At 36.2% G+C, this 72,089-nt stretch overlaps 1 protein-coding gene and 1 pseudogene across 1 annotated transcript; one reads left to right on the top strand and one right to left on the bottom strand.

The window, feature by feature from the left end:
* The first annotated feature begins 14,277 nt into the window (after window positions 1-14,277).
* On the top strand, window positions 14,278-67,646 carry EYA4 (EYA transcriptional coactivator and phosphatase 4). Its single transcript, XM_068550764.1, has 13 exons — window positions 14,278-14,344; window positions 14,515-14,637; window positions 16,360-16,439; window positions 20,145-20,328; window positions 28,857-28,990; window positions 30,446-30,529; window positions 48,783-48,872; window positions 54,693-54,751; window positions 54,859-55,019; window positions 57,893-58,007; window positions 61,974-62,095; window positions 64,138-64,238; window positions 67,566-67,646. Exons 1-13 carry the CDS (start codon window positions 14,278-14,280, stop codon window positions 67,644-67,646), a joined length of 1,401 nt encoding a protein of 466 aa, XP_068406865.1.
* On the bottom strand, window positions 52,751-54,645 carry LOC137769693 (10 kDa heat shock protein, mitochondrial pseudogene; annotated as a pseudogene).
* Window positions 67,647-72,089: the final 4,443 nt, after the last annotated feature.

The raw sequence follows: 72,089 nt of genomic DNA, 5'->3' as shown, positions 1-72,089 counted from the left end.
TCATAGCATTATACTCAAGTAATATATAGTTAATGGATTATTTATTGTCCTGTTGATTTTCTTGAAATGTTTGCTCCTCCTCTATAGCTGGAAACATTCAGAAAGAATAGATAGCCCCGAGCAACATTTTGAAGGCCTTTAGCAAGGCTTTCTTTTTGTATTTGCCCTTGTAAATATTTTTCAAAATGTAAAAAATGTGGCCAAAGGATTTACTCTCTGATCTTAACAACAACAAATATAGAAAACGGAAAAGAAATTCCACCAGTTTTTGGTTTAATTTTGAATTTTAAGAGAAAGCCTACTAAGTTTTTCTTAAAAACAGTGTTTCTTAAAAATGGTTTTGGGAATAGAAAAATGTCCATATCTGCTGCATTTTCTTTTCAAAGAGAGAAATACCTAACATGTATTTAAAATAGGAATTGAATGTTTTTCTAGATACCTTTTCATATGATTAGCTCATAATTATGCCACAACATATGGCAACAATAATAACTATTTCAAATATTTCATCCTATTGTTTTTATAAAATGCATTCAACCTGTCAGAAAATACGATCTGATTTTTGCATCAGAATATGTATACGTAGAAAGCCTATACATATATACGTACATATATACACATATATAAGCTGCATTTTAAATTACTCACAATTATTTTGAAGTTTTGTAGATTTAGCTGTTTTCGTCGAGTGAAAAATTACTTGAAAACTGCTTTAACTTGTAAGCTATTCATATTATTAGATATCAGCATTTGCCACATCATATTTTCTTTTAAAGTTTCAGTAAATATTTATGAAATTGATACACCTCTTTCCATTTATTTTAGAGTAACTGTGAAATCTAAAATCTTCTTTGTAAAGTTGTGTGGATTGCAACTTGCCTGTATTTAATAATGTTTTACATAAAAACCTTTGTAAATTAACATTTTCCTTGTTTATAGTGTTTGTCTCTAAACATGCATCTATAATTTTGGCTAATTAATTATAGGATTGCCAATTTATAAAATTGTTTAGTGATAACTTGTGGAGTAAGAACACTTATATTTAAACCTTAACTTGGGTGCAGATAATAAGATTTAAAATAAAACAAAGACATGCACTCTGAAATCAGACTTTGAAGGTCGCTAATCACCATGTATGTATATTTAACTGAACTAAAACATACCTGATAAACTAAAATGTAAAAGTCATACCATGCAGTTATAATTTTGGCAAAAGGGTCAGAAACCAGTACAAGCACTGAAGACTATTCTCGTACACTGAGCAGGCATTCAGACAATGAACGCTTATGCTGTTCCTGTTCTCAGGGGACAACATGACTGTTTTAAACACTGCAGACTGGTTGCTGAGTTGCAACACCCCCTCCTCCGCAACAAGTATGAGAGATGATGGTACACTGCATGTGTTTGGGTGTGTGGATTTGCCCTTCTGGTTTGCTTTCTGTTGCTATTTCTGTTTGCACTCCCTTTTCTGTGCTCAGTACTTGTTATAAAAAAATTTAAAAAATGACATGAACACACCTTTTAGTTGTTTATTGATAACAGTTGGCTATGTTTTTCTTATCAACTAGTATTCTAATCTTAGGTCAGTAGTATTCTTTTCTTAGTTTTTTCATAATTTTGCACAAACGGGTGAATCTATTATTTTTCTAACTATCAGTTTATTAAGTGGTAATTCAACACAACTGTCACGTCAATGAGCAGTTGAAGCAGATTGCGCCTACGTACAAACTCAATCTCCATAGCCTATAGACTTTCATAAATTAAATTAAATTCATAGCATGGCAAAACGATATTTCCTATTTTACAGACTTTAATAAATATTCCAATTAAAATACCTAAAGGAATATTAACATTTAAAAACCCATCATTTAAAAAATTACCAGTGATGAAAGCTATACATTTAAAATTATAAATTAATATTAAATCTCTTAAAATGTTTTGAACTATAGATATTAACTACATTCCTATATTTATATATATATAATATAAATAAACTTTCTCCCAAACCAAAAGTTAATATGCTATCAAAATTTAAAAATTAAAACAAAACCGCATAAAACTTCTGTAGAACCGCCCAATTCTAGGATTAAAAAGAAGAGCTCACAACCTGTTAGAAATGTTCGTTCCAAGCAAGCAGTTAGAATAGGCACAGTTTGCCTGGACCTTGCTGTATGTAGATTTAATTAGAATATATGACCAGTGGATGAGAAGTACTCCATTATGCCCGTTATTTAAATTTTTATCATTTTAGTTTCTTTTTTTTTAATTCCACACTTAAAATATACTTTTCATACTTAAAAAATACGTTGCCAGAATTTAGTTCCTCTTAATTCTAACTCAAGGGTCTTTTTTTTGCAAAGAACCAGACAGGAAATGTTTTAGGCTTTGTAGGCTATGCTGTCTCTCTCTGTCTCACCTATGCAGCTCTGTCACTGTAGCTCAGATGCAGCCATAGGCAATACATAAATGAATGAGAGTGGTCAGGTTCCAATAAAACTTGATTTATGGACCCTGAAATTTAAATTTCATATGATTATCACATGTCACAAAATATTCTAATTTTGATTTTTTTAAAAAACATTTAAGATGTAAAAAGCATTCTTAGCTCACTGGCTGTTGTTCTATTCTGACATATTAATGTAACATAGGCAACTTTATAATCGTGAATATATACAATCAATATTTAGTAATTTACATCTAATATCCAACAGAAAAATTTTTTTAAGTGTAAAACATCAAGTTTTCCTAGTTCTTAGTATTAATGTTTAAGAGTTTTGTGACCATGTGGGAAAAAAAAGGACTTCTGTGTCAGGAAGACCATGGATCTGAAACCTGGCACAACATTTACTAGCTGTGTCGTCTTGGACAAGTTACTTAACCTCTCTGAGCTTTAATTCTTTTCTACAAAAGAAGGATAATAATACTTTACTGGCAAAGCTTTTGTTTTAAATCATATAATGTATGTAAATTTGGGGCAATATAAACCAATATAATTCCTTTTCCTTAATTAATAATTCAATAATAATTAGGCAACAGTTTTATAAGGAAAATGGAAACGTGCAGTGTGTTAAAAGACTCTCCAATGTTTGGTCAGATAATACATTTTTCTGCATTTAGAACATGTAAACTGGCTACAGAGGCAAACTTTTAGTAATAAAATGTTAAGTGTACTTTGATTATTAAGGATATAGTCTCGGTGGCATAACGATATGAAATATTTAATGGATTTTAATGACTCTTTATGCCATGTGTTTATAACATAAGCTAAGCATTTGATGCACAATGTTTCCCATTGAGACTAAACTATTTTATTTATAATTCTGGGTTTTATTGATGGAATTTGATCACTTTATAAAATTATTATAATAAAACAAAAGACAAAAGCAAAAGCTAATTTAGTGGCTTTTCAAGATCTTTCCATTAACTTTAGATTTTCAAAAAGATAATTTTGATAGATCTTACTGATATGAATGAGTTAATAGTATCACCTTAATATCCTACCCTACTACCCTGGTGCTGTTTAAATATATTACATTACTCCTTAAAGTAATTTTTAAAGGGGTTCATCACCTTAATCCTAATTCTGTAATTACATCTGCAGGTTTATATTAGAACCTAGATTTTCCTTTCAAATTTTTGTCACTTGTGAAATTGTTAAAATGAAGAACTGTCAATAAAAATATAATAAATACAATCATATCTTAGCATACAGATCAGTGGTCAACAAACTTTTTTTTGTAAAAGGTCAGATAGTAAATATTTTCAGCTTTGCAGGCCATACAGTCTCTGTTGTAACTATTCAACTGTGATTTCATTGCACAAATGGAGCCGTAGACAATATTTAAACAAATGAGCTTGACCATATTCAAATAAAACTTGATCTATGAACATTGAAATTCGGATTTCGTACAATTTTTATGTCACAAAATATTATTCTTCTTTGATATTTTTCAACTATTTAAAAATGCAAGAGTAATTCTTAGCTCACGGGCTATACAAAAACAGGCCGTGGGGTAGACTTGGCACTTGAGATGTAGTTTGCCAACCCAGATATAGATTCATGTATGCTACTTCATGTATATGTATATACATGCATGTAAATGCATGCCTGTCATGTGAAAAGTTACTTCCATATATAAGGAAGATTCTAATTTCCCTAATGGTGTCAAGATACATGATTAGCTATACTTTATATACAAAATACTTAGATTTATTGGAAGTGCTTAGGATAGGGTCTAAATGTGAATTTTCACTTTCTAACTTAAAATGTATCAGGTTCCTATTATATGCCAGGTTCTGTGCTAGGAAATGGGAACCCAATGACCTATAGAACATGATACTAACCATCAAGGGACCAAAAGTCTAGCAGAGGGAAACAGAAAAGAAAATAATGAGTGCATAATGTGTTCAAGGTGGGTGCACAGCAGAGGGAGGGAATATTTGATTCTACATGGAGATTAAGAAAATACTTCAAAGAGGAGATTTGGGGGAACCAAGATCAGACATTCTGATTTGGGGGAACCAAGATCAGACATTCTGATTGGGTTTATGGTGTTTTCTATATTTGAAATCTGTAGAGCATAGAAAAGAATCTCCCAGAGTTTTTAATATATAGATGATTGATTCACATGGGATGAATTTGTTTCTGAGTATTATGTGTCTGTGCAGTAGAACCAGCTACTATTGTGGCTCTACTCTTTTTAGATTTTCTTTTTGGAATGAAAGCCATAAATTGGAAGCATCATCAAATTATTTTACAAAACTAAATGCTTCATGGATATTTAGAAATGAAAGACACTTGGTGCTCATAGGTTTTTGAGTGAAAAAATTGATTTAGAAAAACATAAATCATAAAACTAGTAGGCAATACTTCTTTCCTCCCTGCAGTGTTGTAAATTGTATCCTTCCTGATCTAACTCCTCCTGAACTTCTTTGTAGAACCTAAGTTGTCAGAGGTGGCTATGTGGGATTTTGTGGTTCAGGAAGGAGTATATTTGGAATTATATATATAGTCTTTTAAGTGGACACCAGTTTAAACACAGATCTCTGAAGATGAAATGTAAAATGTAAAGTACCTGGGTTACCTCTCTTGCAAGGGTTAATTAAGCCTAATATTGCAAAAAATGAACATTAGCATTAAGTTATGATAATAACACAGACTTCCTCTAAAAATAATTAATATATATTAATGTTATTATACTTGAGTTCTAAAGATAATCTGAGGGGACAAGATTAAATTTGCTTTGAAAATACTTGCATGAGGGTATGGAAGAAGGTTGGGATGTAAAGAGAGAAAATCAGTGATTTAGTAGCCATAGCTGACAATAATCTCATACAATCTTGATTTAGTCCACAGAGATCAATTATTTTTGAAGGTTAAAAATAAAACCCAATCATATCAATATAATAAAATGACTGACTTTTTTTTACTATTTGGCTTTATGAAAAACATCTAAGTTGCAAGTGGATAACTAGCGTGGAGGGGGCCTGGCAATATCATTATTTCTCGAAGTAATGGTTCTGTACAAAGTGCTATATGTATGTAGATTTTCCATCCCACCTTTTGGGAAATGAACCTTGAATCACGTATTTCGAGCATGTAGAAGAATAAAACCACAAAACTCTCTAACCTAAGAATTAAAAAATGATTGCAGCTTTTGAAATCAAAATGTTTATTTTGTAAGTTTGAATTTTGTTCATAAAGAGGATGCTTTTCTTCTATAGAAGGTTATTCTTTCCATTTGATAGCATGAACTGTAATGATGTTGGACACAGTCCTTAAAATAAATTAAAAGCCCTGTTTAACTTCTGTGTTAACTTAAGAAAAATAGAATACAGTAAAAAAAAACAAAATACATTTGAACATGACAGTGAATATACACTCATAAACTTTTGGAATGAGTATTTTTATAAGTTTTAGAAAATAGACGCATAAAACTAGATTTGTTTCATTGATGAACATCTTTCCAATAGTGTCTTGCACATATTAAATGTGTGGAAACAAAAGCAAGACAAAAGAAAATGGAAAACATTTCAAATATATTCAGACCTGCAGTGAAAACGACTTCCATTTTTCAAACTTTATAATTATCATAATGTTGACTTTATAGTCATTACCTGTTTTCTAAATATTAAGACAATTCTTTGTATTTTAACATCTTTTTAATAAATCAGCTAATCATATAAAGAATGCCCATTTCACTTCTCTAAGTTTTCTGTTCCTGAAAAAAAATTATTATTACTTAATATTACTTTCTTTCTCTATAAAAATCAAATCAAAATAACTTTGCATCTTACTCAAGAGATGTTTGCAGATGCTGCCCTCCTGTGAACATAAATTATTTTCTGCAGCAGCATGATTAATTTTCTCCCTTTTCCCTATTATTCAACTCTTACCACATATGAAAAATAAATTTGGATTAATGTGTAATGTTTTCCCCCAAATGTTGGCATCCATTTAACTATTACTTTTAAATCCATGTGTTTTAGTCCACTGAACACATCTTGATGTGTATGCTTCTCTTTACATACTTTCTAGTGATGCCTTTTCTCAGTTAAATGAGCCTCCTTTGTCTTTGACTAAAAGCAGACCTTTAAAATTTTAATGAGAGATGATTCCAGGATAATGAATGCAACCACAAACTCTCTCTCTGGCTTTTCTTCCTTCTCCTTTCAAACTCTCTCTCTGGCTTTTCTTCCTGCTCCTTTTGACCACCTGAAACTTTCAAATTGAGGAGATTATAATCAACACCAATACTAAGTTTTTGAAATCAAATCTCAAAGTTGGGATCCAAAGAAACAAAACTAAACCTCATGTCTAGCTTGGTTAGTTTTTTAGACATTCTGCTTCCCCTCTCCCCATTTCACAAGTGAAATATATATAACCATTAGTATTAATACATCTATTTTACAAATATTGTTATAGATTTAGACATGTTTAAATAGGAATTAAGCCATGAGTAGAATTTGGAAGTTCTGACAAACTGTCTCTTATCTTAGTTTTGCTGGATGCTTTGGATGGTTCCTTTTTGTCATATGTCAGAAGTCAGATGGGGACATTGCATCATAGAGAGTAGCTTTTACGCCTTTCTAAACCCTACTCTGGATCATCACTATACAGATGAAAGGAATTCTTGGTTAGTTAGTGCTGCCTGTGAGGCAGTGTGGTTTAGAGTTTGGATTCTTTCCCACCTTTACAGTTCGACTCTGAATCTTCCAGCAAATCTTCATGACATAGTTAAATCCTGGATGCTAAATTAACCCCAGAGCTCACTGAGGGAGGGGCCAGCCAATTCTCTTCATGTGGAAAGGGAACATAATCATTACTGCATGTTTCTCCATCATTAATTGCTTTTCTAACAGAGTAACGTCGCTGACTTGCTTGCTTGGTGGGTACGCTCTGAGCCCACTATTCTTTTGGCCATATTTGTCCGTGGTTGGCTAGTCTTCAGCTTTCTTCTTTATAGTTTTCTGCTTGCTTCTGAAGTTTTGGACTGTGTCATTCCTTTTATGACCGGGAAACATAAGAGGTGTTAAGCAGAAAATAATTTAGTTTATTCCCTTGCTGCTGTGATACATGGAGCTTTGCCCACAAAGGGAAAATATGGTGTGACAAAATGGGTAGAGGCTTTTTCACTGCCCCTGCCAAACTCGTTGCATCTAATAACGACAGCGATGTATACCTCAGTGGCTACATCATTGCCAAGTGAGGATTCTGCCAAAATATACCACCTCAAAGGAGAAATAATATATGAGTTTTCAAAAGATACAATTACTGCTGTAGAAACCATCTCTTATTCTATGCTTATGTCTATAATGTATTAAAAATTGTTATACCATTAGAATAAAAAGCCCAACACCTTATGGCTCTTTTGGCTTTTGTGGAGCAGAGATTTACTGAGTGCTTCATTTTTCACCCACCATATGAATACACCCCTGGTTTCTGTATTTGCATATGCCTCATTGTATTCTTAAGCAATCTTTTTTTTTTAATGTCATCTTGGGAAGAATAAAATATAAGCAGTAAATCTCTTTGTTACGATTTGGATTAAATGTGCTAAAGACTGACTGACGATTCCTTTCTTCTGCCTTTTGACTATAATACCAGAGTGTGCTTAGGTGATTTAAAAATGCAAATACACGTACTGCTGTTTCACTGTGTAAGGATGACTGCCTTTAAAAGCCAGATTCGAGAGAACCAGCTTAGGCAGAAGATTTTTAGATTAAATCCTCTATAAATGCATGTCCATTTAGAAGCTAAATTAACAAAACTTTCCTCATCGACTTCCCAAGTTTTCTCTTGCATGCCCATGGTAGCTAGAAAAGCCACTAGTCGTACAGTTAGCATCTTCGATATAAAGTTAGAAATAAAACTCACATGTACTTATTCTTCTACGTAGTGTCTCTCCTTGCAGTCAAAACAGAGCCTTTGAACAGCAGTGAAACCACAACCACGACTGGAGATGGAGCGCTTGACACTTTTACTGGGTCAGGTAAAGCCTTAAGCTCGTGTGTTGTTCTGTACGCATTGGGGTCCACCTCATCCTCCTGGTGAATAAGCGAGAATTGGATTTTTATAAATTCAGCAATAAATTTGTTTTTTGGAAAACTCATTGTCATAAAATTATGCTTTTTTTAGAAATGATGTTTAGAATAGTTTTGCTGCATCTGCAGTTGACAGCAAAGCAATCCCCTGACTTTCTTATTAGAAATAAGCAGAACTGACTTCTTTCATAATTATTTTATACAGTGCTTAATTTAATTATTAGGTTGTAATTGTTAACTTTGTTCCTTCAACTTACCCATTTAAATGACATAAAAACTGCCTTCTCTCCAGCATTCGAGATGTAAAACTATCCATTTGATTCTTTCTAAATAACCTTGTTTCCTCTCTGGGTTTAAAAAAAAACCTTCCTGTGTAAGCAGCTGAGTGACAGGTATTAAAGGTTAATGGGCTGCAGGAGAGCACATGCTGGTCGCATTAGAACCCAGCCTCTGAGAGCACGACTTTCGCTCAAATGCTTCAAAGAGAACAATAGCGTGTCTTTAAACATCAATCCTCTTTAAATATAAATACCTGATAACTCCCAGGTGGGCACAAAGACACGCAATAAGTTGACTTAAAGATTTTTTTTCGTTACCATATTTCGTTTGGTTGATTATCTGGTGAAAGGACTTTTTTAACCTGAGGAGGAATTTGTATAGCAGAAAGATGAACATTAAACCTAGAAAAGTATTTGTGATAATTAAATCTTGGTTCTGTTATTCTACTCTAATATATTTTATACTTATTCATGTTCTCATATACAAGGATTTTATGTGGGTATGCTTCTCATGTAAAGAGAGCTGAGGTAAATCCTTGACTATAATGTCATTATAGCATATATTTGATTTTTATAGATACAGATGATCCCGTTTCATTGGTTCACACTGATTGGAAGCAGCTGCCATGTATTCACATAAATATTAGTACTCCAAACAGAAAGATATAATAATTTATACACTTTGTATAGAGAAGCATGTGTCCTAATTCACATCCTCTCTAGCAATTCTCTTGCCTCTTAGCAGGTAAATAGGTACCAACTTACCCTAGCATTTATATTACTTACCATAACTGTTGTAAACTTTCTGCAAAGTAAATGCATGTATGAACACAGTTTTTAAGGATAGGAATGAAATTAAGTGATCGCTGACATACTTAAATAGCACACTACAAGTTAATGAAAGCTGAATGAAAACATTATGGGATGTTAGCTCCAGAAGGAATTTCAGAGACCTGCGATGATCTGTTTTATAGGCAAGAATATGGAGGCACAGAGAAGTTAAAGGTGGTTAAGGCCATACAGTCAAGGCCTCACAGGTGGTCACTGGTATAAATGATTCTAGAATAATGTCCTGGTCAGTCCAACAGTCTTTTCTTTAATACCCCACTGGAAAATATAAAGATGGAAAAAGAAACAGGTGTGAACTGTCAAGCTGTCTGGAATTTACTCATATTATATTTACAAATAGTTTCCCAGTTTTCTTTTAAGAATTATCTAGGGCTGTGCTGTCCAGAAAAGTAACCACTGGTCATATGTGGCTATTTAAGTCTAAATTAAATACTATTTGGTAAAGCAAAAATTTTTTTATCTAGTCACATTAATTACATTTTAAGTGTTTAATAGTTGTATGTGGGGTTTTTTAGTGGCTACCATATTGGACAACTCAGATATAGAACATTTCCAACGCCATGGACCAAGTTCAATTAGACAGAGTGCTTTAGGTCAGGGATTCTCAACAGCACCACTATTAAAAACTTGGCTAATTTTTGATTGTGGGAGAGCTGTCCTCTGCATTGTAAGGTTTTTAGCAGCATCCCTGGCATCTATCCCAAGTTAACAGTAGTTTTCCTCAGTTGTGACAACCAAAGATGTCTTCTAGCATTTTAAATGTTCCCTGGCAGGCAAAATTTCCACCCATCCCCCAACTTCATCTCCCACCTCTCATCCCATTGAGAGTCACTAATCTAAGGTGTTACAGTAATAAGGGTAAAACCTCAAAATTGCTTGACACCACCATATGAGAATCTGATAATATTCATTAAAAATGTGTTTTAATTAATTTTCAGGACATTTTGAAGACAAGCACTTTTGCTAACTTTTGTATGCAGAAATGATGGAGTATAATGAGTTGAGTGCTTTGCATACATCTCTTGATTAATTAAATGACAATGGGGAATAAAAGGAAGGTCTCCTAAATTTGTACATGGTATTCCCGAAATCATACTGGAAAGATTAGGCTGTTCTGTGTAGGAACGGTCTTTACTTTGATCAGCATAATCTCAGCTCACTTTAATCCAATTTTGTTGTTGTTTTCAATTATCTGCAGATTTATTAGTTAGAATAAAATATATACAGCTTCGTTAAGAAGCATAAACTTTCTAAGTTTTATGTAAACATAGTTTTCTGAGTCAAAGGTTTTGTTTTCTACCTAGAAAATGAACATATAGACATTAATATGAAATTTTAAAGGTTGAGGCTTTATACTGTTATGGATACATTATTCTAATGATATCTAGATTCATTCATTAGAGGGAAGAAGCATCCTATGTATTCAGATTTGTGTTCATATATGTGAGGCTTTTTTTCTGAAATAATTTTGTTCTTTGGCTAATTCAATAAAAGCTGAATGTTTCTTTTCATTATTTGATGTTTCTTTAGAAAAGCCTTGAGTTTCACAGTCTTGAGAATAACTGATTAGTATAGTCTGAGTCTTGAGTGTACCACAATGAAGTTTTATAAATGAAACAAAAAATGTGGAATTGAGCCTTACTTAAGTATATTTCTGCTAAATAGAGTATAATTATTGCGAATCAATGAATCAGACTGAATTTCCTGTGCAGTACACTGTTGCTATTATGTAGTGTATGTTTTGTGCCCATAGTGTGAGAGAAAAGGCCTGTTCTCATTGAGTTGATTTGAAAGTCTTAAACATTCTTTATGTTTTTAATAAGTAAGTAGAAAATGAATGGTTCAGTGGTCCATGTATTTTCAAATATGCATAGCAAATTCACTTGAATTTGGTTGCTGAAAATATTTAGAACATAACACCTCTAATCATATTCAGTGATTGTCAAAATTGATTCATAATATTCTTGAAAATATACTCTCTGCATTATTGCTATGAAAACTATAATATACTCTCCGTACTCAGAGCTTACAGTCTAAATAGCATTTTAAATACATTAAATTCTATGTGTTTATGAAGCAATAGATCACAAGGGTACTTAATAGCATTTGGATATAGAAATATATCATGTTTCATAAAATAGTTAGCAACCTAAGCCTATTTGTCACTTTTACAATTCTAAAAGTTTAGCTCCGGAATTATTATGAACAACTTAGAAAAGACATAGTACTTTGAAGTATAACTATGATTGATTAGACTAAACTAATTCCAGCACTGCATTGTATACTACTTTAATCTTTTTGAAAAGTGAATGAACAGCAGATGGCCTAATAAAGACACTCTGTGTGCTTGCCCAGTATGGATTGGCTCTGAAGGGACTGCCTTAACACTTTAGGGTCCATATATTTGCAATACATCTGTCTTAGTCAAGGCAGATGGTTAAAGGAAAGAGAAACTTCCAAACTTTTGGATACATTCCAGTTTGGGACTGCATGTTTGGCTGAAATGTTAATAGGACCTGATTTTCACCTTTAAGTTCTTCTCAAAAAAGTACAATCTCTGATAGTTCAAAATATATTTATAAATATGATTGCTGCTGCTTCTTGCAGTTACGTTTTTTTTTTTAATGTTGCATTATCACCCATGCTTTCTGTGTACATTCCAATTATTATTAGAATTATCTGGGCCCTGCATTTTTAACTACTCATTGGATTGGCAAAATGAAAGGAAAGAGAAAACGATATCAGTTTACAACTTGAAAATGAAGGTTGAAACATCATATTTTTCTTAATTTTTATTATATTTCTATTAGAATAAATACGCAGGAAGAGCAATATATTTGGAATTTAAAACATAAAGTCTGCAAATTAAAAAATTTACCTTTATATCATGAAAGCTTAATTACCTATAGTCAAGGATATTTATTCATAGCATATTAACACGTAAGAGCATGCTACGGATTTAAGAAAATGGAGGAATGATGAAGGGAAATGATTTGTGAAAAAAGTTCGTGTCATGCTCCTAGCACATATGTGAAACAGCTTAATTAGAAGAAAATGTTTAGGCATCTGTTTCTGTCTAGAAAATGAATGAATTTTCTGTTTAGAAAATGAATGAATTTTTTGAAACATATCTCTAACATAGTCATTTCTTGAAATAAGTTTTGCACACTCCAGTGAAATATATTTATAAAGCAACCTTTTTTTTGCACTGGTTTTTGTGTCTTACAGTAATAACAAGTAGTGGCTATAGCCCCAGATCAGCGCATCAATATTCCCCACAGCTGTATCCTTCCAAGTAAGTGGTCAGTAGTCTTTCAGATTGGTTAGAATAATTTTCCAGCATTATCTTGATTAATCATGTTTACACAATATAACAACTTTAAATCAGGATATATTTATGTATATAAATGTTATAGATAAGCAGTTGAATTGATAGATACTTGGATAGATTCATTGGATAGATTAGACATTAGGTAAATACCCTTCACAAGTCTAGGAATACCCTCACTTATATCTAGACAATTGCTTTAATTCTGGATATTTATATACTTTGAGGAAAGCATCAAGCTCAAACCGGAATACACAGATTTTTTAATGAGAATCAAAAATGCTGACTAGTTTAAAGAAAATCTAAAAAGATTACATTTTATTCAAACATCAACACTTCATAATTTGTTCCATCATTACAATATTTTTATTGGATTTCAAGTTCTAATACACATTTTTGAAAAATATGCACTATTGCTTTTATAACTAATGTGGTCAACTTTCTGAGGGCAGTGGTAGAAATTTCAAGTTTAACTACATTGGGTGTATATCTGAGTTTGGTTGCCATCAGCCAGATGTGTCAAGATTTTGGATTCCTGATCATGTACATTTAAAAGTTATTTTCCACAGCAGCTAGAGTGTTTATCCTTAAGTATAGGCTAGAGATTGGATATCCATTTTGGGAACATTCCATAAGATGTGGCATGATGAAGGGAATGGCATTCCATTTCTTTTCGGGAAGCTGCCTACTTTTTTATTTTTTTAAATTTTATTTATTTATTTATTTTTTACGATTTCTAGTTCTCTGTAGAGAATTCTTGGTAGGGCCTTTAATGACCTTTGTAGTCATTACATAGCATTGGGTCATGCATGGTAACAGGAAATATGCTCATGAGTGTACTAATTAACTGGCCTGGGCTTCACTTTCCTCATCTACATATCAGTTGGAATACTATTTCGAATATAAGCAATATAGGCCTGGAAGAGACTTTAGGTGTGATATCTAAACCAAAGTTTTCTTTTCACAGGTGAGGTGTAGACTTAGCGAGTTTAAATTATTTGTCCAAGGTTAACTAGACTGGTTTGTAGCAGAGCCTGGGCTCCTGACATTCAGACTCCTGTCCTTTACCATATTGTTAAAATGATATTATGGATAAAGAAGAGGATTACTTCCGGGCTATTATCAGGTTTCACTGAATCTAAGCTGTCTGAATTAATATGCAGTCTTTGTTGCCACAGTAATGCTATTTTTCTGATATTTAGGCCCTATCCACACATTCTTTCTACACCAGCAGCTCAAACAATGTCTGCCTATGCAGGCCAGACTCAGTATTCGGGGATGCAGCAGCCAGCCGTCTACACAGCGTACTCACAGACAGGACAGCCCTATAGCCTGCCCACTTACGGTATTTCACATCTTCTCTCTTCTTCTTTGGTTATAAGCGTGTAATCCTGCTGGCTAGTAGTTGTATAGTCTAATATATTGATATGTTACAACTCAGAAGTAAGATCACTTTACTAATGAAATGGGTTGCACATGGCGTTTTCCAAACAGATCTGGGCGTGATGTTACCAGGCATCAAGACAGAGGGCGGACTCTCACAAACTCAGTCGCCGTTACAGAGTGGGTGCCTCAGTTACAGCCCAGGGTTTTCTACCCCGCAGCCAGGCCAGACACCTTATTCTTACCAGATGCCAGGTAAGTACCACACAGGGAACATGTTATATGAGAAAGAATTCTGTGAATGAGACTCCTTGGCTTCAGACTAGGAATACAGAGTCATGAGGACAGTTTTAAATCTTACCACTGCTCACACGACATCATCAGAAAAGACAAATAACTAGGAAGAAACATGATGAAAAGAGTTCAGTATACATCAAGAAACATGACCCTTATCAAAGTTAAATATTTAAGTTTAAGTTGCATAAAATTGGCAGGAAACTAAGTCCAAGCAAAGCAACCACCAAGCCAGTCGCCACGCCAGTCACATGTTTGGCATCTATTTAAGTGATTTCATAGATACATGACAAAACCCAGTATTTTCTTGTCAGGATTCCTTACATACGTAATGCTGTTTTGATTAAATTTAAAATTGAATTAGCACTTCTCTAAGTCCCATTTATTGTTGAATAATTGAAGATTTTTTTGTTCATTTCTAAAATACCTCTCCCCTGTTAATACTACATTTCTTGAATAGGAATATTTAGATAATTTGTACCTCCGCCTTAAAAATTTTTTCTCCATGTACGATCATTATTTAATTTTTCTTTTTGTTTTTGTCTCCAATTAAAAATTATTTTTGAACATCGTGTAGTAGTTGCAGAAAATATTTTAGTGACATACTAAAAACATTAAAAGGTTATTTCCTGTCTGTCATTTTTTCTATATGGTTAGTCATAGTTTGGGGGCTGTATTAACATTTTTCGAACCAACTAATATTGCCATTTTAGTTGACTGACTAAAATGAAATAATTACTTAGACCTTTTTGGCTGAAATGACTGGTCTCTGTTTTCCTTATAACGTTGGTAGATACATATATGCATACATGCCTCAACCACAATAAGCCACTGTGGAAAATGCCATAGAGGCATATCCATTTATTCCCCAGAATACTTTCATATCGGATATTCCAGGCCATGTCAGTTTGTGCTGATTACCTAATACTATTGCTATTCAAGACACATTGATAAAACAAATAATCAGCTGCATCAATAGTCTTTTATTTTATTCCTTAACAAGTACATTCCATGAGAACATTTTTTTTTTTGAATCTGTAAATTGATAGTTCACTTGTTTTTGCTCTAATTTAAAAAATAATTAGATAACTTTCAGACCTTGTCGTAAAATTTTAGAAGGTCGTCAAACCTTAGATGATTGCAGTATAAACAGTTCTCCCTTGGGTCTGAGCCCTAGCTCACAGCATTTTTTGTTCTAAAGAAAGGACATAGAGGAACAAAAAGATGGGGAGCTGGAAGCATGAACTCTAAATGGATTCCATGTGTTTATTTCCTAAGCTAGCCCCAGCCAAATGTTTAAACTTGAGTAGTTTTTGTATGTATATGCCATTGATATGACCACTGGAAAGTTCCAGTAGTTTCCTGGAAGTAGTCTCAGTATGGATAATATCTTATTCTTTGAGTACTTCTGTACGTGTAGATACTGACCCTTGAAGGTTAGCCGAGTCCTTGGTAAGACTGTTCCCACAAGCTCCTGTTTACCTCTATAGACTTCTAAAGAAAAGACTTTACCTGTTGTCACAAGACAGAGCTAAGGACATTTTCCTTAGAAATCTCTCAATTTTAAATCTCACTGCCTCAACAACAAAATTTAAAATATATTTCATTGAATTCTGCAAAGTGAAATATTTTTAATATTTTTCAAGAAATATTTTTAAAATGCAATTTGTTCTTTACCTCTAGGTTCTAGCTTTGCACCATCATCTACTATCTATGCAAATAATTCAGTTTCCAATTCAACGAACTTCAGTGGTTCACAGCAGGTATAGTAGCTTTTTGTGTTTATGCTTTTATATATGTTTCAGATTTTTGAAGAATAGTATCAGGTTAGTAAGATTTATGTATTTAAAATTAAGATGGCATTTCAGGGTAGTAAAAATTAGCTATCTGGAATTCTTTGGATTTGTGTAATTCTGGATGTTTCAGTTTTCCTGATTGCTAAAGTTTTGCCCTTTAAACATTTAAGCCATGATTGTTTTAGTCATTTGACAGGAAATTACAGAATCTATTGCATATTTTCCTATTATCTTAAGCTATACTAAACATAATTTTATTTTTTCTTGATAAAACAGTTATTATGAAAATTCATAAGTTGAACTATAATCAATAATCAGATTATGATGTAGACTATAAAACACTCTTGGTCCAAAACCAAATCATTTGTTCCTAAACAAAATATCTCTCAAATTACTACTGGCTTTTATTTTTTAGTTCTATGATTTTTTTTTTTTTGATAACTGTTAAATTCCTACTCTCCTGACAGCTGTAATTTTTTGCTTTTGTCACCCACTATACGTGCTCCTAGAATTCCTTAGTCCTCATAGTGATGTTTGCTTAATATTTTTGTGTGTTTTGAAACCTGCGATTGTTTTTAGAATCGTGTTACAATTATGTGTGGAGCAAGCGTGGCTGTGCCTGAATGAGTGAGTTAGCATGGAACGACATGAATTTGTGATATATTCAGAAAGTTTTGTCCCTATTTCCTGCTTCTCAGTCATGTTCAGAGTAGCAGAGGTGGAAGGGTAGCTGATTTCATGGGTAAGCAATACACTATTTAACATGATCGCTGGACTTCTGTACATTCTAAAATATAAGTTACTGAATAAGTGTTTGCTCTTTGGATTTACTGAAGGAATTATATTAATTGCCTTCTCCTTTCAATTTATATTAAGGTAACAAGAGGCAAAGAGGAAAATTTGATGATTAAACAGTGGAATAATAATATTTTTGACAGGATTAAACTGTATAATTTGGCATTAGTTTGAAAAATGGTTTCTTAAAACAGTAAACATCAAAGTCAGTATGCATATTTTATTATAAAAAATTGAGAATTTTTGATAATCCAGGTAGCTTAATTTCACTCGCTCGTATTTATTAATACAGCAAACATTTATTGAGCACCTGTTAGCCATTAGATTTTTTGACTGTGCATTGGAGATTTGAAGTCGGTGTTCCCTGCTCTCTGGAAGGATGCAATCCTCCTGAAGACACAGACATGAAAATAATATGGACAGGGAGTGGAATATTTGGAATATAATAATAGAAACATACACTAGGCAGAGTGGTAGCGTAAGGGAAAGACTGCTTTGTTCTTTGTTGGGAGGATTAAAAAACTGATTAATAAGGAGAAGAAAATTTATTGACAAACAGTTTTATATCATAAAATACATCCAGTACGAGCAGTATATTTAATTCAGTGGCCCCAATATAATGTGTAATCTGTATTTTGGACTATGGTCTGAAGACTAATTTATTCTTTTAGCAAATACTCACTGAGTACCTACTAGATATTAGGAACTGGTCTGTATCCTGGGGAGCTGAAGGTGGGAGCAAGGTGAATGGAACCTGTTTCTTGCTTCAGGGAGCTTTCTGTCTACTGAGATAAGCAGACAATAAGCCAGTAAACACCTGAGTAAATATAGAATTGGAAAGCATGAAGGGAGAGAACAGGGTCCTATTAAAAATGTTCTGAGAAGGCTAATTTTGAGTAAGGGGGATTTTGTGGAAGGCTTCTCCATGGAAATGACATTTAGGCCAAGTCTTCCAAAAGTTAGGTGAAGAATGAGGGCAAGGGTTTTCAGGCATAGAAAGCAGCATGTATCACATCCCTGAGGGCTGAAAATCTTGGGGTGTCAGTGAACTCAAAGAAGGCTGGAGGTTAGTTTACACCTGAGGGGCAGATGGGGAAACATCCATTTATGGAGGTAGGCTGCGGCCTGCTCGTGTAGGGCCCCGTGGCTTGTAATAAGGAACTTCAATTCTATTCCAAGCCCAAAGGGAAGCTATTAAAGAATTTTTTAGCAGGAGAATAGCATCATGTAATTTATTTTTTGAAAAATATTACTCTGGCTTCAGAGACTTTGGAAAAAGCCGAAAATGGAAATGAGGAGAACAGTTAGAAAACTGGTACATTGGCTACAACAGGCAGTGAAGGTAGCTTGGACAAGGTGATAAGAGTGGAAATGAAGAGTAGGGGGAATCTTTGAGATATATTTGAGTGCAAAAAGACACTATAATCACTGGAAGCTGGTAGACTGGACCTTTCCAGTGAGTAACTTCATCTTCCTCTCCGGGCACTGGCAGCCCAGTGGAGAGCTTGCCACACAGATAGATGCTGGAGTCAGGCTCTCTGGCTTCCAGTCTGAGCCCTGAAACTTGCTGTCTGACTTTGGGCAAATCAACTTTAAACATTCTGTGCCTTTATCCCTTTACTTCAGTGTAAAATAGAGATAGTAATAATACTGCAGAGGAGGTTGTGAGGATTCAATGAGTAAATCTCCTAAAGGCCTTAGAGGAGTGCCTGACACAAAGTAAGCACTGTGTTAATATTTGTGATCCATGTTTTACTCTGAGAAAAGTACGTTACTAGGAACTTTGTCCAAATACTGCCAAGAGTTTTCTGGGTTGTTTTTTTTTTTTTTTTTTTTTTTTGACTCTCAGGTAATAGTAGGGAACATCAGATCCTGAAATTAACAGACAAATAGAATTTTCATTTTCTGCCATACTGCTTAACCCTTTCTGATGATACGTATACTTGCTTATACATATATTTACGAACGCAGAGAATTTCCTCTTTTGGAAACCACATCAACCATGGATTTTTGTTTCCCTTAGAAACGTGCATGAGGGACTCTTCATCCTGACCAAGGATTTGTCACCACCGATAACAATTTGGGCTAAAACATGTCAGATATATTAAACACCAATTATTGCCACAAATACTTATTCCTTATCTTAATATGTAAAAGGATTTTGAAGGATTATTTACATCATTTTAAGATTATTAAAAATTTTTTTAATAAAAAGCAGGTGAAAGGAATTGACCCAATGGCTTTCTTTTTTCTCTAACAAATGATGCAAACTAAATATTTGAAAACCTCACGAAAGACTTTAGGCCAAGGCCTCAGGTGGCATGTAGGCTGTGAGAAACTGGGTAAGAATATCTTTTATTGATTTTCTTTTCTCTACTGTTTACCTCCTGCCAAGAAAACAAAATTATCGAGGGTAGCCTAAAAAGGGAACAAAAATCACAATAATGCAGCCCAAGGTCTGTATGGAAGCGGGGGGAGGGGCACACCTCCTCCTTGCTGGTGATATTAGAAGATGAGAATGAATGCTGTGAATACGAACATCTCCTTCTCTCCTCTTCAAGTGCATAAGACCTGAGGATGTACATCCTTGGGAATGTAATTCTGGGGGGAAAGTGATGCATATATAACCTTTAAACAGATTAAAATTTGTGTACTGGACCTGGTTTGCAAAACCCACAAGGTATTTCATTACTATGTGCGTGTAGAAGATGCCCACAGAATGGTCTCTGCTTATTAGGATCACCTCAAAACTGTGGACTCCAGAACCAGTGGAGCCAGATACTAATCTTTCCATTGCCATTGTGATTGCTTTTCTTTGGAGTATACTAGAGGGTAATCTGTCTTTCAAACACACACACATGTCAATTATTATTTCAGGATTATCCATCCTACACAGCCTTTGGCCAAAACCAGTATGCACAGTATTACTCTGCATCAACATATGGAGCATATATGACATCAAATAACACAGCTGATGGCACGTCCTCCTCGACCTCAACCTACCAGTTGCAGGAATCTCTCACAGGACTGACTAGCCAACCAGGTACAGATCTTCATCCAGGTGAAATACTTTTTATATGTTTTGCTGTATCTAATAATATGGAGAAAATGGGCATTTTAAAAACAAGGCTGAAAGCTTCCAGATAATTATGCTGATGTTTAATCTGTGCTAGTACCACTGATTTAGATGAGGCTTTTCTGGCATTCCAGAAACCTTTCTTTTAGGTGTGGGATAGTTAGGAGATTTTAATATCAAATGACAGAATACATATGAATATGGAGATAAAAGGTAAGTGGATCTTTTACCAGACTAATTATTTCGTGGAGATCTTGACAACATAGAAAAGTTGTAATATTATCTTCTTTGGGTAAAACTGATAATATTTCCTTTATGCTTGAGAAACTGTATAACTTTTTCACCTTACGAGTAATCAGTAGCCCCAGCCAGTGAACACTTCCCACATTTCTAGGATTTTTAGGATCATTGGTAGGTAGTTTAATATCTTTGTCTGATCAACACATATTTAAAATCCATCGTAGTCTTCATTGCCAGAAGCTTGTCTGTATTCTTATTAGAATTGTATTTGCTGACACATATTTAACACAGCTGAAGAACTTAAAGTTAAAAGCAAGTTTAATAGAGATTCATTGTAATCCCAATCAAAATTCCAGCAGGACCTTTCAGAGAAATTATCAAGATGATTCTAAAATTACAAGGAAAGACAAAGGAACTAGAAGAGCCAAATCATTTTGAAAAATAAGAACAAAGTTTGAGGACTCACATTGCCTGATTTCAAAATTTATAAAATATAGTAATCAAGAATGTTTGGTATTGGCAAAAATGTTAGATACATAGAGCAATGGAATAGAATAAAGAGTCCAGAAATATATATATTTCTGGATATATTTAGTATATGTTGTATATATTATATACAACATATACAATGCTACAACATATACTAAAAGTTTGGTTTTTGACAAAGGTGCAAAGGCAATTAGAGAGAATGAATTGTTTTTCAGAAAATGGTGCTGGAACCACTGACATCCATATGCAAAACAAAACAAAACATAAAACAGAATCTTGACTTGTAACTCATACCATATACAAAACATGTTAAAACTAAAACCTCTAGAAGAAAACATGGAGAAACTCTTTGTGGCCTTGGGTTACATAAAAATTTAATAGATATCACGCTAAAAACACAATCCATAAAAGAAAAGAAAAGCTAAATTAGACCTCATAAAACAAAGAACTTCTGCTCTTCAAAAGACACCATCACAAGAATAGAAAGACACGCCACAGATTGGGAAAAAATACTTGCAAAACACATATCTGATAAAGCACTTGTATCCAGAAGATATAAAGAACTATCAAAACTCAATAAGAAAATCAAAGTTAAGAAATTTTTTTCTTTTTGTAAATACCATTTAGTATGTTCAAGAATATTTTTGTGACTTCCAGTTATTTGCAAGATCCAAACTCATCTCTGCTTCTTTTTTGTCCTGCTTTGGAAGGGCAAGAAAATAGGGACACATGGCCACAATACTGTAAATTCTTTCTAACTGGACCAGTGGTTCCAAGAAGACAAAAAGCCCATTAAACAATTATTTATTGAGTGCCTGTTAGGTACCAGGCACTGCTGGTATTTCAGCAGAGAATATGCTCTCTGCATACATTTAGCTTCATTTAGCTTCCATTTAACAAGCAAGACAAAGATCAAGCAAATAATTAACATAGTATGAATGTTGAGAAAAGGAAAATGCTAGATAATGTGGGGAATATTCACGAGAAAACTAATTTGAACATGAAGAAGTGACAATGAAACATACTTTAAGCGACAGCTAAAATGCAATTATATTCATGAAATGGCAATATTCTTTCTTTTTGGTTCACTGTTATATATAGGGTGAATAAACAACAAGGTCCTACTGTATAGCACAGGGAACTATATTCAGTATCCTGTGATAAACCATAATGGAAGAGAATACTTAAAAAAAGAATCTCAAAATATTGGCTCTAATCTAACTATGGACCGAAGGGAAAATTGTTAATAGGTGTGCTAGACTTTGATGCCCCTACTATCAGTTTCTTTCCCCTTATCTTCTTTTTAGACCCTCCCTCCTGTAAACACATAGCCCCTTTGAACCTCTAGTCCTCATTCCCTCTTTTTAGGCTTTCCACCTAACCTCCCCCTCTCTTAGCAGCCATATCCTATGTAGGGCCAGGATGAAGGGAAGGCAAGAGCTGCCTGGGGTGCAGAATGTAAGGGGGAGTTCATTCTCACGGCCCTTAAATTTTGTACCCTTGGCACACTGCTTGCCTTAACTTCCGCCCAGCCTAAATCCCATGTTCCAATTCTGTCCTGATCCTCTTTGAGTAAACACTTACATTTCATTAAGACTCTTATCTTAATTTAAAGAATGAGTGATTTCAGAATCCTTGCTTACAAGTGGTGGAAGCACTTTAGGTGGGGAGATATTTGATGTCCTCGTCACACTGTGAAAGGTGTTTCTCACTGGTGAATGCACGGGGAAAACAAAGTAGAATGACTGTGTTCAGAAGCAAAACCACAGACTAAATATTTGATCATCGAGATATCAGAGACCGAGTGATAGGACTGGCAAAGTGTTTTGGAATTTACTAGAATTGAGCTACCAGGAATGAAAACCATTCAAATACCCAAAAATGGTTTATGCTGGGTAGAACTTTGGGTGGCAGATTGGTTTTAATCTAATTTCAATATGACCACAAGAGTTTCTATGCAGAAAAGACACAGATGGGTACTCTCTATTAGCTAAAGAATAATCAATTTTCAGAATAACTATTTTATTTGCATTAAAAATACTAAATGCAGGGCTTCCCTGGTGGCGCAGTGGTTGAGACTCTGCCTGCCAATGCAGGGGACACGGGTTCGAGCCCTGGTCTGGGAAGATCCCACATGCCGCGGAGCAGCTGGGCCCGTGAGCCACAACTGCTGAGCCTGCGCGTCTGGAGCCTGTGCTCCGCAACAAGAGAGGCCGCGACAGTGAGAGGCCCGCGCACCGCGATGAAGAGTGGCCCCCGCTCGCCACAGCTAAAGAGAGCCCTCGCACAGAAACGAAGACCCAACACAGCCCAAAAAAAAAAAAAAAAATAATACTAAATGCAGACATGACATGTAGATATTCTGAGTATGTGACTTTGAATGTAACACATTCATATGTGACATTCTCGTATTCAGTATCAGAATGCTGCAATTTCTTCAGCTTTCCACTGGTTGCTAATACCAACGAATATAGTTTGACATAATTGTCAGATCTTACGAGACTTTCCATTGAATTGAAAGAAGAAATTATTTCTACTTGTACCCATAGTATTCTCTCAACCAAAATCATAACAATACACGTGTCTACATCTTTAAGGAATTCTGTGACCTCAGACCTTCAGTCAAGGTAGTTTTAAGTTTGATTTTGCCTTTGCAGATCTGGCATGCATCCAAAAAGTAAACAAGTTCATAACTATGGGATTTTTCTTTATTATTGATGAAATTTGAGGTATTTTGTTTAAAGGTACAGAGAGTATTTTCCACTGACTGGCTCTGCGTTTGGACTTAAAGCAGAGACCTAACAGTTAAATCCACAGTTTGTCATAAATCATTCACTGTTGACTTCTCCTGTGTTTAAAATGGAAACATACTTTATGTTCTATAAGAGACAGCTGGTTGCTCTGATTTAGCGATAAATCTAATGAAATAAAGTTGGATGTAAATATCCAAAACTTAGAAGGTGCAGTTATTCATTACGGTACTGATTAAAAGATAATTATTCAGTCATGTATAGTGTTAGCCCAGGAAAAAGCCTAGGGCAATGGGTAATGACTGATTTTATTTGGAAATTACAAATAGCATTCAGTCATTTATTTTACCTTATTAGGTAATTTGACAATGTATTTAAAGAAACATTACCATGCTGATTAAGAACAGATATTTTAGTTCATTATCTTTGAAAAGATCTTTCTTTGCCCTTAACATAAAGGTTATCTTAGGTATATTATAGTTTTGATTCACATTCAGAATGTTTGATGACTGATAGCACATTAAGCTTAGTGATATTTTTATAGCTCCTTTTTAAAATTTTAAACATCTTTAAAATTAAAAATAACTAGCAATTTGTAACAATATTCTGTAGTCTGAGACCTTGGCAAACATTTCAGATACATTAGCTAATTAAACTTTACAAGTGTTGCAGAAAAGTAAAGGATATGGTAAGATCACTCTTTGAAAAGAAGCCAGTTTCTTAGGCAGAACTCAGTAGACTTTCTAGGCTTCATGGCATTTCACATGAGGACAGGAAGGAAAGCAAAGTACTAATTCAGTTCATTGAAGGCAACAAGAGGACTTAAACGGAAAGGACTGACCACATTTAACTTCTCTGACAATTTGCATTTTCCCTACCTGCAGCATTACTGTACCCTCGTGCAATTACCTGAGTGAAATTGACAGAGGCACTGGAATTAACAGCTTTCTCCTTTTAAAAACAAATGTCAACAAATGTTTAATGACCAGTTGAGCTCAAGTTCCTGATTTTACCCTTTATCAGAAGAAAGGCTAGAACCTTCAAAAGATATGGGTCAGTTCATTTCCATCTGGGTAGTTGCTGTAGGAGCCCAAATACAGCACATGCCCTCTTTAGGACCTGCTCTTTTATTTTGATGTTCTTCAGATGAATTCCTTGGCCCTCACTCTCACAGAAATTGTGTAAAGTCTGTGTAACTCTTTTGATTAGTAGAAACAGATATACATTTGACCTTTTTGTAACCTGAACAGACTGGTGCTATTTGGGAGAGGAAGTATTACCTAGTGGTTAAAGCGGGAGTTCCGGAACCATATCAACATTTCACATACAGGCTATTTCATCTTGGTTAGTTAATTGAGTCCCACATGTCTCCAGTCCTCCCGTTATTAAAAGAGGCTAATAAAGGACCAAATTCACTGGGTAGAAGTGAAGTTTAAGTCATATATATGTGTGTGTGTGTGTGTGTGTGTGTGTGTAAAGAACATTTCACAGTGAAGAGCTCTGACAAATCAATAAGAAAAAGATAACCATTTTTTTTAATTAGTCAGATTTAAACAGTTACTTCATAAAAAGTAGATACCAAATGAGTAAGAAACAAAGTATTCCACATCATTACTCATCAAGAAAATGCTAATTAAAACTACAATAAGATACTACGAACCCCTACAATCGCTAATATAAAAAAGACTAGCAATACCAAGTATTGGCGAGGATGTAGAGCAACTAGAACTCTCATTGCTAGTAAGAGAGTTAATTAATACAACAACTTTGGAAAAAAGTGCTCAGTGTCTACTGAAGGTAAACATCTGCCTTCCATTTGACCCAGCAGTCCCTCTGCCAGGTGTATACATATAAGCATATGCTTAGTATATACATATAGGGATATGCTAGGAAGGGGAGCTTATGTACACAGATATAAACAAGAATGTTTGCAACAGCTTTATTCATAGTTGCCTAAAACTACAAATAACCCAAATGTTCATCAACAGAATGTATAGAGCATAGTATACATATGTCATGAAGTTCCAGCCACATTAAGGAAAAAACAAACAACTGCTCCAGGCTACAATGTGAGTGAATCTCAGACATAATGAGCAGTGACTCTAGCCAAACACATATTCCAATAAGCTTATTGAGACCCAGACACTTCCTATGACCAGTCTTTTCCCTTCCTCCTTCTACTGTTTTCACTCCCTTGTTGTGATAGCTGCTGACTTCCAGTTCATTCGAGTATCTGAGTTGTTCCTGCCAAACCCCGTCTTTATGGATCCAATCAACAGTCAACCACCCATAACTGAGCACAGTAACTTTGGGATTTTGCAAGATTTTGTCTTTTCACCTCTTGCACTGTGGCAAGAACAAAGCTGCCTGATGAGAGTTAACTCCTGAAAATTGATCTATAATGGATAGAAAGATAGGTCTTATGGAATGTCAACCAAAAAAATTTTATAAGCTTAATAAATGTGTGTTAATTTGAATCAATATTTTATTTGAAAAAGAACATTTGATTTGCAGGACATAGTAACCTTAGAAAAATTCTGTCTTATAAAAATAATTGAAAATAGAAAACATTTTGTGTGATATTTTTAAAAAGTAGATGTGTGTTTAAATACCCAAATCCCCATCTAATGCCTATACCAGTAAGCTGAAACATGATTTACTATGGCACAGTGCTATATTCAGCATTGTAACTAAAGATCCTTTTATTATGCTTTCTTCTCTCATGCATTTGATAGCAGAAACCCATGCAATGAACTGTGCTAGCAATGTTTTAAGAGCAAATAATATTTGGAGCACAGACATTTTTTTTGATGCTGTCCTGACATGCACAAATGTTTCCCAAAGAAAACATTTGACCATTAGAAATTATTAGAGGTTAGCTATGTAAACACTGTGTACCTAAAACATCTCAGAAAAAAGGTTACCTAAGTGTGATCTAGTTTGTTCAGATGTGTTTATTTAGATTAATAACTGCTTGGCTGTCCTCATAATTATTTTACTTTAATTTTTATGATAAAGCGTGAGAGTCATAACATCTTTTAAAAATTGTGTAACTCATTGGACTCTCCTAGACATTTTAACACTATGCATATGATTTAAATTAAACATAAGTCAGATTTATCTCAGTAATAAAAAAAGATAGCTGCTATTACCCAGGCTTTAGTATACAAAGAAACTGAGATTCAGAGAGATTGAGTAAAATGCTTGAAGTCATATAGTAAGTCCAACTCTTGTTACTCGTGACGTTTTACTGCACCTCGCTGTCGCCTCGGTTGGTTTATCTTAACACCCTCTCCCACAGACTTGCCACTGCTCTGTACTCTCCACCTCAGAAGATGCTGCATCACTAGCTTTAGACGTGTCAGACTTTTGGGTATTTGTGGGACATGCAGAACCCAATTAAACATAAAGTCTGAAATTTAAGATTTGACTTGGTATGATGTACGGGTCATCACGTAGAAAGTGACTGACCTATGAGGGGGTTAGATTGCCCATATGGTGTGGAGTGGGGAAAATGATCAAAGGATGGGAGTACTAAGTACCAGAATGTAAGGAATGGGAGGAGGAAAAGGAGTCCATGTCTCCTAGACAGAGAAGGACTCATGAGAAAGATTCTAAAACAAGCAGGGTATCAGCTGCTAATGGTTCTGAGGAGGTGATGTTGAAGAGGATCATACACGGCATAGAGATCCAGGAAGGTAAGGACTGAGTCTATCTATTATTGCATTTGCCATTCAGGTGGTTCTGGGAAAGAGTAGTTTTCTTAGAGTTTTGGTGAACTGAAGCTAGATTATGACAAATCAAATGTCAGGAAGTGGAGACAAATGTGCCGTCCAGTACTGTAGCCGCTGACTTCAGTCTGTACTAGCCCCATTACAAGGGCGTAATAGGCACGTGTGGCTAGTACAGATTGAAGTCAGCTCTAAGTGTCATATACACACAGGATTTCGAAGACTTAGCATGAAAACGAGATTATGTAAAACATGTCATTTTTATACTTATTATATGCTGAAATGATAACGTTTTGGATATATTAGAGCAATTAGCATATAGGAATGAAATTAATTTTACATGTTTCTTTTTACCTTTTTTAATGCAGCTTCTAGACATTTAAAATTATATGCGTGGTTACATTCGTGGCTCACTTTGTATTTCTGTTGGACAGCACTGGTACGCGCTGTTCTTTTAAGACGGGTCCTTTAAAAAGAAAAGATAGCAAGCAGATAGCTTCTAGATAGAAATGCAAGGTCAAAGGGAAGGACTTTTCAACTTGTCTGTGTGCCCCCCGCCCCCAGAAACGGGAGAGGTTGAAGGGAAGGTAAGAGAGAGTTTGAGTAGTCGAGCATGATTCTCTAATAGGTGAGGCGCGGAAGTCATGTTTGCAGGGGGAGGGATGGGATCTCATCCTCAGACATAAGGAGGTGAGAACAGATCTAAATTTAGATAAATACATAGGTGGGGATAGAGATAGGAAGTTGAGGGCATCTAGAGTACAAAAGGTCTTCAGGTTTTTTTGGTTTTTTTTAAATTAATTAATTTATTTATTTATGGCTGTGTTGGGTCTTTGTTTCTGTGCGAGGGCTTTCTCTAGTTGCAGCAAGCGGGGGCCACTCTTCATCGCGGCGCGCGGGCCTCTCACTATCGAGACCTCTCTTGTTGCGGAGCACGGGCTGCAGACGCGCAGGCTCAGTAGTTGTGGCTCACGGGCCCAGTCGCTCCGCGGCATGTGGGATCCTCCCAGACCAGGGCTCGAACCCATGTCCCCTGCATTGGCAGGCAGATTCTCAACCACTGCGCCACCAGGGAAGCCCGGTCTTCAGGTTTAATAGATCACATAGATCGAAACTAGGAGAAACGTGTGTGACCTGCAGAACTTTTGACTGAATTAGAATTTTGTGTATTTGTGATTATAAATATTTTTTGTCATAAGGAATTTTCTGTTGTAGAATTTGTTAAAATCATTAATCATGAAGACTCATACCTGATCTAAAAATGAAGTGCTATCCTTGACCCAATTCATGTTATTTACAGGAGAGTTTGATACCGTGCAGAGCCCCTCCACACCCATCAAAGATCTTGATGAGAGAACGTGCAGGAGTTCTGGGTCAAAGTCCCGAGGAAGAGGCCGGAAAAGTAATCCCTCCCCGCCTCCCGACAGTGACCTGGAGGTATGCTGACTTCTCCTTAAAGGGTGTAATGTGATGTTTCATTTTATTGAATGATATATTCTATACCGTACAGTTCTGTAAAGTTTCAGACTTAAAAGAAAAAGATATATCATGAAATGAGTGGACCTACTATGAAGTAGGCATTTCACAGCTCTGAAATTGGAGATTTCATCCATTATAATGGCAAAACTAAAAACAATAGCAACTTAAAAATCGTAAGGCTTTATGAATTCTCGGCCTGAGATAGTTGCATCTTTTGATCCAAAAGACACAAACAGAAGGCACAGGCAGAAATTGGAAAAATAAAGCCATTGTTTGTGAAATATTTATCTGAGAAGCACTCTCTCTGGGAGTACTAGGGTCATGATAGATATTTACATGGATCAATAAATTTTAAAAGGTAAAATTAATCTGTATGGAGAAAAAAAGTTGTCATCAGAAAATCAGAAAAATTCCAGTCATTTGATACATACGTTAACATTTTTATACCTGTAAAAATTTCTGTGTGTCATTGTTTCCAGTTGGGACAGATCTTTTGAGGTATATCCATACTAAGCAGGTTGTTTTTATTATGAAATATCAGAAGAAACCATTCTTAACCATAATGTGTTACTTCTTACACAGCTGCATATTTTAATTGTGAAAAAAAGTTAAATCTCCAGATTTAGTAAAGTCAAGTAATAGCCCTTGTACCTCTTCATAAGAGATCATTTCCTTGATGTGAACAACAGTAGCAGATTCAAATGCCTTCAAGAACCCAGCAGGTGATATGAATGAGTGAACTGGGCTAGGGGGCCAGCAGACTGGGAAGAGTGGGGAGCACTGGCCCAGTCTAAAGGGGCCCCTGCCTCACTGCCACATGGACTGCCAGCCACCATTGCCACAAACTGGAAGTTTGTCTACTGCAGTCAGAACCCTGAACTTGGTGTGAAATCTTCTAATCTGGAAATTTTAATCAATAATTTGAAATCGTTCAAAACACTGTTCAGGCCAAATGACCCATCTTATGACTTAATCTGACCCAAGGGTCCATACATTACAATTTCTATTTAGGGATTGTTCATTGATTCTTTTAAATATTTTTTAAAATATAATTCTTTGCATGAATTACAAAACTTCATGAATTCATGAGACATAAAATTTTATAAGAGCACACTTCTATCATAAAGCCCAAACATGTCTTTTGGGTATTAACTGCAAGTACATATTTGAATGAATTCATTCACATTAGGACATCGCATTTTTAAGCCTTATTATTTTTGTCACTCTTGCTCCTCAGGTTTTACAGGGGTTAGATTTGACAAATTTGGAGGAAAAATTAATGGAGTAGCATAGATTTCCATATAATGGTATCAAGATTATGTCCAACAATAAAGCGAGAGGTCTTCTACTTGTAAAGAGATTTCTTTTTCCTTAGAACTTGATAATTCTTCAATATTTATCTTTTTTCTCCAGCGTGTGTTTGTCTGGGACTTGGATGAAACCATCATTGTTTTCCACTCACTGCTCACGGGATCTTATGCCCAGAAGTATGGCAAGGTAAGAAATCAAGAAATTTTACCCCAAGACACCTTGTTAGAATTTTATTTTAAATAAAATCAAAAGCCATTTAAAAATACCTTGTAGTGTTTTTATTGCAGTCTGTCAAGTCTGCTCTTAATTATTTATTTCCAGTGGCTCACTGTTCTTTAATGTGAACTGGCAAATTTTACAGAACTTAATTAGAAATCATATTCTTTTTCCTTTCTTCATAATAACTTTGAATTTTCTACATGAAAAACCAAGCTTATTACCCTCATGTAATTATTTTAGAAAATGTTTTTGTAAATTGAAATGGACTTTAAACATTATAATACATATATTATTGTCTAATAAGGGAACTTTAAGAAATTGTTTGAATTAATTTGTTGCACCAAATGTTGCTATAGACTGCCATTTGAAATAAGGAAGTAATCTTTTGTCTGACAGATCCTTTGCATTTATGAATATAAGTATTTTTTGGTAACTTTGAGGAAGCATATTATAGAGACTGGGAATAATACCCCGTCACACATACAAATCCAGAGGCAGATGTTCTCATTACTTTCCTTTGTCTCTTGCCATTATTTTCATAGTCAGCTTGCTTCTTGTAACAGTGTTGTTATACACGTGTGTGAGTCTGTTTCAAAGAGTGATGCACCTGCAACAGGTTTTTCGGCTAGAAACACAGTTGTAGAGGCCAGTTGAGTCTTTGATTCTGTAGGACTCACAGTCTAACCAGAGTCAATTCACAACATGTTGGCCTGCCTTCAATTACTGTATTCAAAGTTGTATCTAACTTTGGTTCCTTTTCATATGACACTTCCAGAAGTGTCTCCCTTCATCTTTATAGTGTCACATTATTTCATAGGGTCTCACGTCAGCTCAACATGCAGTTTTTAACATCTTCTAGACTAGTTGTGATGAATTAATTGCACTCAAGCATTTCCTCCTAAATTGCACTCTTGGTGAATCTGCATTGCATTTGATTTTTAGTATAAGTAATGAAAGTTGCTAAACATGTGAAAAGTAACAATTTTATTTAGTGACCATGTAGAAAAAGGGGTCTTAGCTCCTTTATCACAATCATCATCATCTAAAACAGTGATCTCCAAAGCAGGATGTATGCATATGTGCCAGATATACACAAGGTGCTTCACTGAGATAAGGAGAGAAAATAACACATTTATACCCTGAAATTTCTATTCTTATCTGTTTCAATACATGTAAATGATTATAACTTAAAGAATATGTATGTAATTTATAGATAAATTAACTATACATAGATTTGTGGTACACACTCAAAATTCTATTACTGATAAAGCATACAGTCTAAAAAGTTTCCAGATAGTAATCTAAAGCATTTTCTTCTGAAATAATTTTGGCTTATGTGGAATGCACAGTAATCCTATTGAACTGATTACAGTATTTTTGTGCAAATTTTCATATTAGACAAATGTTTAAAATAAACAATCTAACTTGAACACACATATCCAAATAAAGTTCCCATCAAAATAGTCACCATTGGAGGTTATACCTAAATATCCGTGTGGCTTCCATTATGCCAAATCAGTGGTGGGACTCATCTTTCGGAATTGCCTTTAGATTTTTAAAATATTTCCTGACTTCAAATCTTCATCCTTTTGTGGTAATTGTGATCTTTAGAAGGAAAAGGATGATTTGAACCCAAGGCGATAAATAAAGAGCATGGTCAAAATGTCACTATATATATATATATATATATTTTTTTTTTTCCCCCTTTTCGTCAAAAATACCTTAAAGTTTCTACCGTCCCAGAACTGAGCATGACCTTCTATTTGGGATATGAAGGGGTACCGATAAAGAAGCAGAGGGGTGGTAAACCATTAAAAAAACAACATCAAATAATGAAGCTGCTTTTCTTGAGTGACTGATAAACTGGCTCTAAGGGCAATTCCAAAAGCAAAGTTCTCCTACTTCCCTCAGCGGTGGTGCATCACTGAAATAACCCATCACCTCCCGGGATGGCCACCTGGTCATGCAGCATTCATTTCACAAACAAGTTCCGTTATTTTAAAGTATTGTCGAAAAGCTTTGTTCACGTAGAAAAGAGAGACATTCTCTATGCCTACAGAGGCTTAAAACAGCAGAGCTTGCAGAAATGGCGGGAAAAGTGAGGGGAGGAAGGAAACTAATGTTTATTTAATGCCCACGATGTGCCAGCCTTAAGCGTCACAACAATTTTAAGGGGTGGGTTCTTCTCCCCAGTCTGTACGTAAGGAAACATGCTCAGAGAGGGAATAAGATGTGTGCAAAGTCACACAGCTAGTCAATGGTAGAGATGACTCTTGGGGCCCTGGACTGTTTGACCTCAAAGCCCATGTCATTTCTGCTTATAGAACATCACATGGCGTAGACAATTAAGCTACCATGAACACAATATACATGTGACATTTCCTGAAAGGAATAAGGACAATTAGTGAGGTACTGTGAAGGCAGTTGTGTGAGTTCTCCTTTAAGTTGGAATGATTCTAATTATCTTCTTGCAGACAATTGGGATAGTTTTCCATCAAAAGGGAAAACTTAAGAAATGTTCAGTGAAATAGAGTGTGGTAGACAGATACCAGTACCTCATGGTGGTGCAGAATCGGAATAAGATCAGAGGCATTGCTGGCAGGGTGTGGGGAAGATAAGCCTACATTTCTAGAACCCCTATCATGTGGTAGCACCTGTGTTTGGCATTTCACAAGCAGTAGGGATGGGGGAGAGGGACAAGAGCCTTCGAGTCAGAGAAACCTAACTTTGAAAACCCAGTGCTGATGCTTACAGTTTTCTGACCTTGGGCAAATTACTTAATTCTTCCGTCTCCATTTCTGTAACATGGGAATAATACTATCTATAGTGAAGGAGAAGTAAAGAGAATACCATGTTTAATGGCTTAGCAGAACACTTGGTGTGAACTAACGCTCAAAAAGATTGTAACTGTGATTAATCACTTTCACAAATGTTATCCAACTTAACTCTTACAATTACTCTACTGTAACGTATTGTGATCCAAGTTCTGTGGATGAGGAAACCTGGGTTATTGGAGTTTAAGAAACTTGACCAAGGTCGCAAAATGATAAATGCTGGTACGAGTATTGGAAACCAGGTCATTCTCATAACAAAGCTTTGTCCTTAATACTATTCTCTGCTACCGGAAGGGGGCCTGCTGGAGTTGACCATGTTGAATAATGGTTTCCTCCATGAAATTAAAAGAAATTAAAGGGAAAATGTTTTTAAGCTCTATTTTTTTCTAATCAAAATGAAAACTCCTTTATTGAGTTGCATGAAAAACAATTTAGATGACCTTGTTTATTGAATTATTATTTATTTTTTAAAGTAATTTGATCACTGACTTTTTTCTTAATGTCAATAAGGAAATTGGTGTTGCCTTTTAGCTAGTAAGACGTTAATATTTTGGCATGTTAAGAAGTGGCTAAATAAAGGATGTTGTTATATGAGGCCCATCTTGTGAAGCTGGGGACCACATGTAGCTCAGGGGTCATTTGAAGGGGACAGAGAGGGCATTGGGTAGTTGCAGCTTCACCACACATCATAAATAAACTAGAGCTCCAAGGACCACTGAGTTCATCCAACAAATATGCACTTAGCACAGGTACACATGCTTCCTGCTCTCATGGAGCTTACAAGCAAGCAAAGTAACTTCAGATTATGTTAACTGCTCTGAAGACAATAAAACTAGGTCAGACGGAGAGTGACTGAGCGGGTGACTGGGGAGGTGACATTGATGCTGAGACCTGAATTACAGGAAGGAGCTAGCCGTGCAGATTAGCGGGGAGAGGAGTGTGGAGGGGACTGTTCCAGGCAGAGGACATAGAAGGGCTCTGGGCAGGAGCAATCTTCCAGTGTTCTGGGAATATAAAGGAGCAGTGTGTCTGGAAGGTTGTAAACAAAGGAGAGTAACACAAGGTAAAAACAGAGAGGCAGGCAGGGGGCCGCATCAGGTCCAGTGTCTGCCGTAAGGCATTTGGAATTTATTCTAGGTGCAGTGGAAGCTGTTGTAGGGTTTAGGTTGAATTGGGACCTGGTGGTTTAAGATCGGCTGCTGTGTGGAGAAAGGAGTTTAGAGGAAGAAGACCATTTAGGAGACCGCTGACTGGAGAAAGGCTTCTTGAACTTGAATGTGAGTCCCTGACCCTCAGGGACTGTAAAACCCAGAGTTTCTGATTCTGTAGGTCTGAGGTAGGGCCTGAGATTTCACCTTTGGAATAAATTTTCAATAAAGCTGATGGACCATGCTTTGGGAACCGCTAGAAATGAGCATTTCCCCAACATTTTTCTTGGGAAAACGAGTTCCAAAATATGTTAATTGATAGCCTTTGTGGAAAAAAAAAAACCCATGGCCAAATAAATTTGAGGAATACTTGAATTTTGTGGCCATTCAGTATATGTTATCACCTTAAAGGTCCTGAGATGTTTTACAGTTAAGAATCCTTTGTAACCATGTTTAATTCCTCCATTCCTGAGTGCCTAAGTAATGACCTTGAGGACCGACTGAAATGAGGTCTTTCTGGTGATCAGTTGACAATTCAGAAGGAGTTTGCCAATAGCGAAGTGACCAGGGCCATTATTTCTGCTGAGGAAAAAAAAAGACCCCTGTACTACGTAAAGGTTATCTAATCTTGAAATTGTTAATGTCTTCAGTCCTTTTAATTTCTCGGATCAGTCTTGTTTCCACAGTGTGCACTTTCAGAGTGTAAAAGTTTTGTATGACATAGTGATTTTTCCATTCTTTTAACCAGAGAATCTTTTGTGTTCGCAGTATATCACGCTGAGTATCTTTATATAAAACATATAAGGGCAGATCTGCTCTAGGTGAGATGTAGAAGTTGGGGGACTGGAGACATCCCATTTCCCTCACGTAGTCAATCCCTTCCCCCGTTGTTCTCAGTCACCCCAAAAGGGTTTCCTGAGTCCTCAGGGTTGCTCAGAACACGTTCTGTAGGGCAGTAATCCAGCTGAAGGAGCACCAAACTAGAGGTTAGGAGGAAGTCCTGTGCCTAGATGTACCTTAAGCTACTCATGTAACCTCTGAGCCTGTTTTCACATCTAAACATCGTTATAATCCATTTCCTTCCTGGAGTTACTGGATGGATTAAATGATATAAAGTAAAAAAAAATGTATAAAAGTAGCACTTAGCTCTGAAAACTATCATCCATGTCCTGTGGCGGAGAAATTTAATGCACTATTTCCCCCAAAAGGGGAAATGACAAGGGCAGAAATTTCCACACATGCAGAAGGTCGATGTTTGCGCAAAGTGGTACTGCAGTGGCCTGAAATATAGTGAGCTGAGAGCTGGAAATCTAAGCGCCAGCGGTGTAAAATCATGTCCTGCCATGACCACACCTACCTACCTATCTACCTATTTTTCTCTCTCTTCCCCACCTCCAACCCCGGTAAAAATAAACAAACAAGCAAACAAATAAGTAAATAAGTACCATTTTTGAGCTCTTGCTATGTGCCTGGCACTTTTCTGAGTGTCCTGTTAAATGCATTACTATCTCCTTTGCTTTCCCCAAAACCCTATGTGATTGGTACCATGTCACACAGCTCGCAAGTGGTTTGGCCAGCCAGAACCCACATCTCTTCCACCTGCTCTTGATCTCTACACTCTTTTGGTCTCATGTCTTTCCCCACCACCTATCAAAATAAAATTCATGGAACATAATAATTTAGGAATGCCATTTTTACTCATAAATTGCTCTGCGTAACTAAATTTTGTGTTTTAATTAAAAAAAAAAAACTTTAGAAAAATCCTGCTTCAGTTTATAAATAAATAATATTATGAATTTTCCAAGGATCTCCCTAATATGTGATCACTTTTGGACCCTGTTCAGTTGTCAACACAACATGCTCTTTTCCCAAGCAGAACTATTCCTGGATATTTACCGTGATGGCAAATGAGGGATGTCGGTATTTGAGTTCTGCTGCCTGTGGAGCTGATGATGGGCTTTGCAGCTGAGCACCAGCTGGCATGTACACTTTTCAGCACTGCACAACTCTAAAGTAGGAGTTTGTAAATTTGGCAGGACGCAGACCAGGAATTATCCATCATCTGTTAGAGTTTATGAAGATTATCTCTATTCCCTGATTAATTGTATATAGTATTTTACCTGATAAGTTGCAGTAATTCCTCTTTGTTAGAGGGAGGAGTGAAAGAAGCTAAATAAATTGTGCTTTAGGGATTTGATTTATTTTGAAGCATTAATGTGTCATGTGCTATGAGGCCATGATTCTCTAAAAGTCATTCCACAGGAAGGATGCAAAGGAAATAGCCCAAGTCAGGGAAGAGACTGAAGGAAAAGTGAGCAGTTATATTGCGAAACTGAAATCCAAGCTCCCAAAACTACTTGCTCATTTTAGACAACATCTTATATAAGAGGAGCACTGGAGAAATGATATGTTCATCAGGATAAATCCACTGGTTACTTTTATATTAAACAATCTACACACACTTATGTGGAAAGGCTTCTGAAACAGCACAAGCCATATTTTAAATGATGAGATTGTCGTGAAGATAAGTACTGATTTATGTGTATGTCACCTAAGGAAAAGCAACATGATTGGCTAGAATGTGGTTAGAATGAATCAGGTGTTGGAACCATGGATTGGAGGCCACTCTGATGGCAGCATGCAGGTGACCACCCCTCTGGGCATAATGGTTAGAGCATTCTGAATTTGGAGGGAGAAGGGACCTGAGCTTAAATTCTATCTCCACTTCCTACTATGCATGTGACCTTGGGTAGTTTATTTAGTCTTTGTGAGCCTCAGTTACCTTTTATATAAAGTGGGGAGAATAATAACTTCATAATTTGATTAAAAGGGTTAAATGAGTCAGTGCATTAAAACTCAGCACATTACCTACCACAGAGCAAACATTCAATGAGTGTAACCTGTTTTATTTGGTTCCAAGGAAATCTGAATGTTGAGAAACTGAATCTGGGGGAAACTGGGTGTTTTATCAAAAAATGTATGTGTTGTTTCATCTCATAATGTGAGATACTCAGCTCAATGTTGTAGAGGAGAGGAGGGTGACTAGAGAGTGATCATGGCACATATAAAATGAATGAATGCAGAATTTACAAGTCTCAAAAACTTTAGTGATAGAGAACAGACTTGTGGTTGCCAAGGGGGAGGGGGGGCGGGGAAGGATGGATTGGGAGTTTGGGCAAACTATTATATATAGTATGGATAAACAACAAGATCCTACTGTATAGCACAGGGATCTATATTCAATACCCTGTAATAAACCATAATGGAAAAGAAAAATAAAGTGAAAAAACTTTTAGTGTTTTTCATGGTTGCTCATAGTATATGTGCTTAAGGGCACACATGCATATGCATGTAAACATAGTATAGTTGACCCTTGAACAATGCGGGGGGTCAGGGGTGCCGACCCGCCATGAAGTCAAAAATCTGAGTAACTTTTGACGCCTTAAAAACTTAACTGCCAATAGGCTGCTGTTGACTGGAAGCCTTACTGATAACATAAATGGTTACCACGAATTTTGCATGTTGATGTATTATATACCGTATTCTTACAATAAAGTAAGCTAGAGAAAAGAAAATGTTATTATGAAAGTCATAAGTAAGAGGAAGTACATTTACAGTACTGTACTGTATTTATCAATACCATAAGTTTGTCATCTGTTTATAAGGTGAATTGTCTGTCAGTACCTATGTCAGTATTGTCTTACATGATATAAAACACTGTAGATGTGATATGCATTACTAACACTAGACATCAAAAATGAAAAGATAATGTGAAAAAGAAATTCATATTTATTTACAGACATAACGATTTATGCACTGATAACAAAGCAGCAATGTGATTGCTTTATGGTAGCCTAAGTGTAATCAATATGGTTGCTTCACAGTAGCCTAACCTATACACTAATGAATGAATCATTGTAAAATTTTTATGGCACACAGTATTACAGTCATATTCTTAATACAGTATTGGAGACACAGTTACATTTAAAAAAAAAAACCAAAAACACTTACCTGTGATGATAGGCTGATATGCAGTTTCTCCAGTTACTAGAGAGGGGCATACTGTACAGTAATGTAATTCTTTGAAAGCAAAGGTATAAAACAGTAAGAAAACTAACACATTATTAATTTTATATGATATATCGCTCACCTTATGCACATGTAAGGATAAGCTGTTCACTTCAATACAAGTCTTTGCACACAATGTTCTACAAGACGAATACTTAGGCCATGATGATTATGGGACAAAAACGTGTCCTACAGTTCTTGCCGTACAGTTACTAGATTTTCACACGAAGACATTCAACACGCACACACAACCGATAAGTTCATTAACTGTCTGTCATGATGATTACTCTTCATTTAGTGGAAGTGGATCGTCATAAAATTCTTCATCCTCGGCCTCTTCACAATGAGTAGGCTGAGGAGGAGGGGGAAGAGGAAGGGTTGGTCTTGCTGTCTCAGCAGGCGGCCGAGGTGGAAGAGATGGAGGAGGTGGAAGGGGAGGCAGGAGAGGCAGGCACACTCAGTGTAATGTTATGGAAATACATCGCAATTTCTGTCTGACTTTTTTTGCTTTTTCGTTTTCCTAAAAATGTTTCTATATGGCACCAATCTTTCCACCGTTTGCTTTAGTTTCAGCCCCCATATCATAGAAGGGTCCATGTCTTAAAAGAAATCAAAAGCAGTTTTGAATAATCGGAACCTTCTGCCAGACTGCCTAATGTCAGTTTGTTTCCTGGCGCTGCTTCTTCTACGTCTTCTTCCTCGTCGTCTGGCACTGGTTCAGAAGCACTCATCTCCATCAAGTTGTCCCCTGTTAATTTTTCTGGTGTGGTGTCTGTTAGCTCTTGAATTTCTCCAAGATCCATATCTTGAAACCCTTCACCCCCACCTTTCTTTGCCGTATCCACCATCTCTTTCATGATTTTCTTGATTGGCTCTGTCGTAAATCCTGTGACGTCATGCACAACATCTGGACACAAGTTGCTCCAGCAGGAATTTATTGTTTCCGGCTTGATGGCTTTCAGGGTTTTTTCTATACCAATGATGGCATTTTCAATGGCATAATCCTTTCAGACATTCATGATGTTCTCTACTGAGGTTCTCTTCCATAGCATTGACAATCCTTTCCGTAGAGTACCATATATAATGAGCCTTAAAGGGCCCTATGACCCCCTGTTCTGGAGACTGAATTAGAGATGTTGTGTTTGGGGGCAAGTAGACCACTTTACAGTGCCTTCAGTGTTGAACTCATGGGGTTCTGGGTAGCTAGGGTCGTAGTCCAATATCAAAAGAACTTTAAAAGGCAATCCCTTACTAACAAGGTACTTCCTGACTTCAGGGACAAAGCCTCAATAGAACCAATCCAGAAAAAGTGTTCTCATTGTCAGGCCTTCTTTTTGTACAATCAGAAGACTGGCAGCTGGTGTTTATCCTTTCCCTTCAAGGCTCGGGGTTAGCAGCTTTATATATAAGGGCGATCCTGACCATAAACCTGACTGCATTTGCGCGAAACGGTAGTGTTAGACTGTCCCTTCCTGCCTTAAATCCTGCTGCTTGCTTCTCTTCCTTATTAACAAATGTCCTTGGTGACATTTTTTTTTCCAGAATAGGGCAGTTTCATCTGCAGTAAAAACCTGTTCAGCAGGTATGCTTTCTCCCCAACGATTTTCTTAATGGTGTCTGGGAACACATCTGCTGCCTCTTGGTGTGTGAAGCTGCTTCTCCTGTTATCATGACATTTTTTAAGCCAAACCTCTTTCTTAAATCATCAGACCATCTTTGCTGACATTAATTTCTCCAGCTTTAGCTCCTTCACCTTCCTTTTGCTGTAAGTTGTCATTTAATGACTTCACTTGTTCTCAAATCATATTAGAATCTACAGGCATGCCTTTCTTGTAGTAATCCTGAACCCACATCAAAGCTGGATTTTCCACGTGAGATAAAAGCGTATTTCTGAAAAAGAGCAAGGTTTCGAGCCTGCTGGTGTAACTGCAGCGATGGCTTCATGAATCTCCTTTTCTTTACAATGGTCTTTACGCTGGATTTATTTATCTTGAGATGGAGGGCAACCACAGCTGATGAATTTAAGCTATGGTACATATCAAGTAATTAAACTTTTTTTTTTTTTGTCATGTCATGACTTTTCTCTGCTTCTTGGGAGCACTTCTAGCATTCCCCTGGTGGGGATGGGTCCCCTGGTGTTATTTAAGGTTTATGGTATTGCAGTAAACAACGCAAAATACGCGAGAGCTGCAAGAGATCACTTTTTACTGCAATGTGCAATTTACTGGAGAAGTGGACCGCTCACAAGGAGTTGATTAGCGTCACTTGGCATTTAAGCGGATACTTGCAACACTTGAGCTCACTGAAATAGTAACAGGAGGTGGCTATGAAATAATTACAGTAGTACAATATGGACTACAGTTAATTTTTTCAGTTATGATTTAATCCTGCATTTAATCCTGTTTGTATACATTTCTCTTGACTGTGAACAGTGCCATAAACAGTCTGTGCGTGCATAAGTTTTGATCAATTTTAACTTTTTAATAGATTTGTGTGTATCTTATGGTATTAAATGATAAAATAGACTAGTATCTGTATATATTTTATGCATTCATGATATACCTAATTTAAATTTTTTCTTTCAATATTTCTAGGCTATGTGGTTGGTCTGGGAGTTTTTTTCAAATTATTGCAAATCTCCAAAAAATGTTCCAGCATATTTACTGAAAAAAAATTCTGCATATCAATGGACCAACATGGTTCAAACCTATGTTGTTCAAGGGTCACTTGTACATATGTATGTAAAAGTAAAGCTAAATCAAAGACAGTGGCACTTCTCAAACTCTCATAGGGAGTTTGAGAGACAGTGAAACTTGAAATTAATATACAAGAAAGATAAGTGGTCATTCATTTCTTAAAAGCACAAATTTCTGGAGACACCTTTTATCACCTCCGCTGAAGTTTCAATCTCCGTTTATGATCTTCGCTTATGAACATTCAATCTCACTCTGTATGACGGTCTCTAGTAAGTCAGAAAGAGAAAAACACATATCGTATATTACTGCATATATGTGGAATCTAGAAAAATGGTACAGATTAACCAGTTTGCAAGGCAGAAATAGAGACACAGGTGTTGAGAACAAACGTATGGACACCAAGGGGGAAAAGTGGGGGGTTGGAGGTGGTAGTGGTAGGATGAACTGGGAGATTGGGATTGACATGTATACACTGATGTGTATAAAATGGATGACTAATAAGAACCTGCTGTATAGCACAGGGAACTCTACTTCACTTCGCTGTACAGTAGAAACTAACACAACATTGTAAAACAACTATACCTCAACAACAACAGAAAAATAAATAAATTAAAAAAAAACATTCAATCTCACATCTTGGGTGTTGGAGGGAGGCAGATTACATTATTAACTTGCCTTAAATTTCCATAACTCATCATTAACTCTCCTTTTTCTAAATTCATGTCTCACTTATCTTTTCTACAGTCTTCCTCTAATATACCACCCACCTTTCTCCAAGTCCTGAGGCCTCAATTGGGTGGGTTCATTTGCCATCTCTGTCACTTTTCTCTCGGTCCTGTGCTTTCTAGCTCATCCTCCCATGGTCATTCTCACCATTCTCTTGACTTCTCCCTTTCCATCCGCTTGCTATGCTATACTATTATATATTGTATAATATAAATATGATACTTTACTATTTTTTATTTTTTAAAGTATTTATGATATATTATGGGCTGGAAGCAAGTTCCATCAATCCATAATCTCTACGATAGAGATAGTATAGCATAGCAACTATAGTTGTAGCATATTACTATTGCTGTAATTCCCCTTGCAGTATGTTTAATCTGTTATTAGTTTAATAAATGTGGGTGAGCTTTATTCATTGGATTCTCTAGTGATTGAAACAGTAGAATCTGGTAGTGGTAGGTAAGCTGTGTGATGTCCCCTTCATGGCTTCTGATTACTTAATTTGACTACTGTTCAGTTGCAAATATGATGCTTACATCAAATACTTGGATTTTGAACAAATCCTTTTAATCCAGAGGAAAAATTAACTAGTTTTACACCTTTACCTGCTCCCTAGAAGGTCGTTGGCTACATGACTAAGGAAAGAGGCACCATGGGTCCTCTGGTCCTTGAAGTTCAGTCCACAGATGATCTTTATGGAGGTGAAGGTGGGGCAATTCACTCTTACTCATAACTGTAAGCTATTTCCAGGGAAGCCTAATTCCCAAGAAATTATACTGAGTCACCATGCTACTCAGTAATCAGACTGATTCAGGTCATAAGAGTCTTTTGGAAGCATCTCAGAGGCTTAAATTAACTCCTGGGAAACCAGAAGGCCATGCCAGCTCTGGTGTTCCCTAACCATCCCAGACCTTCAGGAGAGTTCTTAGACCAGTGCTTTTTAAATATTAACATGCGTGTGAGTCACCAGGCAATCTTGTTAAACTATAGATTCTGCTTCAGTAGATCTCCAGGGTAGGGTCTGTGATCTGCCTTTCTAACAAGCTCCTAATTCAGTGCTGCTGGTCTGTGAGCCACACTTTGAGTAGAAAGATCTTAATCACTGATTCTCGGTCTTGTGTGCATTAGAATCACTGGAGAGCTTTGAAATTACTGATGCATGAGTCCCACCTCAGAGAATACCTGATTTAATTGGTACAGGGTGTGACCTGGGCAGCAGGATTTTTCAAAGCTCCCCAGGTGCTTCTCATATGTGGTCAAGTTCAGGAGCCTCTGCCTTAGACGTCATCATCCCAGCCCTGGATGACGCTGTCACCCCGCTTTTGCATAAAGCCTCATCATCTTTATGCCTCTTTTTCTCCATCAGGCTCACCTTGAAAAAAACAAAACAAATCAAAAAAACCCTGTCCAACACTCTACCTGTACCTCAACAGCTGAATGTGGCCACAAATCTCAAGTGGGTCCCAGCACTCCTGAGCTAACTCTTCCAGCTGATTATTTCAAACCTTCTCTCCCCTCACCCCCTTCAAAGCCCCCTCTCAATTCTGCACAAAACTCCTCCTCCATCACTTTAAGGGGAAAAAAAAAGCAAACTGCAAGAATTACTTTATCTTTGCACCATAACCGTATTCTCTGCCTGCTCTCTGCACCCCCATTCATGCCCTGGATCCAAGCCCTCTCACTTACCCAGTGAATCTCCTCCCAAAAAGACCTCTTTCATTCCTGAATCCCCAGTGTCCCCCTTTTCTGGATTATTCCCATCGCTCTTTTACGTATCGTAATAGTCCCATCACCAGAAAAGCCTCTTGAGCCGTTTTCCAATCACTGCCCTCTTTCTCTGCTCTTCCCTCGCTTGCCAGCCCTACAACTCTCCTCAAGTCTGAGAAATGACCTTCTGGCCAAATTCATGGTTTATCTTCCTGGGGTCTCTCTCACTTGTATTTGACCCAGTTAATCACTCCCTCTTTCTTAAAATCCTTGGTCCATTTCACGTCTCTCAGCTGGGTCAGTGTGCCTCACACTCTCCCGTACACATCAGCCTCACTGTCGCCTCTGCGTATGTTCGCTATCGCCGTGTCTGTGCATGGCTAGTCCCCTCCCTTTTCTCAGGTCTCTTATCCTCCACTATCACCTCCTAAGAAAGGCTTTCCCTTCACTTTCTTTAAATAAGCCATCACCACCCATCCCCATAGCCTTCTGTGTCTGCTGACTGATTTTTTCACCACCTATAATACTACATATTTCCTTGTTTTTTTGTCCATGTATTCATCAGAGGGCTCATCCAGTAATAATATAAACCCCATAAGGGCAGGGAGTTTGCTTATTTAATTTTCTGCTCTCTGCCCAGAATTTGATCATGTCTGACACATAGTAGACACTCAATAAATACATGAAAGTTCCTAAAACCCTTCTCCAATTCCCCCTGAGAACGCTTAAGCCCACTGCCTGTCCATTACAGACAAACAACTCAATTGTAAAATTTCCCTTCTGATTCATGACTGAATGTCATGGCATTTCTTGTCGCTGATTAAAAGAGTTTAGGTATTCTAACAAACCCACTAGCTATTTCCACCTTGGTTCGTGGAGCTAGTTTGTCTTTCTTTTCCTGTAATGAATTTGCACATCTTCTGCCTCTGTGTGCACATGTCCACAAATATGCTTCAGGTCCCAAGGGAGTAACTGTTCCAAGAGCTTGAGTTCTTAAAAAAAAGCCCCCCATTTCTTTAAAAATACATAATTGCTGCCTCTCCTGAAATATTTTTACAGTGTGTCCCTAGAGGAGGAATTCCAGCTGATGGCCCAGCGCAGGGCAGAGGCCCATAGACAGACTGTCTGGCTCCAATTTATGCTCTGCGCTTACATGGCTAATAGGCGTTAGTATTTTGATATAGAGAAGTGCCGTCCTTGATCCTGACTTGGTTATACACTGATCACATCCGGCTGAAAAGCACACGGTTAAGGGCCAAGAGTTACTCATTTTCTTCATCTCCCCTCTGTCTCTATTTCTGTCTCTGTGTCTCTTGTCTCCTCTCTCTCTCTCCAACAAATGTCTTGGGAATAGTTTCAGTATTTTCATAGAACGCTACACAGAGTAAATTTAAATTGGCAGAGGTTCAGTTTGCCCCATATGAAACTCTGCTGTAGACACTTTGAACCGATTGGAACTGTTATGCATGTATAATATGTATCAGAGCTACCACAAAACCCTGTTACTCACTTTATTATCCCACTTTTCCCCTCTATCCAAGTTTTCACTGTCACTTCATTTCAGACCCTAAACTCAACACTCACTACAGTTAAACTGAGGAAAGGCAGTAACCCTTGATTCATAAGGTGCCCATAATTCTACAAACATCTAATGAAAATGAGCAAACATCTCTGTATAAAAGTTGGCTTCAATCCAGAGGTATGTTTAATTCTCAAATGCCTGATAAAGCCGTGGGATTGCAGGCTCTGGCAGCTCCTGCCCAGTGGTCTGCAAGGGAGAGGGTGCCCAACATGACAGCGACACCCACCAAATTCCTGCCCATCTTTCTTGGATTCTTACGCCTGGGGGTTCTTTAGCTGGAAAATGGGGTGCTGGAATCTGCTTACTTAGAATTAGCTATCCGAGTGACTTAGTAAACTGGAAAAAGAAAAAAAAAGTAAAACCAGATATTTGAAAGTAAGCCCTCACCTGATGTTCTCTTAGAAACAAGATCAGCACCTCTTACAAGCACCGTTTTCCTTGGCTTGTGGCATGGCTATTCCTAGCCCTTCTGTGTCAAGCCTTCGGCATAGGTGACAAAACGCCTCCCTTTCAACAGGCCTTAGCAAAATATAGCCAGTTCACACTCACGCAAACCTCAAGCTGAAACTTTCCCGGTTAACCAGTGAAGTTTTGCCAAAATGCTTACTAAGTCCTGGCTCTAGGAGCCTGTGTGATGTGGAATCGCCAGAGCTTGAGAAACAAATAACTGCCCCTTCCTTTGCCATGGGGTTGCATTCCAGTGGGGTGCTCAAAAACAGTTTTCATCATGTCATACGCTATGCTTCTTTGTTAGAGAATTCTTGTTGATTTTTTAAAAATTATATTTGTTTGCATGCCTATCAGATGCACAAAATGCATTCTTCATGGATTTTCCTATCACTGCTTAGGTAGCATAGAGAGTTACGTGCTACAGAAGCGTGGCATCGATGAAAGTAACAATCAAAAAGAAACAGTACGTTTTCTCCCATCCCCATAAATCTGATCTGTAAATGCCAAGAATGTGAGGCATGAACATAAGAAATTGAAGGATTTTATCTAAAACTTTAAAAAGAAAAATTGGCAAATCATACGATAAGACTTTAACCAATCTAGTCTCAAGAAGGAAAACCTTTTATAGAAGACATTTCTGAACCCCCATCTGAAATATATATCTTTAGGGCAGTAATCATCAGAAACATAACAGAGTCCTGTGGAGCTCAGTTTTATTGTCTTGCATCAGTGAACATTCCTCAAAAGCATAGAGCGTCACTAATGGAGTTATATGTTTTCATGCTATAATTACATTTGATTTTTCCTGATATTTCTGTAGGCTTTTTGTTCATGGTTCCATGACTAGATGGAATATTTACAAGTTTTCTGTGTCCTCAGCCTATTCAACACCCCCCCGCCCCCATAACAAAAGAGAGAGGGAGTCTAGAAATAGGAATTTTTTACAGAAAAAAGACAAATGTATACTTTTAAATTTTTTTACCTCCAGAGATTTTCTTTCAACAACAGCAACAAAAACATAAACAACACCAGAAAGAAATAAGAAAAAAGAATTTTATATTTGAAGGAAACAGAGCAAGAGATCCCTCTGAGTTTTGAAACTCCTTGAGACACAAAATGGGCACTTCATAGTTTTGTTCTCGTTCTTGAATGAATACTTGTTGGATAAAATGGAATTTATTTGATCTTTGGGTACGTTGCTCCAAATGATCCTGGCACTGGAAGACAGATGAATCTAGAACAGAGCCATACTGACCGGAGGACATAACACCAAGATGCCATCAAATATGTGAACCATGAGTCTCTGTTTTTGAAAAGAGAGAATGTCTAGCTATGAAATCCACAGAAATCTCCAAGAAAGAGACGTAAACAGTTGGAAAATTATGTTGACACCCAACATATTATGATTGTCCTCTCATCTTCTCCCACATCAAGTCTTAGCTTTGCTCAACATCTCTGTGACCTTCTCGTCTCTCTCCTTCTCAGCACTCAATTCCTATTCTGTAGGTTTTCTTTCATCACTACAGAATATGAGGCTGACATTCACTTCAAATATGGTTACACTCTAGGGTTTCCCCCCTCAAAGCATTATGGAAGTACAGAGGGAAAAAATTGGTTGTTGCAGTATAGGTGTGGCATAAAGAGGGTCTTCTTCTTGCTAAGTCGAGGAAGTTCGGGGCTGTATATGAATACTGCTTGACCTGACCTGGGTTGCATATTCTTATCATAAATTGAAGTAACGTTAGCATTACATTTCCCCAAGTTTAAATACATTTCTTGAAATGCCATTTATTAGAACATTGAAAACACAAGTTTGGTTCTCTCTCCTCAAATCCCTACAATCTGGCTCCTGTCCCAGCCACTCAACCCAAATCACCCTCTAAGGTCTTCCAAAATAACTTCTCAGCCAAAACCAATAGTATCCTTCTAGATTTGTCAGCCTTATTTGAAACCATTTTCTTCTCCCTGCCAACACCCATTCTGGTCTCAAATTCTGAGGATTTGTCCCTTCCAGGTTTTCTCTTTTCTCATCTCCAGAGTCACATCCAGAGCTGTTCTCCTTTAGAGATCATTCCAACTCTGATCATTTTAAACACAAGGTTTGTGCATGACTTATTTCCCTAGCCCTAAAATAAAGTCTTACACCTCTCTATTCCAGGCTTTCAACTGTAATTAATTGTGGTAAAGTACCAACTCTGGTCTTCATTCTCAACTCCTTGCTGCTGTGTAATCTCTTAGTTTCTATAAACAAAAATTAAGTCACTTTGACTTTTTACTAATCCCCTTACTTTCATTAGACTTCTAGATGTATATATTTTATATTTATACATTTCTATATTATATTTACTCAATTAATGTTCCTTTAGCCATACTCCACCCTTCCGTCTTCATCCCTAGTCAAATGCAGGTTAGATCAGACTCTATACATATTCAAATAAATATTGCCTGTTGATCAAAATACAATTAATAATGAAGTTAGAGCTGCTCTGCCAGCTCTTCCTATCGCACCTGCAGACAATATCGTCTGCTCACGTCCTACAAACATCCAATAGACCTACTTTTCTCTCTCTTCTACTCATTTGTTGTCATTCTTAAAAGGACGTCCTTTTCTCTTTTTAACAGATCTGCTCCATTCTTCAGTGTCCCATCCAAGTACCTTTCTCCAAAGGACTTTCCATGGAGTATATGTAAACTGGGTCCTGTGAACTAGCTTGCTTCCTTCCTCCTCCTCTCATGAAAGTATAGCTTTATGTGAAAATGTATCTAAGTCATTCTTCTGTGCATATAAATTTCTGTAAATTCACAGATGTAGCAGTATATTTAATATGTTGTAGATAACCCTTTAGAAAGGCACCTTTTCTGATAATCGGGAAATCTTTTGCATCTTAGGTTAAAAACCCAAACAGTCTCTACCTCCTTACCCCCGACAGGCATATGCACTTAAGATAATTTTAATAATAACTGTGGTTACTGAAAATTTACTTCATTATATGTGCATTTCCTTTTCAGGATCCCCCCATGGCTGTAACCCTTGGACTCCGAATGGAGGAGATGATTTTTAATCTTGCTGATACACATTTATTTTTTAATGATTTAGAGGTAAGAATTTAAAGAGCTAAGAATAGTTGTATCAAACTGTTAAAACTCTTGTATGGTTTCTATATATGCAGATAACCTCAAAAAAACTAGAAAGATAGAAATTTAGCTCAAGAGAACAGTAAAGTTCCTGTCAAGGGGAGACATTGTATATGCAAAAGTGAAATTGTGTTAATGAATGATACATATTTACTGGCGCATATTTAGAATAAAAAGTGTCTCCAAAAAGGAGGTCTGCTTTGATGTCTTATACCATACACCCCTGTCCACTACTCCTGGTCCTTTTGGTGTCTCAGCCACAATTCATTCCATCTTTGTAATCAGCATTAGCTTTTCCAGGTTACTAACCAGGATGCAATTTAGGTTAATCACTGCACAGTAGTCGCAGATACTGTTCCTGGTTCTAGCGTGGATAGTTAATTTTTTTTAAATTTTTATTGGAGTATAGTTGATTTACAATGTGGTGTTAGTTTCAGGTGTACAGCGAAGTGAACCAGTTATACATATACATATATATCCACTTTTTTTTTTTTTTTTTTTTAGATTCTTTTCCCATATAGGTCATTACAGAGTATTGAGTATATTGAGTAGAGTTCCCTGTGCCGTACAGCAGGTTCTTATTAGTTATCTATTTATACATAGTAGTGTGTATATGTCAGTCCCAATCTCCCAATTTATCCCTCCCCACCCTTATCTTCTGGTAACCATACGTTTGTTCTCTACATCTGTGAATCTACTTCTGTTTTGTAAATATACATAATCCGAAACCTGATTCTAGACATTATCATTCCCTATTTCTTCCCCTTCTGGATAAAACGATGCAAGAGCTATTTACATAGCACTTCTGACTGGTTTGATTGCACTTATTTTCTCTTTTTTTCTTAATTCATCTTTCCATTTCCAACCTCAAATGAAGAGAAAGTAAAAGCAAAAACAACAAACTAAAAGAACCCAAGAAAAAATAGCCTCAGGAAAGCTAAATAAGTACTGTAGTAAGGTATATAATATGAGTGCTAATGATCTGAGTTATTAGGCATTCAGATGATAAAATTTGAAATAACTGAGTAACTTGGGCACTGGAAAGAACTTCTTCTCTGTCAAGAACAACTATGCTGAAATAGATTTCTCTTTCTTTTTTTAAATGACCCATTCAAATTGATTTTTTATCCCATGATTTCACAATGAAATTAAAGTGTTTATCTATAATCACATTATGAGTGAAGATGGGGATGATTATTACTGAATCTGCACCTTGTGTTTGACATTTTATATTGGGCTTTTCCATTAATTAATTAACAAACTTTTGGAATAAATATGTTTATCACATTATTTTTGTAGAGAAGAAACTGTAGCGTTCACCATCATAAAAATCATGTCTAAGGCTACCTGCTAAGTGATAGAACTGGGATTTGAAACTCTGGAGTCTGTCTGGCTCCAGAACACATACCCTGTCCCCATACCATGCTGAAATTAATAGACATGTGCAAGGAAAATAAGCCAAGTTAGTCTTTGAATAAGTTTTTTTTAAATTGACAAGGTCTTAAACCCAGTTTTAGTTACATCTGAGGCATGAGTAAAAGATGTGTTTTTCAGTATATCCCATAAACGTATGTGTTGGAAATCTGTGTAATAGCATTTTCTTTCTTGTTCTCTCTGCAGTGAGTCACTGTTTTTACTGGATAATAAAATTTAAATTCTGTTTAAAGAGGTTTTATTTTTTTCTTTAAGAGACACTATGGAAGATCAGTATTCTTGGGCAAGTCTTCCAGTTTTAGATTATAAGTAATAATCACCTCTCTGAAACCTGATTTAAATTAATCTTGCTTACTTATTACTGTCTACTATATAGAATGATTTTACTATAGCTTACTTATTACTGTCTACTGTATAGAATGATTTTATATATACACAATAATAGGAAACACACTTTAATCTTTTGGGAACTTGAATTTTTTATACATATATGGTGATAACTTTTTAGGTTGATTTTTCTGTTGGGTAAAATGGACGAGTCTCATTCTAAAAAGAATTCTAAGATTATTACTCCTCTCAAGCCTGTAAAACACACAAAAAAGAAGTTTGATATGGTTTTATCCAAGTTTTATAGTTTTATTTCATTTCATTTATTATTTTTACTAGAAATAAATAAATAACTCTTTAGGTTTTTAGTGACACATTAGAAGCCAGATGGAATAAATTTACCATCCAACTTCTAACAGAACACTAAAGTGAGAACATGAAAGTAGCATATGATGAATTTGAATATACCTTTAGCAAGTTTGATGTGAATATTGGCATATCAGAAACATGTAGTCGGCTATGGTGCTTTAAGAATTTTTATTTTGGGTTAGATGCTATATAAAATATATCTTTAAAATACCCAGCAGGATCTCAGGTAGAAATAGTAACTGAGAAAATATTGGTACTGACTTTCTCTTCTATGATGATAGCTTTTTAGTTGTGCTTTAGAATGTGATAAAAATTCCATTTTCCTCAAACACTAAAACTTAGTATCCAACAATAATGCACTAAATCAATGAAATGATTTAGTCTCTGCATATAAATTGATCGAGTTCTCAGACCTGCACACACCCACGTGCACACACATCCAGGTGCCCAAGGAAACTCAGAGGTTTATACTAACTTAGGTGAGATAAACAAACACTAAAACTAATAAAATCTAAACAATAGCTTTCAAGATCATTCAGTACAGTTACATACATATCCACTATCCTTCTGTATCTGATTTTGAAACTTTACTTTCTCCCAGTTTTTTATTTCAGTAAACCTCTTATAAGCAAAGATTGTCATGAGCTTCATAACTGCTATTAAGCTATGTCTGCTTCTACTGACAAAGAGAATTCCTCAAGAGAATAACTTCATCATTAGCCTATTATGTGATTTCCCCTTGTGTATTTAATCTCTCAGGATTCCTTTTCTTAACCTAAAAATCTAATTTGAGACTCAAATCCTTCAATAGATACTGCAACATGTGTAGTAGCAGCTGCTCTCACATAATTCCTTAAAAGATACAAATTTAAATCCTCTTAATAGATACTTCACTACATCCTGTCCAACTGCAGAGAAGGCAAATGCTCACACCACTGTCCCTAAGAAGTGAATGCTCTCTGTTTAAATAAAATGTTATTTCAGTTAAAATAACTTCCAGAAGAGAAGGCACCAGGGAGTTTGGGCTAACAAAAGTGAGAGAAGACTGCTATGGATTATAACTGATAAAGATCAGTGACAACTTTGCGGTCGCCTTATAAGATAAAATTAAAGAATTTAAGATTAGTGCCAGAATTATTCCAAATGTTTGAGTTCTTTCACTGAAGTTTGTTAAAGCCAAAGCATGACACTGTTTTTAGTATTTTGTGTTTTGTCAAAATGTTTCTTATAAAGTTCCTCTGAGTGAACACTAATTGAAGAACAATTATTTAGATTTTTCTAAAAATGTAAGTGATTGAAGTTCAGGTTTCTTTCACTGGACTGTAATCCTCGGGCAATGGTCCAGAGTCAACAAGCATAGTTAACTAGGCATAAATTTAAAGAGAAGTTCCATTTGGAAAAACCTCAAACATAACTTCAGATATGGAACTCACGGTCCAATAAGTTTGATATACTGATGTCCTCAGGAGTAAAAAATAAATTTGGGGGCAAAATGTACAAATTAATCATATGAGTTAATACTTGAAATGTCAGAGGAATTTCTATAAAAATTAGATGGGAGGATATTAAATATAGAAATTACTTCTAATTACCAGTGTAATTCATAAGATCCCCCCCTTTTTAAATATCATTAGTTTATTATAAAATTATGGAAATTGTTTACATGATAAAAGATTTCAGAACCTCAGTGGAATCAGCAGCTTTGCATGATTCTATTTCAATAGTGGTTTAATTTGGTCTTCATACTTACCAAGAATGTCACCGACTCAAGAAATGATCTTTGTCATCTAGAACTACTTTACTGCCTCAGTATTCTGGAAGAACTTTTATTTTCAACTTTCATACTAACTAGTTAAATCTCTTCACCCTTTCCTTTAGAGCCCAATCCAAGAGCTACTACGGTTGCTTGCAATACTTTTCCCTGAGAATTTTCTGGAAGCATAATGCCTTCTTTGGTTAAAGTTTGGGCTGTGCTCCTTTCAACAAACACTCAGTCAAAATGGGGAAGAACCTTTCTAAATGCCTCTCCTGTAGCCTCAGCCCGTACTCTGTTCTCTTGCCTTCCCCTCCACTCTTAATATAAATATCTTCTTACAGCCCTTACCATCTAGAATATTATTATTTTTATCACCTAACTTTATGTTAGAAAATTTAAATGATTGTGGTAATTCTGTCATGAACTACATTTGTCTAGGCTTCTGCCATTCATTCAAACAAAGAAGTGTTGAGTGATTACTTCGTGCCAGAGAGTGCCTTAAGTGTGGGTATAGCATATCTGGGTGACCCAAACACCCCCCTCAGGGAGCTTCCAGTCAGATTAACTTTTTGAGGCCCTTCCTTACTTATGAATATATTTATTCAAAAATTACTAAACCTATAATTTATGTACATAATATGAACCTTTAAAATTAGTTTACCTGGATTTTTAAGTTATGTACTAAAATTGTATTGATTGAGCTACTCACTAAGTTTTATATTTTAAAAGAAACCTGAGCCAACTAATTTATCCTCAAACTGCAACAGGATCTAATATACTCAGTGTGGAAAGCTAGAGATAAGATATTAAATATTACACCATCAGATACTTCCAAGTCCTATAATGATTATAAATAGTAGCTGAAAAGCCTTTAGTATGGCATCTTATTTTCAAATTTAATGATTTTTCAGAATTGATTTTGAATGATGAACACTTAATATATATAGTCAGACTCTGTGAGTTTGACTGTAATTATCTGAGGGGAAAAAATGAGGCCCAAAAGGCTAAACCATACTTACTCTGAGGTTAGCAAACTAGTTATTGAAACGCCCTACCGAAATTCCACCTTCAGATCATGTACTATTTCATTGGAACTATGCAGATTATTTGAAGATAGAAAAGGACCCTTAGAACAGCAAAGAAGAAATGAATTCTTTTCCAGAAAAGTTACCATTTGTTCTGAGTACACTGTAACTTAGGTCAATTATGTGGCTGTATGTACCTAAAGTTTATTTTCCTTTGAATTTGTAGCACATTCATTACTCCCTTTTACTTTCAGTATTCTTTTCAGTTTAAAGATTTAAAACAACCACAAAAAGTGTCGGCTTCTATAGTTATTAGCTTTTTGCTGGTTGAAAGACCAGGACTTTTAAAATAACATCAGCATGATTCTTTTCATGGTATCACTGGCCCAGCAAAAAGGAAGTCATAGAAATTTAACAGAACACCATAATCATCAAGCCCCTCTGTTGCTGCTCCAAAAATAATAAATAATAGTGACCACTGAGGTGTTCAGCCCAAAGAAGTTTTGAGTATCTTCAGATTAGCTTTGCTTTCATACTTAAGTATGCATAACAGAAATGGCTGAAAGTGATCACCAGTGATTATTGTAAAGATTCAAGAGAATTCCTTATCAATAATTTTAAGATTAAAATTATTTTTGTATTTGCTCTAACGAAACTCACATGCCATATGTTTTCAGGCCCCTTTTAAGGTCCTCTTCTGGATTTAGATTTTACAGAGTAGGGATGATGCCATTTCCCAGCGTGAGAGGGTGGGATGGGTGGGCAAATGCTGCCCTCTTCTGGCCATGGGCTGATCAAGTGGAAAGATGGAAAAAGCTTCAAACATGGTGACAAGCATCATTTGAAAAACAACTCTTCCAATGTTTTTAACAGGAGTGTGATCAAGTTCACATAGATGATGTTTCCTCTGATGATAATGGGCAAGACTTAAGGTAAGCCATGCCTTTCAGTATGCTCTTTCCTACAGAAATTCAGCTGTGAAGTTTTGCACATGTAATTATTTCTTTTATTTCTTTTTAATGTATTTTGGGTGTTGCAGTACCTACAGTTTTGCAACTGATGGCTTCCATGCAGCTGCAAGTAGTGCAAACCTTTGTTTGCCAACAGGTGTAAGAGGAGGGGTTGACTGGATGAGGAAGTTGGCTTTTCGTTACAGAAGAGTAAAAGAATTATACAACACCTACAAGAACAATGTGGGAGGTATGTGTGGCTTTTACAATTTAATAAAGGTACTGCAGATAGAGGTACAATTTAAACTGTAGTTTCAAGTTTCATATTAGGGACTATCCTTCTGTAAAATAAATTACCAAGAGCTCATGCTGGACGACAGTGAGCCAGAATTTTTAGTTTCTTAGAGTTAGTGGGGGGAAAAAAAATCTAACTGCAAAATAAAACGTGCAGCACTGTCAAAGGAATTGGGAATTCTTTGTGCCCAGATGTTTGGTCAAGATTAATTGCAGGGCAGAAATAGAGACACAGATGTAGAGAACAAACGTATGGACACCAAAGGGGGAAAGCGGGGGTGGGGGGGGCGGGGAGGGGGTGGTGGTGTGATGAATTGGGAGATTGGGATTGACATGTATACACTCATATGTATAAAATGGATGACTAATAAGAACCTGCTGTATAAAAAAATAAATAAAATTAAATTTAAAAAAAAGATTAATAGCAGGACATTTATTTTACCCTTCCTCAGCTGGGACGCTCTCAGTGTAAACCAGACAAAGGAACTGATAGAGGCTGTGGAAAGAAGATCTGTCTAAAGACAAGAGCCCTAGTCAGTGAAGCAGAGTTGTTAGCAATCATTACCTTTCTGGAATGCTATCAAAAATAAATGCAAACTGTGCTTTATGTCATTTTGAAGACTTCCACAAGTTAAATTTATCCTTTCAAAAATTACATATTATCTGACAGTGTATCTTTGCCATGTATAGTGTTAACTATATCATGGTTTTTATAAGTTCAAATACTCTGTAGGTAGCATCTAAACCATTTTGTACTCATTCATATATTACAGGTGATATCAAAACTTAGATCTTGGATGTGCTTCTTGGTATAATAAACCTTGATGGTCTTTATCATTAGGATCAATTTTAGGGCAACAAGATCGTAGGATTAGTTATGAGGTCACTTAAGATTCTTCTCTCAGGGCTTTTTGTTTGTTTCTCTTTTTTTAAAAAAGAGGGATGGTTGAGGAGTATAAACCAGAATCTAAAATTGAAATAAGACTGCTAAATATATATTTGTGCATGCTATACACGTGTGTATTTACATATATGTCATAGAATACAATATAGTAAATAAAGTTTTCATCTATAAAGTATATACTACACCATACACATCTTAAGGTTGGCTGTGTGTCTGTTGGTCTTGTATCCCAGTGCCTAGCTAGCTTGAAGCACATAATAGATGCTCAATAGATGTTCAGTAACTACAAGAGAACCAAAACACGTAGAACCATGGACAGTAATAATGTTAGAACCAAAACGGAGCTTAGATATGGAAGATCTTTATTTCCAAATGAGAAATAGGCTCCTGCAGGCTATTAACCTGCCCAGGGGTTTAGGCAGGCAACTTAGGTTTCCTAATTCACTCTAACACTCTATACAAGACACTTCTGTAAAATCAAATAAATACGTATTCTATTGAAAAGCAATTGAGGATAATAACTTTAACTTTAAGATAAATATCCCTTTGGGAAATCTGAATTAACTTTTATCATTCAGGCGTGTCATTATTTCCCTCTTAAAGGGTATTATTAAAATTATTTAAAAATTAACAAGATTACTAGTAAATACTCGTATAGCTTAAAAAGTTTAAACAATGAGATATGAATCCATTTTTTGTGATATGTTAGCATCTCTTTATTGAAATAATGACAAATGATGCTCAGTAGGAACTATAAATTTTGGTTTAAAAAGTTATCCACCGAGGACTCCCCTGGTGGCACAGTGGTTAAGAATCCGCCTGCCAATGTAGGGGACACGGGTTCGAGCCCTGGTCTGGGAAGATCCCACATGCCGTGGAGCAACTAAGCCCATGCGCCACAACTACTGAGCCTACACTCTAGAGCCCGCAAGTCACAACTACTGAAGCCCGCGTGCTGCAACTACTGAAGCCCTCGCTCCTAGATCCCATGCTCCACAGCAAGAGACGCCACCGCAATGAGAAGCCCGTGCACCGCAATAAAGAGTAGCCCCCGCTCGCCGCAGCTAGAGAAAAGCCCGTGCACAGCAACGAAGACCCAACACAGCCAAAAATAAATAAATAAATTAATTTATTTAAAAAAAGTCATCCACCTATAAATGAACTCTTAGTATTCTGAAATATGATTTACCTAAGGAACTTTATTTTTTAATAGATTTACATGATCTTGTTTTCTCATGAAAGCAACAGCTTTTTCAATAAAATTAGTATGCCTACTTCTTTTCTTATCCTAACATCAATGTAGTTTTCAATCATCGTCTATAGCTGTATCATAGGCTTCAGGATTTTAAACAAAATTCTTAATTCCTTTTTACAAAACAACGTATTTCTGACAGCTTTAGCACTAGTATTAGAAACAAATTCTAGAAGACTCTATATAGCTATATGTGATAATGTCATTATTACTCTTTCCAAGTGGTAATGGTTGTGATTATTAAGAAACTAAACATTTTCAGACAACCAAAATATTTGAGGTTTGTACCCCTAGGCTGGTAGACCCCTACTTCTTCTCCAGACCTATCCTGTCAGTCTTCTGGAGTAGTTGTCAAAGCTCCTCGGGTGATTGGCATCCACCGTGCCAGATTCTAGCATCAGTGAGGGCAGAGGCTGGGACCCACTCTTTCACTGTTACATCCCTAATTTTTAGCCCAGAATGTGATGTGTAGAAGTTGTTCAATAAATGTTTGTGGAATGAATGAATCAATGGATAATCAATTCTGAAATGGAAGATCAGTGTTGATATCAATCTCTCTCTTTTTGATATAGGCGGGAATAAAAATCATCTGGAGTAGACAGAAGGAAGACCAAACTAGGCATCCCTGAAAAATGTTCATCTCTTGACTCTGCCCTACTTTTCTGTGTTGCAGGACTTCTTGGCCCCGCCAAGAGAGATGCGTGGCTGCAGTTGAGGGCTGAGATTGAAGGTCTGACAGACTCCTGGCTAACAAATGCACTTAAATCTTTATCAATTATTAGTACTAGGTAAGTGGTATTGTTTCAGTTTCTATATTTATTGTATTGAAGATGTAGTTCTAATAGCATAGCATATATCAAAATGTTTTAATTCCCAGATTTGTTTTAGAGTTTGAAGGGACCTAAAATTCACTGTGTGTGTGTGTGTGTGTGTGTGTGTGTGCGCGCGTGTGTGTTGGAATGGAGGATGGGGGTTGCTGCGTCTCAGAATAACTGGCAGATCCATCTCTTTACCGTTCTCTCCTCATGACCCCTGATAAACCCCATGGGAATGTCATTTGACTTTCAAATTTAAAAAAAGCACTCTTTTGGTGACAAAGTACAGAAGATGATGGCAAAGAACACAATACTGTTTATACAATTAGTGCATGTTTTTAAGTCTTTTATGCCATTATAGAGAATATACATAATTTGAACACATCAAAAAAAAGCAAGAGAAAGCTCCTGAAAAACTTGTAAGCTTTGTGTTGTTTAGTTCAAACAGTGAAATGCTGACTTGATAGTGTAGATAATAGAACTGAATTGACATAACTAGTTGTGTACCATGTGCCATAAATGCTAATTAATAATATAAATCTGGAACATGATAGCTTGTAGGGTGGGGATGAATCTTTGTTCTATCCTATTCCTTAGTTTTATTTCTGTGTTGGATGAATAAATAAAATCATGCTTAGCAAATGTGTGGGTAACACAAAATTCAGAGAAGAGCTAATATTTGGACTGATTGAATCAAGATACAGAGAAACCTTAGCAGGGTAAAGGGAGAGTCTAATCAGAACACGGAAGTAAACGAGTGTGTCCCGTATCCCGCACGTGGCTTTTAACCCTGTGGCATGACAAGCCACTGCATTTATAGCAGAGTCTCTAAATGGAGAGGGGAGGGGGCAGTAGATTCCTGGGTCAGTCTGGGGAAGCAGAACAGAGTACTTTGCTCAGTTCTGGGCACCTCATTCCAACAGGGGCTGTGACATATTTGTAGCATCTTGTGTCCAGCAAAGTGGCCAGAAGAGTTTAGGCTGTGGAAACTACATAAAAGGAACAGTCAGAGGGAGGAACCAAGGAGTTTAGTCTGAAGAAGAGCCGTGTGTGGAACAGGGTTACCAATTTCAACTACTTGAGATGTTGGGCTGGAAATAAATTACATTTCCCTCTGCATCTATGAAGGAGAGAGTTGGTCCCAATGAGTAGGAAGCCAGGGAAGGGAGGTTCTGGCTCCATGTGGGAAGAATTGTCTAACAATTAAAGCTGTTTTAAGATGGGACTTGCCGCCTTGTGAGCTCTGTGCAGTTACAGAGACATGGAGACCAAAGGGCAAGGAAGCTGGGATGTGAGGACTCCAGCCCCTAAAATCGTGTGTAAAATGTAGAAGGTGCTTTCATTATTTTTAAAGAGGTCTCTTAGATAGTTAAAAACCAAAGGGTATTACATTACATTGTTATATAGATTATCTATGTGTAGCCATTGTATATTATATATAGATTATTATTAAACACATGGGTATGTGATATAACTAACTAACTAAATAAATAAATGTATGGCAAGGAAAGGAAGGGAAAAAATAAATCATTATACACTGAAGTTTTAAGTACCATGAAAGCTGCCAATTTATCCACATCTATTACCTTGTTGGTAAATTTCACAAACTCTGTCAGAAAAGCAGATGTTTACACCAAACACTGCTGAATTATATATCAGAGCCTGTAGCAAAGTGTGTACACTCTGACTCTAATTCCTCTTCTAGGAATGTAGTCAAAGGACATAATCATATGCATAGGAAAAATGTATATGTAAGGTAGCATTGTTTATGATACTGAGAAATCAAAACCGTCTTAGTGACTAAGCTTAACTTTAAAAAATGGTGGTGCAGCCACAAGATAGAGTAGTTTGCATACATTATGTTTTGTTGGAGAGGGAGAATAATGGACAATATGACATATATAAATAGGCTCATGATAAAAACAAGTGAAAAAAGTAAAATGTAAGATTACACATACAGTATGATCCTAATGGGAAAACAATCTATATGCAAACTGAAAATCTGAAAATAAATGCACAAAATGGGGACAGCAGTTATCATTTCTGGATGGTTAAATAATTGGTGCTTTTCATTTTCTTCTTTATATTTGTCTGCATTTTACAAATGTCTATATATGCAATTTATAAATGTATGCAATGTTTGTAATTGAAAATTACAGTGCATTATAAATTGCATATAAATATATGCAATGTTTGTAATTTATTTATTAGATTTCAAAACCACATCTATAAATTTAAAAAGCCTGTGCTTTATTTTATTCCACCATGTTTTCATTCTGTAACACTCATCTATATATGACATTGAATAGCATCTTATTTTGATGAAATATGATGTAGAACCTTGTGTCACAGTACAGTAATGTGTTTGTGTATTATTCTTAGTAGTCTGCCATTATTTGGGGAAGTTTTGTCTGATCATAGGCAAGTCACTTTCTAGCTCTTTATTTTTTGATTAGTAAAATTTAATATTGTATTCATGATACTTATTAAACTTCTACCTCTAGAAGTCTTTGTTTTTTTGTCCCATATAAATTGATAACCTCATCATTTGTATCTAGGAGTCAATGCTCCTATTACAAAAATCAGGTGTCTATGGAGATAATTTAGAAATGAAAATGTTTTAAAAGGCTATCGTTATAAAGGTTTTATAATTGTTTTAAAATAAATTGTAGTCTTCTTTACGCATGATATGTCTAAAGAATATAAAGCATAATATGAAGAGTACTGGGGGCTGAGCATATACATACCTATGAGAATTTAGTGCTCAACTTGTCCTTCTAAGTTGCCCTTGAGACCAGTTTTCTGAAAATCAGTCTGCAGAATTCTAGAGAATATTGTATCAGCCCTTACAAATATGTATTAAAGGCTCATGATACAAACTATCTAGTAGAGAAAGGTGCATAGCTATATGCCTTCTGATTCCCAGTTTCAGGTGTGTGGTTTGAGCCCCTCCAGGCGGGACAGCTCAATTTCCCTGTAATCCAGAAGGAAGGGCCACAGTCCATTCTTTTCCCCAACTCAGGCTAACAGTCTCCCCTCTCTTGGTGTTTCCTTTATCTCACCTTCCCCGCTGCACCCTCACCCCCCATCCTGTGCTACTGTGAAAGAAACAGATGTAAATTGCAGAGTGGGAGATTCTCACTCTCAAAGGGTAAGGCCTTAGTAGATGGATTAAAACAAGGCCCATTAAATGCAGTTTGCCCTTGGTTGTTAGAAGGAGATTCAGGGACTCAACCCCTTCTGTTCTAAATAAGAATCCTCTCTATTTTTACTTCTTCAGGATGCACCATTTGTCAGTACCTTGACTGGGACTTTCTGGGCTGTTTCTTGCACAAAATCCAAAAACTCCTCTTACACATCCCATCACCTCCTCCCTTCCTGTGTCCTCTACTTTCCCAGGCTCTAAAAACTCTGGGACATGCAGTCCTATCACCCTAAAAAATACCTTACCTGCATCAAATAACAAAGTCCCCTGTGACTCTTTGTATATGTGCAAATTTTATGAAAACTGCTGATGTACATACTTGTAAAACTCAGAGGTAAGCCATGCCCCCTTTAATGATCTTTCCAGGATTGCCACTGGCCGAGGTAGGGATCCTTCTGTGAGGTTCCACAGGGACCTGAGGAGATCTTGGTTATAGAACACATTTCTTATTCGCAGGGGTCTATTTACTTGTCTCCCTCCCTGTCTAGCTTGTGATCTGGGTAGGAGGGCAAACTTATTTTCCTTCACTTCCTTCATTTGGGGATGTATTTCTGGCATCTGGTATTGTGCCTACTGGGTGATAGGTACCATAAACAACTGTTGAATATTGAAAGGGTAGGTTATCAGGGGCTGTTCATTATGGAATTGAAAGACTGCAGGATAATTTAAAATTTGTACTATTAGAAGTGATCTAGTATTAGAAAACAAAAATGCCTGTTTCCTCCTCATCTTAGGAGTAACTGCGTAAATGTCTTGGTAACAACAACCCAGCTGATCCCAGCACTTGCGAAGGTTCTGCTCTATAGTTTAGGAGGTGCTTTTCCCATTGAGAATATTTACAGTGCAACTAAAATAGGTAAGAAAATTATTTCTAACTCCGTGTGAAATATGTTCATATCTGTGTTTTGGGGGATTTTCTTAATGTGTGTCTCCACATGATTCCCTCTTTCATCAATTTTGCTATAAGAATATCAAGCAAATTTGAATAGAGCTCAAATAACAAAAAGTCCCCTGCAACTCTATGAGCATGTGCAAACTTTATGAAAACTGTTGCCTATGAAATTCTGAACTCAGTATGTGGATAGTTCTGACTCTTTATATATACATATACATTTATATTATATTTGTATTTCATTATGGCACATGTTATCTAAATAATATACAGTACCTTTAGCTATAGTATTTAATATTTTACCTAATATGGTATATGGTATTACATCCTTGCATATGCAATAATCTAGATCTAAGATAAAAATACTGTTTGGGCATTATAAGGGAGCCAGATGGATTGAACTAGTAACCTTAATTCCAGGGAAAAAAAAATTTCATGAATCAGAAAACATAATTGGAGCATTCATAACATATGAATGGCTGGAAATCCACATTTCCAGAAACGTTCAGTAGCAATCAAAGAACTACAATCTTGTTTATTTAGATCATAGCTATCTGTGGAGCCATCTTTGACTTTAAGTGCCTTTCACCTGCACTAAGACTTCTCATAAACTTTCAAAAACAAAAGCTCATCAACTTCTGCCATCTTGAAAGAGTTAAAAGGAAACAACTCATGTATTCTGTCATCTGTCAAGGAAATGCCTGGGGAAATAGATGGGTTGTACAATGTGCCCTGAAGGTCAACAAACTTAGGCTCTGGCAGCTTGACAAGAGTTCAGAATCCTAAAATCCCCTACCAGAAATAACCTGCCCTGGGCCTTGCAGAGTTCTGATATTGGCACAGGCAAAAAGAGCCCCCAGCTACAGCTGTTTTGGGAGTATAGTTAAAGAGAGCCAAACTTTCATAAAGTAAATTCCTCATTCTCCTAAGCACTGCAATTCAGAGCCCTGGTACCAATCCCATTCATTTTTCATATAAGTATATTTATGCTAGCAGGATTAACACATCGAACCTGATTTTGCTTTTTGACAAATCAAGTAGTTTTACGCAAGCATAAACATTTCTTCTGGTAAGGACGACATTCTTTCTTATTGGCCAAATTGTTCCTTATCCTTAATCTGAAAACAAATCATTTCTATTTTTCCCTTTAAGCTAGTATTTTTTGGAGTTCTGAACTATCAGAGTAAGAAAAAGTGAAAAAGTAGCCATGACTCAATGAACATGCTGGGAATGAAATTCAGAGAATAATGCCAGTGTTGTAAAAACAAAGAACATGTAGAAATTCTGTGGTGTTATTCCCACAGTGCGATCAGAGGATACTAGTGTCACCAGTACTGTGGCCCAAGCAAATAGCACCCTTCGTACAATTAATCTGAGCAGACTAGCTCCCAGCCACTTGAAGAAAGGAATTGTTTATCAAGATAAATCCCTATCTTAGTATTTCCTCTTTCGTTCTAGGTGAACCTTCAATTTTTCACAGTAATAATTTTAGCTGACTTGTCTATACTACTTAAAACAAACTAGATAGAATGTAGAATTACACAAATAAATGTAAAAACTGATAGTGGCTTGTAAAGTTGTTCCTATAGTCTTTTGATGGACTGAAAGATATCAAAAAGATATAAACATTTTTTCCGATTAGATACCTAGCCCTACTGACTTTTTTTGGAGTGTGAAATACATTCATTTAATAATCTGTCTTAAGTAAAGACTTAGAGTATTCAACCATATTTGTTGATTTCATAAACCCAGAGTTTGCAAGCGAGTTTAAGTGATTGATGTTCAAGAGAAAGTAACTTAACACTTTATGAATCTTTAGGTTAATGAATGCAATGGCTGGAAGAATAAGCAGTGCATTGTTTTTCAGGCAAGGAAAGCTGTTTTGAGCGTATAGTGTCCAGATTTGGCACTAACATAACTTATGTTGTGATTGGAGATGGCCGAGATGAGGAGCATGCCGCTAACCAGGTAACTTCACTCTGAACTTTATCTTGTTTATCTTCCAGGAAAAGAAAGTTGCTTTGAACGAATAATGCAAAGGTTTGGCAGAAAAGTAGTATATGTTGTAATTGGGGATGGTGTAGAAGAAGAACAGGCAGCAAAAAAGGTAACCTGTTTCAAACAATGTTGGTGTGATACTTCTAATGCAAGCTTTTTTGTTTGCATTCCTGTAGTTTGGCCCAATGGCAGCTTGACAAATGATTTAAATTTATAGATGCAAAGCAGTAAGAGCATGAGAAGGTCAGTACTTACATTCAAATAAACCATTTGGAGTCTAGCATTTTTTTTGCCTGAAACTTCATAGGAAATGTAGGAACATTTAGTTACATTTGTTTGTGTGTGTGCTTATGTGTGTTTGTGTGTGCGTGTGTGTGTAATACACACAGATATAAGAAAGATGGGGGAAAAAAACCCATTTTTGAGCACATGAAGTTCAACAAGATTAAAGACTCTTAACGAGCTCCATAGAAAGCCATGTGAGTGGCTCAATTCTTACCCTTTTCCCATCCATCCTCTATGCCATATGGTCCTTGCGAGTGCCTAGTACTAATTATGCCCCATGATGATAAATCTGAGGGTAGCTTTAATAGATGAAGAAAAAAACTTACTAGAGAAGTTAATAAATGCTATTGGAGTGGGATATATTATTCAAATCCTTTTGTGCCAACTTGTTATAGAGACTTAGAGGCAATGTCCCTTACATCTTCTAGAAGAGTGTTATTTGTTTTGGTGAGTCATTGGTACTTGATTGAAACCAAGCACCTGGCTTTGAATATATTCAGAAGATCTCATAGGCCCTAGGTATTTAAATCAGCCTTTTCATCTGGCCCATATTTCTGAAAAAAGCAGGGCAATTAAAAAACCATTAACTGGTTGGTCCAGCATCAAAAGGAGAATGATATCAAGATAGGCCCCAGATACCAGACTATCAATCAACACAACACTGAGATCTACTGCTTCCTTCACTGATTGATAGCAAAATATCATCTAGCCAGGATTACAGTGATGTAATTTATAAAACAAAGCAAAATGATGAATAAGTATTGTTGAACAATGACATGTCAGCATATATTGTTTTACATAGAAAGAATATTGTCTTTATTATCCTGAGGAGATTTCAAATCATCATCTGATAAAGACTTCACTAAACACTTGCATGTGCTGGAGTGTTTATCTGATTTCTGTCCCCCCTCGCCCTCCTCCCAAAAAAAAACAAACAGTTTCCTAGGAAAGTCTATAGTGATACTAGAAAGATAAAAGATATGATTTATGTTTGTAGTCAATACAAATCATGCAAAATGAAGAAAAAGAAGGAGCTTCCACTTTAGAAGGTTTGGTGACGCGTTGGAAGCCATACTTGAAATATTCCATGCTTTTCCATAACATTAAGAGAGTTGTTTCAGACTCATCCTCCCACAGTGCCCCTCGGTCTTAATTAGCAGCGTCAGTGACCCAAGCTGACGACCACTTGAAATCCTTCCGGTTGCACACAGTTGAAATATCTTCTGGAGTTTGTCAGTGTCCTGAGTCCTTGTTGTTTCAATTTTTCATATTGGCACCATAATTACACAAAACAAAGAGCAGTCAGTGCGGCCACCATAGCAAGCATTTTACATGTCTTTTAGCCTATGTGAAATTCACACACATCTAGGTCAGGGCTAATAAAATTCACTTTTCCAAACCAGAAACAGTATATGCCTTTGAAAGTTAAAACTTATAAAGTCAACCCCATTTATGCGTGGCGTGAAAACTAGACTTGGTATACCAGTTGTTAACACCTTCGGCTTTAAACCCAAAACTTCAGGAGAAAAAGGCATGACTCCAAGTGGATAAGAACCTTGGTTAGAATGCTATTTCCAAATGGTTGTTTATGTAGGTACAGTTTTGGTGATGGTGAAAGCTTATAATTCTATTTTGAAACACAGGTGGTTGGTTTCTCTAGTATCCAGAATGCATGCTCTTCTTTGGATGTGGCTGTAATCGCATGTGCAAAAATATAAAGTACTATTTTGCTATTACAAATAGATCTGAGCTGAATTTTTAAAAAGTTACTTCTAAGTGAATTTTGTGCTTTAATTTGACCCAAAAGCATAGTTTGTTTTGTAAATCTAAGAAGAAATTTCAAAGTTTACTACTGAACTCCCCTATAGAAATACATGATGTGAGCCATATTTGTAATTTTAAATTTTTTGGAAGCTGTGTTTAAAATAATTAAAAAGAGAGACAGGTAGAATTAGTTCTAATAATGTACCAATATACTCAAAATGTTGTTGTCTAAACACCTAATAAGTATAAAAACTATCCATGTGATATTTACATTTTTAAAACAATTCTAAGTCTTCGAAATCCAGTGTGTATTTTGAACTGGACTTGCCGCATTTTGAGTGCTCAATAGCCATATTGGGCTAGTGGCTACCATATTGGGCAGTAAAAAACTATATAACAATAGTGATTATTATTTGAATTATTAATTTTTATAATAAAGTGTCTTTTCCATGTTACATATAATATATATATATTTCCATTTTACATGCAAATATATATTCTACAAGATGTGATCAGCCCAAACTTACAAATAAAGCTTTGATTTTGTTAATTGCTATAGTGCATTATTTCTTTTTTTTCATTATTGTCGACAATGAAGTATTTTTAGACATTTTTTTCCTAATCACAACCCTTCATGAAATTTTAATACCACGCATATACCATTACTGGTATAGCTTTGGAGAGCCACAAACCATTGTAATATCTAAGAATTTTTTCCCCACAAAAACTCAGTTTTGTCCCCTTAAGGGGGTGATATCTCCCCCTTGAGCATGCATTCTGGAGTGCTTTCCCTCAATCCCACACCAAGGAAATAAATCAGGTCAACTCTGCTGGCTTAAATTATTACTTACCCCAGACAAGTAAGAAACTTGATCATCCCCACATTTTTTTTCTACCTTATATAGTCCAGCTTCAAATTATTTTTTAATGTAGAGAGGAATTCACCCTCTTCCTCTCAAAGAGAAAAAAAGCCTTGGATTTAGGAAGTTTATCATTTTTTCTGAGAGATGGACCTTAAGGAGTGATGTAGTAAGTAAAATTTGTTTTCCTCCAGCCACATAGGATTTTGATGCTCAGCTTGCTTTCCCGGATGCTGATATTAGTAATGATACTTTCCAAAATAAATATTAAACTACTTAAGAAATCTTATTACTTTCTTTTATTATCATTAAAATCCAGTTCAGATCTATTTCTCTATTATTTTGGCAATACCACATTGATACTACCAAGCCTTCAAATATGATCATCCCTCCCTTAAACTCCCTCCCTTGAACTTGGGTGAACTACACTTCCTTGTGTGGACCGCTGCTTCTCTGAGATAATAGTTATGCTCTCTCTCCATCCCTTCCCCTTCTCTCTCCCATCCCTCCCTCTCTTAACCACACAGCACAATATGCCCTTTTGGAGGATATCAAGTCATTCAGACCTCTTGGCTCTACATCAAGCACTGGAATTAGAGTATTTGTAACTGTGTTCTCTAGCTGGAGATCCGTTTTTTTGTTTTTTTGTTTTTGTTTTTGTTTTTTTTTATATTTCAAGTACACTGAATTTTTATGTGTGATTCAATGCCTCTGGCTTTACACATATAAATTGTCTTAAAGGATGAAATCATATTTGGAATGAGAATTCCAGAATGAAGAATTCAGATTGCTGAATGGAATTAAACTTTAGTGCTACAGAAAGGAAGCTCTATGGTCTTATATTTACAACACTTTAATGGTTTAAAAAAAAAAATCTGTGGAGGTTGCTGGTACACACCGAATGAGTCCTAACTGGAAATAACAGCTTTAGCAAAGAGCTCTCACCCTGGCAAAGCACCAACACAGGCTCCGTCTGACAAGGTTCAACAACATTCCTCAAAATGGGAGATCTTCTCAGCCCTGAGGTTTGAATCTGACTTTAGCCTACCTAGCCCAGAAAATCTGAATTGGAATGCACTCAGACTGTGTAAGGACAGTCCTACCTAGACCTGTAATTTGTGTAAATTATTGATGAAAGTAATTTACTGTGACTTTATTAGCAGCTGACTTTGAAAGTGGATGCAATTTTTCTTTCATTTGTCGGGGAGGGTAGTGGGAGGGGAAATGGGAATCTAATCATGTCTCTTTTTTAAGTTTGGCAAACAGAATGTTCTTACTGATGTGTTGTGCCTTAAAGACAAGACAGCATTTGTGTGTTACAATGTAACTTTGGTTAAAATCTCTGTAGATAATGAAGAACAAAAACCTTTGTGATCATTCTTAAGATGACCAAATTTAAAATTCAAGCTATCAAAGCTTAATAATGCATCAGCAAGAAACTGAGTATTTGTTGCAATAAGAAAACAATAATAATAAAGGAAAGCTTGTGTTTTATTTGGGTTCTTAATAATTCCAATAATTGTATGAGGCAACTATTTGTGCATCCAACCAGAAGCAGAAGGTTTGGGAAAGACTGTGGGACCTTTACTTAGAAAGTGAAATGTATGTTGAAACCTCGAGTACCCTTTCTACAGTTTTACTGGAGAAAACTAAGAGCCATACTCATGATGACCTATACTATTTGGAGTTTGACTTGTTGATACGTCTAGGTTGTATAGAGGAAAATATTCTGATGAAAATCATAAGCAAATATCACCCAAACTTTCTTAGAATATGCATGAACATGGCTTAAAATTCACATTGGGTGAACAGGGCTTAAAATAAAGCTAAGTGCATTTATTCCCAAAGCCATTGCAAAAATGAAGTGTCATCAGTAGTGGAAGGTGAATGCCCCAGACGGTTTCTAAGGAAAGAAGTGAATCAATGAAAATTTTACCTAGACTATCATCATAAAATAAATTAACAGGTGAGCCAGATCTTGGCAGCATTACTGAAGTTACAACAGTGAAATAGTATCTGGTTCTCTGTCTTAACACATCCATCCAGTTTCTCTCCATTACAGACCTGCGTACCTTAGTTTCTGGCTGTACCATTACTGCACAATGGACTTCATTCATTGCAAGGAGAGCCTGTCATCGTTGTGTTTGCATGTTTTTTTTTCTTGGTGTGTAGCCCATGTTGGGAACACGATACAGGTTCTCCTGTCATTTCGTATGACATGATTTCCCTTGTGGAAATTTAAGACTTCAAGATCTAGGAGTGCTTTAAAGGTGTCTACACCTGCAGTTCTGTGTTTAAAATGTCACAGTGTGGAACTTGCCATCCAGCTACTAAGCAGTGCTCCTAACCAGAGGCTGGTCCATGATAATCCATCATCTGAGGCTTCGGTGGTTCCCAAATGATTGGTGCTTTGTACACTGATCACAACATTTGCTATGGAAATGTGATTTTATTTTCCAGGCTATAAACCTGTATTTCTTTACTGTACGCTAAGGCCATGTTTACATTGGGCAGAAAGAGATTGAGACCCTATTTTGCAGATTTTAAGGTTGTGGTTTCATCACATGTAGACCTTAATCTTAATCTTTAAATTTTGTAGCTTTTGGCTACCCCTGCACCAAGTGCTGTTGCAGACAAATTAAGGTTGGAATACTTAATAATAATAATAATAATAATAAATCTTATATTTCTATTGGCCTTTAGCTTGAAAATAGTAGTTTTAAAAAATTAAAGAGCTGCATTGATTATCAATACATAATTCTATTTTGTGCACTAAAACCTTAAATATTTATTACTGTGAACAAAGCAAAATTATCTTTACTGTAGAGCCAGGTTCTTTAAATGATAGAATTTTGGCATTACATCGAAATTTTTCACTCTTTTTTTGATATCAAACAGGCAAGGCTTCTTATGCTGCTAAACCTGCAGGTACAGAAAGGAACACCCCTTTACAGGGCAAAGAGAAAAGTCGCTGATTACATCAGCAGTGCTATTTCTCACAGACCTCTTCGCCGATGATGATGTGTTCAGAAGAGGCTGCCAGCCTAAAACCTAAATGCTAGGTTGTCGGAGAACAGTTCGCCTGGCACCACCGTGGTGCAGGCCAGTAAGCCCACATCACAGTTTGTCCTGTGACCTTGAGCATGCTCAGGCTAGAACGCTTCTCTTCCCCCTCTAGGAACCCAAGATCCTATTCCTTTCCGATCTTAAAAACAAAAGATAAACCAATAAACAAAAAAGCCCCTTTGGAAGTTACCATGTTCTGTTGACATATAGAATATTGTGCCTTATTATAAACCAATTTGAAATGATTTGTCACGGACGTGGGTTTTTGGTTCCTGTATGTACAAACTTGTGATATCACCGAGACAGGTAACCACCTCGTGTTACACCTGAAGAATAGCAAAACAGGTGGCCCAGCTACAATAGTGTCACAGACAAGATTAAGTCATTACACCCTGCAAAGATTTGTAAATCAAATTCAGAGGCAAAAAAATATTTTAGTATCATGCAATTTGTGCACAAAAAGTAGATAATAACACTCTAAAAATATTTTTTCCCTTAGTCTCTGGTGAGCTAAGATTCCAAATAGTGTCAACAGCATGCTCAGTATGAAGGTTTTTTTTGGGTTTTTTTTAATGCACATTTGTTTATGACAAGCCTGCATTCTCAGTGAATATGGCATTTAGTATTTCTTTTAAAAACAAACAAGCATCTTGAGCCAAAGTTGCATTTTTGACTCCCAACTATGGTAGCATTATGGAAATCTAACAAAGTCAAGGGTTTCTGTTACGTATTAGTAACGTATAGATTATTGGGGCCTACATAATTTAAAGAAATGTAAATTAATATTAAAAGCTTGTAAAAATATGTATATCTTTACTATTTCTCAATAAATACCTTTGGAAATGATTTCATTTTCTTCACCGTCCATGTCGTAGAGTTTCTGTTGTGTGTATTAAGCTTGATTCTAAATAACATGAAATTTGTATTTAGGCTTCTTGCTGTCTTCTTACCTTCCCTTGTTTGTGCCCTAAATTGCATGGTTTGCAGTTAAGGCAAGCTGAGCTGCAACACAGTAAAATGTCACTAATTAAGACTAAAAGTGGGCTGATGTACTGAAAAAGATGTGAGTACATAGTTTTTTACATACAGGTAGTTACATTAAAGTATAATGCATAATGTAGTCACTAGTGGCAGTGACGACATTAGTGATAGATGTATCATTACTGATAAAATAATACCATTTAGAATACTTAAAGCAAGTTCCCTTTAGATGAATATGGAACATGGTTTATAAGTAACTTCCAAGAGTGATAAAGGAATGTTTTCCTGAAACAGGTATAGCAGCTCCTTTATTGCCTTGTGTATAGTATTGATTTACTTGCAAGTCTGTCGTTCAAATGCAAACCAAAGGGAAGTTTCAGACCAACCTCTTTCACAACTTTTTAAAACTTCACCCTCCAAACTGATGTAGGTCCTCATCTCTAAAACTGCCCATGCTCATCCAACACTTCTGTCATTTCCCTGATTTACTGTTAAATAATACTTAGTCCTTATACATACAGTTATCCAACATGACACATATTTTATTTCTCTTTTGTATTAGATGACTCACCTACTAGAATGTATGTTCTGTGAAGGCAGTCATTTGTTTTGTTTTGTTTTGTTAACTTCTGTACAACCAGCATCTAAGAAAGTGTCTGGCATATCATAGGTACTCAAAAAACATTTGTTGAGTGAATGCATAAACCACAGGAAAACATCTATATGATCCTGGTTTGAAATTAAAGAAATTTAAAATGGTAGAGTTAGATTTTTTAAAAAAAGAAGAAAAAGAAAACATACAGGTAAGTGTAGATGGGACCAATGTAAATTTTTATAACTTAGCTGGAGTGTTTACTGACCTAATAATTCATGAAAATAAAGAGCAAGGATGGCCATAAGCAAAGGTGTATTTGGAAAAAAAGTTATACATGAGCTGAAAAGTTATACATGAGGAAAAAAATAAGTTCATAATGAATCAATGATTTCTTCCTCTTCCTTTTACT

Source organism: Eschrichtius robustus, chromosome 9, assembly GCF_028021215.1.
Source record: "Eschrichtius robustus isolate mEscRob2 chromosome 9, mEscRob2.pri, whole genome shotgun sequence".
In the NCBI taxonomy this organism is placed as follows: domain Eukaryota; kingdom Metazoa; phylum Chordata; class Mammalia; order Artiodactyla; family Eschrichtiidae; genus Eschrichtius; species Eschrichtius robustus.
Note: the sequence above shows the minus strand (reverse complement) of the source record. Positions and strands in the feature narration are given on the sequence as shown.

Excerpts from the sequence above, each read along its gene's own strand:
- EYA4 (XM_068550764.1), top strand. The coding sequence starts at position 14,278 with ATGCAGCAGCCAGCCGTCTACACAGCGTACTCACAGACAGGACAGCCC. Across the intron at positions 58,008-61,973 it reads TTATCAATTATTAGTACTAG|GAGTAACTGCGTAAATGTCT; the intron begins GTAAGTGGTATT and ends TCCTCATCTTAG. Across the intron at positions 62,096-64,137 it reads TTACAGTGCAACTAAAATAG|GAAAAGAAAGTTGCTTTGAA; the intron begins GTAAGAAAATTA and ends TTTATCTTCCAG.